At 32.6% G+C, this 72,089-nt stretch overlaps 1 protein-coding gene across 2 annotated transcripts; it reads right to left on the bottom strand.

Annotated features, from left to right (window-relative positions):
- Positions 1–21,930: 21,930 nt before the first annotated feature.
- On the bottom strand, positions 21,931–71,800 carry LOC126980154 (gonadotropin-releasing hormone receptor). Of its 2 annotated transcripts, none has more exons than XM_050829744.1 (6): positions 71,672–71,800; positions 28,951–29,634; positions 28,006–28,189; positions 26,774–26,973; positions 25,396–25,514; positions 21,931–22,996 (listed from the first exon to the last, which is right to left on the bottom strand). In XM_050829744.1, the coding sequence occupies exons 2-6, from the start codon at positions 29,593–29,595 to the stop codon at positions 22,870–22,872; spliced, it is 1,275 nt and encodes a 424-aa protein (XP_050685701.1). In that variant the 5' UTR covers positions 29,596–29,634; positions 71,672–71,800; the 3' UTR covers positions 21,931–22,869. The 2 variants fall into 2 exon arrangements, with proteins under 2 accessions (XP_050685701.1, XP_050685700.1); XM_050829743.1 differs by lacking the exon at positions 71,672–71,800 and adding an exon at positions 45,818–46,018.
- Positions 71,801–72,089: the final 289 nt, after the last annotated feature.

Here is a 72,089-nt window from a genome sequence, read left to right as displayed (position 1 = left end):
TTTACTTAGTATTACCAGTTATTGGTACTTAGTTAAGTACCCATATTTTTATAGGTAGTATATATAGTAGGTGTAGTCATATTTTTTTTTGCTTAGAAAAAATAACAGTTTTAATAACTATATTATTTACTATAAAATATAACAATATTAACAATATTAAAATTAAAAACATTGTTTACAAGTACCTAATTAAAACTAACACTCATTTAGTATGAACGTAAGGCCATCAACATAGTTGGGAACCAATAATGCTTTTGGTTTTTTATTCTGTCGGTCACTATACCTGCAATACATTACTTCATTTGGCACTCGTACCTACTCAAGCAGCATTGTATTTGCTGGTAGATGCTTTGCCACACTTTACTGAAAATTGATTGGTTTTTGAAGTGAAACGTCTTTAGAATCGTTGTGATTTGCAATGCGATGAAACGAAAAAGCGAGACGATGAATCAGACAGGCGCCGTTACCAGCTATTATTTATAAAACTATTACTTTGGCCGCTGTGCAAAATTATGATATCAACAATATGGATATCTTATTGAGTTTCTCGAGGGTACAGAGAACGAATTTGGGATAAATTTTAAACGTCTTTTGACTAGCCATGCATTCTGGCACTGTGATTCGTCCGCTCAAAGGAATTTTACCGCAATAATGAATGCCACGAAAAAACCTACTCATCCGCACACAAAGGAACCCGCATCAACATTTGCGTCACAGTCGTTTACCTTACCTATGTACTTGTACATCTGATGAAGGCTAATCAAGCATCTTGAAAATTCTCAAAAAAAATCACAGTATATCCAAACAGATAAAATTCGCTAAAATTTTTCGATTTTAATCCTTTAAAAGGTGTTTTACATAAATTATTGATAAAAATAAATTTTGTTTAATTTTTTTTTCTTACTTTGTATTAGTACAATAATTGAAATTAACCAGTGTAGAAGTACAAGTTTAGTAGAATTTAGTCAATACTGCGGTGGAATATAATATTTACTAGTGTCTGGAGAACTGCCAACTTGTACATTGTCATGCTTAAACAAAACAAACTGTTTCAAGCTAAATACAATTTATACTCCAGCACTGGACTTATGGTAATATTTTTTATTACTTCTTCAAGGTTTAAGGATTATTTGAACGTACAGAGATTTGAGGATGCTGAAGACATCAAACAGAAGTCACTGCAGTCAAGGATTTCGTAAATAAGAAATTTTGAGTAAATTAAAAAGATATTCCAAATATACCGCCAACAGACTATTATATCGATAATCTTTAAGTACAGTGATCTGCACATAGACTAACAAACCTTAGCGGAATTAGTACTTAAGATAACTCAATACCTTTGTTTCAGATGCTTAGACATACAAAACGTGAAATCCAAATCAACACTGCCACAGATGACAATGGCAAAGCTGTCAAAAAAACAAAAAATGCATCATTTAAGGCTTGCCCATATTACAATCAAATACCCTTATGTGAGTGACAAATAAAACACCTCTAACCGAGTGACAAGGTACCCGGGTACCTTCATACAGCTTATACGTAATGTAATAAATCAAGATGTGCTTTTACGTTACACATACTTTGAATATTATTATTTTAGTTCAGCTAAACATTTGACAATCTGCGGCGATCAAAGCGTAGGAGGGTTGGAGTGCGGTACATGGTTATTGACGCGCACCATTCAATGCATCGTGCTTGATATTGACACTTGATGTATACCAACCTTTTGTTTGTATTGTACGAGATTATTTATATTTTTTTTGAGTTTTTAATTAATTCATTATGAATATTGAAGCGAGTACTTTTAAAAAAAGATCACGTATTTGAGATAGTTATTAATTCAACAGAATTACTAGATCTACAACTTCTATAAGTTCTGACTAGTCTGCTAGACGATATTCTACAGTGCGTTTTGCAGTCGTCAGAAATTGCTACGTATGCAGAGAACTCAAACGCAAGCAAATAAAACACGAAAAACTTGCACTTACTTTAGAAAACCAGCTTATAATAAACATGCAGTAACTCGTTCAACATGTAATACTAGGTTCGAGATCTGTGCTTATTTCTGTATAAACACAGAATTTGTAATACTATCTTCATGCCTCAATAAGGATACTGCAATTCCAAGCACTGGCAGCTATTTCAATCAGCCTTGCTTTCCAACGCGGTAATGCTGCCAGTATTCTTGGTACGCTTCCACGTAATGATAGTTTTAATTTTATGTAGTCGTGGTATTGTAAATATAGTTATAAGATTTGTTTTGTGATAAAATAATTTCGAAATACTTACTGATGATATTATGTGAATTTGTAATTGTTATCAAAATAAAACACTTTAAAAAATGTTTATTATTTCATTGTTGTATGAAATTACTAAATACTTTTTTCATAATCATACACAAATAGAAACAGGTACCGGGTAACTTGTCACTCTATTGTGAGTTCAAAATATGTTTTGGTTTACACAAAACATTGCAAACAGTTTACTGGGTCAAAAGATTAAAAAATATATAATTTATAAATAGTTAATAGCTCTCAGGAAATCACGACTACCTACAGGGCCTTAACATACTTTTCTTTAAATTTGAAAACGCTAAAGGTATATTCAAATTCAAATATTTTTATTCAACATAGGATTTAAAATCACTTATTGAACGTCAAAATCTACCACCCATTCAAAAGAGACTGCCTCAGACCTGAGAAGAATGGGCGCAAGAAACTCAGCGGGCTTTTTTTTTAATATAAAATATGGATTACAATGTAATATCGTACAATAAACATTTATAATTAAAGAGCCTGAGGGTGTTCGCTTTATTCCCAGTCCGAGGTGTCATTAAGAAAATCGTTTATGCTATAATAACCTTTTCAACACAAACGTTTTTTTACAATTCTTTTAAATTTTGTAACACATTTGTTTTGTACATTTTCTGAGATCATATTGTATAAGCATATACATCGCCCAACAAAAGACTTACTAACTCGACCCAACCGAGTAGTAGGCATAACAAGTTTATGTTTGTTCCTCGTGCTAACATTATGAATGTCACAGTTTCTAGAAAATTCCTCAATGTGCTTATGAACATACAAAACATTATCGAAAATATATTGAGAAGTAACAGTCAAAATGTTTATTTCTTTAAATTTTTCTCTTAATGATTCTTTAGGACCTAGGTTATAAATCGCGCGAATAGCCCTCTTCTGCAGCACAAAGATAGTATTAATATCGGCCGCACTGCCCCATAACAATATACCATAGCACATAATACTATGAAAATAACTAAAGTATACTTATCTCGCCGTATCTATGTCAGTTAACCGTCTAATTTTCTTAACCGCACATGCTGCAGAACTAAGCCTATTCGCCAATCCTTCAATGTGGGGGCGCCCCAATGCAATTTGAAATCAAGAGTAATGCCAAGAAATATAGCAGATTCCACTGGCTTTACCACCTCTCCATTTAATAAAATATTCGCATTTACATTTTTGACATTTGGCGCGGTGAAAATAATATATTTGGTTTTATGATTATTGAACAATAAGTTATTGGCGCTAAACCAGTACACGATGTCAGATAGAGCATTGTTTACTTCGTCATACAAAACTTGGCTTCGTTTCACTTTGAATATAATTGAAGTGCCATCCGCAAACAATACCACCTTGTGTTTTTTTTCTACAAGATTAGGTAGATCATTTATATAAATAAGCAAGAGCTCAACCTCACTCACATAAGGGTTAAATAATTATCGATTTCCGTAAAATAACACCAAATTCACAATCATTAAGCAACTATGAAGAGTTGTATAACGATAAAACACGAACTATATGCCCGGACAGATTTCGTTCTGTCAAAAGTAAATCTATATATATAAAAGAAAGTCGTGTTAGTTTACCATTTATAACTCAAGAACGGCTAGACCATTTTTTCTGTTGTTTAATTTTTTGGGTTACTCTTAGTCCGGAATAGGATAATAAGTAATAAAATATTGAAAAAATCACATAAAAATATTATTATAAAAACATTTATTTTCTCATACATTTTGTATAGATTGACATTTTCATGACATCTCGGGAATAGGAAGAATTCAATGAAGTTTTTTGTTAGTTTCACGCTACTTGAGTAATAAAATACAACTGACAGTGCACGTCATGTTATTCAAGTTGACTGGTGGGTGCAATGACTTAATATAACATTCTATACATTAGATGTATAGAATGTCATAGGGTGGGTGTGTTTGTTTCGAGTTTCTATTAGCTTATTGTGCCATCTTTCCCTTAGACTTCTTACAGACGTAATGCAACTAGGATTCGAAACATTGCGAATTGGACTGACGAAGAACAATAAATTGCAGGTAAAAAGCACCGCGTTAGTATCGGCTCGACGTTGTGTTTCTGAATCACAAGAGCAAAGCAAAGCCAGTAAACCTCAGAGATCAACAACTAGATAATTTTCGACGCACAAGAAGAAATTTATGAATTACTGATTTGAATCGAGCAGCGTTTAGATACGATTGCAGTATTGATTACCGCTTGCATACTAGCGTTCACATTGGGTCGATGGACGTTGTTTGCAAGTATTTTCCGGAGAAACGCCAGGATTGTGCTGCCTTAGTGGGAAACTACCGAATCACGACATTTTCTAGCAAACACTCAAAAATACAATGTTTGTTTCCAAATGTCCTCATTTGGGGCAGACATTATCTAGGAACAACGATTTAATCTGATATTCAGGGTATTAATTTATTTATATTCTTACACACAATACAGTAGAAGAATAACATACCTACTATACTTATTCCTATGTATTATGTATCCTAATTATTAAAATAAGTGTTTACAAATCAGTAATACGTACTTTGCTTTTGATTTTGTTTGACAATAACAGATTCACCATCGAATTGGATCATTGCAATCTCTCGAAGATGCACACCATAAATTTTAACAATTATATTTCATGGGCACCATGGAGGAACAACGACATGAAGAGATCAATGCAGTAATGATAATAGCAATTCTTCATGATCTGCAGCAACTACTTCATGAACATTTTGCATGTCGAGTTAGCCCGCAAATCTTTAATTTTCGATCCGTCTTGCATTCGCCATGTCCATTAACAAATCTCAAGGCCAATTCTTCTTATTCTTGATAGTTTGTGGTCTGAATCTAGAAAATCCAATTCCCATGGTCAATCTACATATATATATATATATATAAGAGATTTCCACGTATATAGTCACTCATCACGATATCTCTGGAACCATAAGGCGTAGAGACTTGAAATTTAGGTAGGAATATTCCTTTCGTCGAGTAGAGCTAAAAACGGATTTTACGAAAGTCCATCGGCGAGAGTTTTTTTTTAACAGAACAACGTCTGTCGGGTCCGCTAGTATTAAATAAATATAACATTTAATAAGCGACTATAACATACAATTATAAGTTTCATAGACTGCAATACTTTATAAACTTGATGATACTCATTATAATGCTTTCCGTTACCGCCGCAACCGCTAAGTCCCTGCATTTTATATCTGAAATATCATCGAAAATATTCATTTAAAATACATGCTGTAAATTGCCATATTGCCGTATTAAATGCACAAATTATTTAATGTACTAAATTGGTTAAGGATTAATGCTGTATTGCCTAAAATCGCTTCATAAATAAGCCATTATTTCTCGTTAAAGTAAAGGACAAAAAATGGTTATTGTGGATTATCCTTAAGAGATAGACATATTATATCATCGTGGATTTTTTTAAAGACCTTTTTAAGATGTACATACAATACTCTAGCACAATATTTTGATTTATCTCGTAGGGTTCATCCATCGTTTGCAATGTAAGCAAAAAAAATGACGTTTTTATTACATCATAGAAACCTCTAAAATTAGTGTTTCGCTACTATATTAAGAACGTTTTTTATGTATAAACCTACAAAAATATACCTTCCTCTTGAATATATTAAACTCTATAAATTATTTAAAAGACCGTATCAAAATACATTTCGTAGTTTTAAGATCTAAGCATACCTAAGGACAGACAGCGGAAAGCGACTTTGTTTTATACTATGTAGTGATGATAAAACTGTTTTTTAATTTTTGTCTAAAGAAAGGTCTGTGTAAAATAAAATAAAACACAAATTAAATAATTTGTATTTAATATAATAGATTGTTTCAATAACTTTCAGATATCAGTGGGCTCCATTGCACAGGGTGCCGGCTTGATTTTGAGTACCACAACGGCGCCTATTTCTGCCGTGAAGCAGTAATGTGTAAGCATTATTGTGTTTGGTCTGAAGGGCGCGTAACTAGTGAAATTACTTTGCAAATGACACTTAACATCATATGTCTCAAGGTGACGAGCGCAATTGAAGTGCCGCTCAGAATTTTTGGGTTTTCAAGAATTCTGAGCGGCATTGCATTGTAATGGCCAGGGCGTTTCAAATACCATCAGCTGAACGTCCTGCTGGTCTCGTCCCTTATTTTCACTAAAAAGATAAAGGGACTGAAATCTCCCTAACTATAAGCATTATTTTGCCACACGTAAAATAATACGCATAGATACTTTCGCACACAAAAATTGGCGCGCCGAAATTGGCTGATATCACCCGCGAAGGGTTAAGCGATGTTCAGTACTGTGGTCACTTGGAAGAGAAAGCCAAATACACCATTAAAAAGCTTGGTGTCCTTAGAACAAATGCATGCAATTATATAAAGTACAGACAATTAAGAAATAAATGTTTTGTTTTATGTCTAACAAAAGAAATTAATGATAGTCATTAATTATACTTTAAGCCTCACAGCTTCATTCTTAAGCTTCGTACCATTTTGTGAAAATTTACTCTGACAACTAAATATTATACACAAAAGTTGGGATGGTTTCTTCACAAGTTAATTTATTAAAATAGAATGCGTTCTGCTTTGTCCAATTACCACGTGGGGCTGCTGAAAACCATTGTTGTGTTGATGTCTTCTGCACTATGGCACCAACACAAAAATTCGCTGAGTCAGCTCCTTTTAGCAGGGCATCACGCGCCGCGCAGTTCTTTTTATTTTTTTTTTCAATAATTATTTTAAGATTGTAATTAATATTGTAAATTTGAAGGTGTGTGTTTTTTATTCTATTCTATTCTTTGAAAGGTGCTGATGAAATAACGAGAGACATTTTATTTCCTCTCAGGCTGACGGACATTGAGTGACGTGATCGGGAATCCTATTTCACTACTCTTTCGATCAATCGTTGGCTGTCTTTTTTTGATGACTAGCTATTACCCTTGACTTCGTCTGCATTTACCAGTATTACCATATTCTTTGGTACTCTAATGCTATATGCATATATACAAAATTTTATATGATCAATTCGACGTATGGTTAATACAAAAAATTCGCTCCCACCAGAGGCACCTATCCAGCACTAATATTCATCGAAGTATTAATGTCATTCTTTATAATTATGTTTGCAGTTTCATTTCAATGGGGCTAGAGCGGTTCTCAAAAGTTAGGTACAAACATTATCTTTATATGAGATAGATTTCGTATTATATGATCTGCTGGTTCTTTTCGATAATTTACTTTTAAAAATCCTGTAAAATGTACATAGTCTTGCCATAAATACTGAAACATAGAAAAAAAAATGGTATTGCAAAGAACATTTATTATTGTTTCACTGTGTTAGTTGAATACATAAATATAAAAAAAAAAAAATATTATAATGAGCTTATTCGAAGTGGTCTCCATTGGCTGCAATACAGTGCTTTAAACATTAAGGTCAGTTAATAGTCAGTTAAGTCAATAGAAGCACTTACTCTTTCCATGAGAAAATTCTTCACTGCCAATCGTACAGATTGTTTTAGGGACTCCAAATTATCATGGCGTCTAGAGCAGTTACGCCGTACTCTCTAAAACTGACCATAACTCATAATCCAGTGGATTAAGATCGGGACCAGGCGACGGTCAGTCTTCAGCTCTGATGAAGTCCGAAACGTTTGTTTTCAACCAAGACTGCGTAGACCGAACTTTATGACCCGGCGCCGAGTCTTAATGGAAAGACCATTCTTGGTTATTGTTAAGGGGCTTCACTACCTTCTCAAGAATGGTATTTTGATACACTTGTGGCGATGTTTTATACATTTTTTACAAAAGTATGGCTGACTCTTAAATAGCTCCCCCCAAAGCTTCACTGATGTCGGATAGTGCCCACGTTGCACTCTGTTGAATTAATGGGAAGCTACCTTATAGCTTTTAGCATAAATACGGTTATTTTGTTTATATTAGTTTTTTGTAGGTATTTTATTGTGTATAATGTTGTTCAATTGTAAAAAAATCCGCTCAGAAATTTGGGGTTTTTCAATAATCCTGAGCGGCACTGCATTGTAATGGGCAGGATGTATCAATTACCATCAGCTGAACATCCAGCTCGTCTTGTCCCTTACTGTCATAAATAAAAGTTGCAGCAGTACGGATTCACAACTAAAGCTACATATTTGTTTTAATAAATTGTACTTTATACTCAAGAAAAAGAAAGAAATACACGAGTTTAATGTGTCTATCGTGTTACATCGCCATTATTAAATTCTATTTTCCTCCTAAAACTTATTTTACCTCGACGAAAATGACATTTCATAACATCGCTTATCTCCAATCTTATCTCAATGAAATTCTGTAGGATGAAAAAAACGAGAAAAGAAATAAATCGTGCTTTTCCTGTGTAAAATATTTGCGTTTGATTCATTGTTTTGTAGCATTATTAGCATTAACGTAGACTACTTTCTAATTGACCAATTCGCCTGTGTGTTTTGTTTAACAATATATTATACATGTACTTCAGCTTCTGTGACGTTGTCCAAATGATATTCAATTCACGCAGAAAGTCATTTAACTTCCGTATAAAATGTACTCCTGACATCTATTTAATTTTCATAGAATAAATAAATCAAACTCGAATATTGGTTAAAATATAGTCGAGACACTCTTTTATTTAGGCGACGGAATTGTTGTTCGTACTGGTGATAAGTAATTAGTTTTTTTTAATCCTTGGGAGGCTATTTCAAGAATCACGCATGAATTTTCTTTATTTCAGTATTTTTTATCATTGAGTTTTTTTTATAGTAGTAAGTGACGAGACGGATGGTATGTGATACGGCCTGCCCATTACAATGCTATGCCGCTCTCGATTCTTGTAAAACCCAAAAATTCTGAGCAGCACGACAATTGCGCTAGTTAAGGGTGCTAACCCTATAGATTTATGCTTTGTCAGCCAAAGTAGAGCATAGCAACAAGTCGTAGGTACATTTACTTTACACGTGTAGAACCTTCTGGAAACAATATTGCTGATGTACCAAATTACTTTCCCACAGAAATATGACTCTCTTTGTTAGAATAAGCTATGTAATATAAGTTTCCGTAAAATTAAGTATTCTGTGTTTAGTCTTAGCTCCGTAAACAATGTAAATCGGGTTTATTGAGTAAAGTTATTTTTTTATAAAGTAACCATTCAGTTATTCCTTGACTGGCGCAGCCGGTAAGTGACCTTGTCGTTTGGGTCCTCTGTGCCATCGCGAATAAAAATTTTCGGGCAACAAAGCAGACTCCTAACGTTCGTTTTAACGATTAATCGGGTCAACGAACCAAAAATAAATTTGTCAAGAGAAGACACGGCGCGGAGCAAGCTGACCAGAATCACTGATCACAGAAGGAGAGCGGAGAAGCGGGTTATGTGAGTAAATCTTTTCACTATCCTGTCAAATATCCTTTTATATTTTCCTGGTGATCTTTATATGTGTTTCGTGTAATAATAGGGATTAGAAAAAGCTCGTCCAGCACGTTGCATATATAATTTAGTTAGTAAAGTGATTAAAATCTCACGTTAGTTACTTATTTTGTATTTTAATTTTATTTAATAATTAAAAATGGAAGGAATCGTAGTTGTACCTTCGGAAGTTTTGAAAATAATTCCAGTATTCAGTGGAGAGACAAGACTCTTATCGTTGTTCATCCGCAAAACAGAATACATTATTAGTTTATATAGAGGAACTGAAGTACAAAATGAATATCTTTTTAATGCAATTACTAGTAGATTAGGCGGGGAAGCAGCTAACTTAATTGGTGAAAGAGAATCAATACAGACTTGGGTTGAATTAAAACAAATATTACAGGATCATTTTGGGGATCCAAGGACGGAGGATTGCCTTGTCCTTGAGTTAGAAAGTTTGAATATAAATAGAGGCGAAAGTTATTTAGATTTTTGTAACCGAATACAACAAATAAGGAGTATTTTAATAGCCAAAATTAATGAAACTGTCGATGATGCAGCTGTTAGGTTATCTAAACAAAATATATACACGGATCTTTCTATGAAAGTTTTCTTGTTTAATTTGGCGAAATATTAGAAGTCTCAACATTAGAAGACGCATTAAAAGCTGTTTTAGAGGAACAATATTTTCAAGAAGTTTATGATCAAAAACAAACAAGGTCCACTCAAATTAATCAAAACTTTCAACGGCGAAACATTGACCAATATAATTTTAATCAACAAGCATCGACAAGTACATACAATAACTTGCCGAAATTGCAACGGTCTATTAATAATTTCACCTCTCATCGTAATAACTTTTCTCCACATAATTCATTACAATTAAGAAACAATAATAGGAACCAGAATAATCTTCTGAATCAAAATAATCCATCCTTATTATTAATTAATAATTATAATACATTGGAACAAGCGAGGCCGCAGTTCCCACATCGGCAAAATGCTGACAACGCTCGTCGCGGCTCGCAACACGTACAGCCAACGCCGGCGACGGGATCAGGTTGCAATACCGATGTAACCATGAGAACAGCTAGTTCGAGACGTGTAAACTATACCGATTATAACGATAATGAAAATAATGTGTTACCAGGTACTTTTAATGATAATGAACAAGTAGGAAATTTTTACATAAGGGCCCCTACACACGAGAACGGATAAAATTAAATTGTAATATATTAAATCTCCCGCATATACGTATACCAGAAATTAATGCTATCTTTATGATTGATACCGGTAGTCAACGCTCGTTTATAAGCCCAAAGTTAGCGAATCAATATTTTTGCGACTTCAAGCCAAACGAAAATTTTGAAGTAGTTAGTACTCATGCTAGTAGTAAGCATAATGAAGTAGAGTTTATACCTTTACATAGATTATTTAAAAGTGATGAATGGCACAAATTTTATATTTACTGTGTTGATGATAGGTATGACGGCTTAATTGGTAGTGATTTATTGACTCAACTTCACACAGATTTAAACTTACACAAAATTATTTACAAAGGGCACTTGCATACCGATTATTTATAGTCCGCCAATACGTGAAATTTATGTATTACCTCCACGTAGCGAATTAAGGGTCAAACTTCCAGTAAATTTGTTACATGGTGAGGGCATATTAAACTTCACAGAATTTACTGAAGGTGTTAGAATGCCAACAGCTTTAGTAAACTGTATACATGGTTACGCGACAACGGTTATTCAAAATTCCAGATCCGAGCAAATGGAATTAACAGTGACTTCTTCTTTTAAAGTCGAACAGTACTCAGGAACGAATTTAGAATTTGATAGGGTAAATTTAAATTTTACTGATAAGTTTTATTATAACATAGATCAACTGTTAACAGATAATCTCTCAAAGTTAAGAGTAGATCATATGAATGAGGAGGAAAAGCAATCAGTAATTAATATTTGCAAAGAATTTAAAGATATTTTTATTGTGAGGACGTATCTCTTTCTTTTACTAATGAGGTAAAGCACAACATTAGGACTAAAAATGAAGATCCAATACATATTAAGGCCCATAGGTTACCGCCTACACAAACAGCAGAAATTAGGAACCAAGTAGAGAAAATGCTCAAAGATAACCTGATTCAAAAGTCTTTTTCACCTTGGAGTGCATCGGTTCATCTGGTACCCAAGAAAGTAGATAATTCAGGCATAAAGAAATGGAGAATGGTCATAGACTACAGACGCCTTAATGAAATAACTATTGACGATAAATACCCTCTTGCGAACATCAATGATCTTTTTGATATGTTAGGCAAGAGTACATATTTCACAACTTTAGATTTAGCGAGTGGATACCATCAAATAGAGGTGGAAAATGAGGATAAAGCCAAGACAGGATTTAGCACCCCTTTTGGTCACTACGAATTTAATAGAATGCCATTTGGCCTAAAAACGGCACCGGCTACATTCCAGCGAGCAATGGACAACGTTCTAAGGGGATAACAAGGTATCCATTGCCTCGTATACCTTGATGACGTAATAATCTTTGCTAAAAGTATTCAAGAGCATTACGAAAATCTTAGGGCTGTATTTGAAAGATTTCGCGAAACTAACTTAAAAGTGCAACTAGATAAATCTAATTTTTTACGTAAAGAAGTGTTATATTTAGGGCACACGATAACTAGCGAGGGCTTAAAACCTAATAATGATAAAATAGAAGCCGTACTAAAATATCCTATACCGAAAACCACAACGGAAATCAAAAGTTTTCTTGGCCTTATAGGATATTATAGGAAATTTATTAAAGACTTTGCGAAAATTACAAGGCCGCTTACAGTCTGTTTGAAAAAAGGTAAAAGTATTGTTTTAAATGCTGATTATATAGAAAGCTTTGAAACTTGTAAAAAACTTCTCACAAATGCCCCATTATTACAATTCCCAGATTTCAATAAGCCTTTTATTTTGACCACCGATGCATCAAACTATGCAATCGGGGCAGTACTTTCACAAGGCACTATAGGCTCAGACAAACCTGTGGCATATGCTAGCCGAACTTTGAGTGATACAGAGTCTAGGTATAGCACCATAGAGAAGGAACTTTTAGCAGTCATCTGGGCAGTAAAGCATTTCAGACCGTATTTGTGGGGTAAAAAGTTCCACATTTATACAGACCATAGGCCCTTAGCCTGGCTTTATTCACTTAACGACCCAAATAGTAAACTCACTAGATGGTGCCTTAGACTTGAGGAATATGATTTTGAAATTAATTATAAAAAAGGGTCACAGAACTCAAATGCAGATGCTTTATCTCGTGTAAAAATAAACAGCTTAAGAGCGGATAGTAATAATATCGTAGTTAGTTTAAATGGTAGACAAATTAGGGAAATAAAGGTTAATATGTTAGATAATGACAGCGAATCAATGCAAGTTAATATAGATGATAAAGAAACTACTAGAACTTTAGAAGATAAAAATGAAAGTGAAGTAACAATTTTCTTATCAGAATCGGACTCAGATAGGATGAGTATAGATAGAAAAGAGATTCCTGTCATAGACATATCGGAATCAGATGACGGAGCTACTGCTCACTCAATAACGAATAGGGAACATGAAGGCATACCAATTTTAAATGAAGCCATTGATACCAAACCTAGACAAATACTTATCTACATTTGGTATAAAAATGACATCAGTGTAAAAGACATTTCTAATAATAGCCAAAAAATAATTGAGGTTCACATGCCTGCTATTAATAATGAACATTTAGTTAAACAGTTTTTAAAAGAGTATATAGACTTTAAACAAAAGTATTTCATTTATTTCGAAGAGGAAATATTTAGGAAAATCTTTAATAAAGTAGTAACAGCTTTATATAAAAAAGGCTCTCAAAATTTAATAGAATGTACAGAGAGAGTAGTTGATGTAACAAATGAAGAAGAGCAAAGAGAGATTGTTATTAAATATCATGAGGGCAAAACTGTTCATCGGGGTATACGAGAAACATTCATAAAACTTTGAAGACACTATTGGTGGTCTAACATGAAAGTTATGATTTCTGCCATAATAAATGCATGCGAGCAGTGTAGGAAAATGAAATATGATAGAAAACCCATTAAGCCCCCAATACAACTCACTCAAACACAGTGTATGCCATTTGAAGAAGTTTTTATGGATCTTTTGTATATAGAAAATAATTATTATTTAACTATAGTGGACGCGTTTAGCAAGATAGCGCAAGCATTTAATGTACCCAATAGAAGTACGCCGGAAATTGTTAAAGCATTAATTAAGTACTTTAGTATCTATGGAGTCCCAAAAAAGATAAATAGCGACCCCGGCACTGAATTCAATAATAATCTAATTAAAGAATTACTGAACTTGTACAAAATTGAAATGCATGTAGGGACACCAAACAACCCCAATTCAATGGGTATTGTTGAACGTTTTCATTCAACAATTCTTGAAATTTATAGGTAAGCAAAATATGAAAAAAGCGACCAAGATGCAGCATCAGTAATGACATATGCTATTATGGCATATAACAACACTATTCATAGCGTTACGAATTTCACACCTTTTGAAATAGTATTTGGACATACAGAATCAGGAAATGCGTTTGATATAGATAGAGATAAAAATTTATTACAGAAATTAGTTCAGGATCATAGGAAAAGTCTCAAGGTATTATATGAATATGTAAGCGAAAAGATTATAGAGAATAAAAGTAAAGTGATAGAGAAAAAAGGCGGTGAAAAGCCTCCAGAGATACAGGAAGGAAACGAAGTTTTCATGAAAACAACTAGGAATCGAAAAGGCAAGGAAATGCCACGGTACGAAAAAGCCAAAGTTATAGGGAAAATTGATAGGAATATTGTACCGGTAAAATTAGGGAAAAGGAATACAAAAGTAGCAATAAAAAACGTAAAACGCCCTCCACGGGTGGTGGCAAGCAGTCTTGACGCTCCTGGTCCTAGTGGAATCAGTAAGCAGCGTAAACCTGCAAGATATGAATCAGAATCCGGGAATAGCGCCGTTACGGATAAGTACAGCAGTGATTCAGAATAGCCAGTGGACTATTTTTAAGACGTTAGATTTAGAAACTTTAGCTAAATACTTAGAAACTAATATAAACCAGTATTTTAGATTAAAAGATATGATTTACTCGCAAAATGAGTATCATAATGAACTTGTAGGATTAGCTTCACAGATTGAATCTTTTATGCAACTTACAAAAGATAGATTTAAACAAATTATGCCCAGTAAAAGGCTAAAAAGAGGCTTAATAAACCCGTTAGGTTCTATTATTAAATTAATTTCAGGCAATTTAGACAATGATGATGCTATTAGATATAATTCCGAGATTACTCATCTCAAGGACAGAGAACATTCGGTAGAAAGAAAACTGTCACTTATGCAAAAGGCTTTCGATAAGCTTGTTAATGTTTCAGATGATTTAAAACATAACTTACTTCGACTGAATATTAAAACTTCGCAGCTACGAACATTGCAGTATAATCAGTCAACAATACATAATATAGTCAGTCAAATGAATACTCTTTATCAAATCTCAAATAACTTTCGAACTATCTATAATGTAATACAAGAGATAGAAACAGCAATAGCCTTTAGTAAAATACATATACTTCACCAATCTATAATCAATTCTACAGAATTATTTAATATATTATTAGAAATAGAAAAATATCATAGATTAGTGTATACTGTAGGTAAAGACAACCTAATGAAATTAGAAAGTACTATAGTTCTTAAATCGTATTCTGATAATAATAAGTTAGTTTTTGTGTTGGAAGTTCCCCTGTTAGACACGATCACATATAATTATTACAAAATTATCCCGATACCTATATATAATCCTATTTCTTTAAAAACATCTGTTATAATTCCCGAGTATCCTTACCTCATAGTGAATGGATTGAAATACAGACCCGTGTCAACTCCATGCCAGCAAATAGAGAATGATCGAGTACTTTGTAAGGAAGATAACATCGTGCAATACGCTGACACTACGTGCATAGAACAAATAATGCTTCTTAAAAACTATTCTTCATGTCATAAGAATGTTGTACAAATAGAGGACCTTAGAAGTCACCTAGTAGCAAATAGAATATGGTTACTTTTCACAAAGAAAAACGTAATTCTTACTGAGACCTGCAAAGAGGAAGCCAGGAAATACAACCTAAAAGGAACATTTTTGGTAATTCCCAATGAAAGCTGTGAAACACAAATCGGCGACAAGATTATCAGTAAAGTAGCTGAAACAAGGACACCCGAGGTGAAATTGCTGCTAAATCCTGTAACGATGCCAGAGCTGCAACAAGAAATCAGAATAGAAGACAGCCAGGTCGACCTTCGCGGTGTAGACCTTAACGATATCAAAGATATTCTCAATAGTGCAAAATACAATAGTGAAAGTGGTGATAAAAATAAAATTTTAGTGACCCAGGATATAAGTGTATGGACAATAAGTATCATAGTAATAATGTTTGTGTTTTTAATAGCCTTTGTAATTGTTAAATTAAAGTTGTTTTAGAAAATCCTTCAGATACGTCGAAATCATCTGGAACCAAAAGATTCGTCTCCAGCTGATTTCTCTCTTAAGGGGGGAGGAGTTAAGGGTGCTAACCCTATAGATTTATGCTTTGTCAGCCAAAGTAGAGCATAGCAACAAGTCGTAGGTACATTTACTTTACACGTGTAGAACCTTCTGAAAACAATATTGCTGATGTACCAAATTACTTTTCCACAGAAATATGACTCTCTTTGTTAGAATAAGCTATATAATGTAAGTTTCCGTAAAATTAAGTATTCTGTGTTTAGTCTTAGCTCCGTAAACATTGTAAATCGGGTTAATTGAATAAAGTTATTTTTTTAAAAAGTAACCATTCAGTTATTCCTTGACTCGCTCGTCACCTTAAGAAATTAGATGTTAAGTCTCATTTGCCTTTTCTCCTTCAGACCGAAACATTATAATGCTTATACATTACTTTGTTTTAGTACCCATAATCTAGACGGCATTCTGTGCAAAGGAGCCTCCCACTTGTCAAGGAATACGACGACATGTTGAGGCAAAATTGATTAGTGTTCGCAATTAGCTGAGTCAAAACTGCGGTGGTGTATTTACTTGCCTGCTTGGAGTGCTGCCAACTTGAATAACGTCATAGTTAAACAAAACTTAAACTGTTATATGCTAAATACAATTTCTTCAGCCAGTGTGACATAGTGTTTCATATTATCTAACTAGTAATACTAAACTATTACGATCCACATAAGATCCACACAAAATATAATCTGTAAGTATTGGTGATAAATTAAGGAAATTAGGATTCATTTAACAGTGTATCATGAGTATGCAAAAAATTCGTACTCCGGTTCAAATTATATGTTTTGTAGATAAACAGATATTGTGTTATTACAAAAAAGTTAAACATATGTTGAACACTTGTTTTAAAAAATATCAATCAATAATTCAACAACCTTTACACATTGCTTATACTTAAACACGAATCGAAGCTTTTCTAAGGTGTGTCAAACGGATAGATTATTATACGAGTATACAAGGAAGATTCAGATTATATGTTGACAGATAGATGACAGTTGTCAAAAAATGCGTTCCATTGCGATGTTTTAGTTAAACACAAGCTAAACACTGTTTTGTAATAGTAAAAGATAAACTCCATTTTAGACGTTGTTATTGTTAGGTCACTGACGTTGCTTAAGTTAGGTAACTGTTTAACAAAATACGTGTCTAAGCCATTTTTAAATTAGTTTTTTGAAATAGCACCGCTTATCTTTCATGAGTTGACATTGATGAAAGATTATCAATATTAACATCATCTTACTAACCATTATAAATTCAATAACACCTTCATCTTTTATATAATCATTTAATTATGACGTCACCTTAAGACATTAAATTATGTCTTAAGGTGACGAGCGCAATTGTAGTGCCGCTCGGAATTTTTGGGTGTTTCAAGAATCCTGAATGGCACTGCATTGTAATGGGTAGGGCATATCAATCACCATCAGCTCAACGTCTTGCTCGTCTCGTCCCTTATTTTCATAAAAAAAAAATATTAAGATAATATTTTTTTTACAAAAGATAAAGACAAATGAACGAATGTCACCTGATGTTAAGGGATAACTAAGCCAACATTCTCCTGCAGTACCAGAGACCTGAAATGGTGTTTTACTTTATGCGAGTATCCTCGAAGCCAATTTGGTTTTTCTTTCCAGATGACTGCAGGCTTAGCAGTCGCTCCAGTCGATTTTAGGGTCGATTATTCTAATACAAGGTGAGACAATAAATGGAGTGTTTTCAAAGAGCGAAAGTAAGAAAAGTGGGTTTTTTAGTACTTAACGCGCAATCTAAAGTCCTCTGGGCCTTCTCAAATTTTCAGAACAACTTGCAAATTTCTCAAGAGATGGCTCGATAGAAGACACAAGTTTTATGCGGCACTGATCCTCCTAGTTTCCTGAAAGCGACTTGCATGGTTGAAGCATACAGCAGAATACGTATCTAGTACTGACATTTGCATAGCAATGTATATCGGAGGCTTCCAAAATATCATTAATATGCATAAGAAACAGTACAGACACAGGCACACAGGCTTCAGGTATCACCAATATCCGTCTACCGATATTGATGGTGTGCCAAGTGTGGAAGCTGTTGGTCCAATTGGATAGACTCTCAGGCAACCCAATTGATGGAAGTTTCTAGAGGCTTCTTTGGGTAATATCTCTTGAGGGAATATTGACATATTGTGGTGGAGGGATGAAAGTCGGTTCGCGGCCTTACTTAATCGCGCTAGGCCACTAATTCACGCAGGTTTTCTGTGCGCGTGTGGTACTAATCCGTGATTTGATTGTGATTTTCGTTGAAGGTAACAATGTCGTATCGTTCTGTAAAAACTGCACAAGGAAGCTCATAATATTAGCTTATTATATATATATAAGCCGCACTGTGGAGAAATGCCACACACACAGACATGAGGAGCGTAGGCGTCTGTTGCGATGGAGGAATTCATAGTAGGGTTTTAAGCTCCTCTTCTAACTCACCATAATAATGCAGTAGATACACAATAAAGTGACGTCTCTACTAGACGTCTTGTCAAGAAAACCTGTCGTTAAGAGACTACTGGGTTCATGTAAATTTAAAGAACTCTATGAGCTCAATGTGGCCGATCTTGCGCTTTATAGAGTGGTTGAATGTGGACATACTTGAAGTATTTCTTCGTTGTGTTGACAACTAATTACGAAGCCAATTTGGCGTAGTTAACACGTTGAACACGCATGAATAATCGAGTATTTCCATACCGGCCACGGGACTCACCGGTGATCCTTCTTATAATGAACATTCAAGCCATGGGGGTCACCCGTGAGCCGTGTGTGAGGTTCGACCAAAAAAAATCCCTCAAGCCACACGGGACGACGTGGTTTTCAAATCCAATAAAAGTTTGTGGTTTTTCAAGGTGTCGATGTTTTACTACAATTACAGTAGACAATATTATTTTGCATATAATTTGTTAGTAAATTAAAAAAAAATAACGAAATTATTATTATGATACTCGAACATAATAGTTTCTTCATCTTTTTTTTTTACTTTTATATCAAGAAAATGACCTTATGAAGTCTAGATAATAATCACAATTTTACCTTGGGTACCTTTTTTTAAATCACATTAATTAATCAACATTAAATTATTAAAAGAAACTTATAAATAATAAAAATCACAGATGTATCTTAATAAAACAAAGCAAACAATGTGACCCCGCGGCCCTCGCCAACGGAAATTTCTGCCACGTGACGACGTAAGCCTTTTCCCATAACGCTAAAACTATACGGTAGGTTACTGATTTTTATTTTCTGTACGAATAAACGGAGTTTTTACACTTTGAAATGAAAATCTCTACTAAAAAATATCGATTTCCTGATTTCGGCTTGGCCTGAATGGAATAGGGACAATAAAGGCAGTGGTGATCACTTATCATGAAGTTACCGCACTTGTTTGTCACTGCGACATATAGATGTTTCTCCAAGTAGATATATTTGGGTGGAATTGTTCTGACGGCATCTTAAGAAACTAATACTAGCTCAGAATTAATCCGGTTAAATTTAAATTAACTCTTTATTCTTACTGTTTTGTGAAAATAGATAAAATCAAATAGCGAAAATTAATAGGAATAAAAAAGCATATAACTTTATTTTTTATTTTCAACATAATAATTATTTACATTATATATCGAATATATTTTTACATAACGTTAAGCTTAAAAATAAATGTTAAACAAATAAACATTTATTATACTAATTACAACATTAATACTACAAAGCATAATATTAAATATTACATGTAAAAGTTCTTCTAAAGTTCATATTTTCTGTTTTTTTTTTGCCTTTTATTGTAATATATACAATATTAATAAATATTATTATTAAATGAATATATTATTATTTTCTGGTAAAATCATTTTTTTTAACATCACATTCTAAAACAACTTAGATGAACCATAAAATAAATAATGATTTGGCAAATGTTTTGCCTAAATTATTATTCACAATAAGAATACATTAAAAATTTTGAGAGAATATACTCAATTAGAGACAGGTACTTTCAATTTGCTTACATCTTTTTTACAAAATGATTGTAAATTTGTTTAAAATTTAAAAGAAAATTGCGATCTACAAAAATATAATATGTCCTCTTTTTAGTTATTAGGGTTTTGTCTTAGTAGTGTAGTTAGCAAATTTTTATTTAACCCAAACCGCCCTTGGTGACTAGAATGTCCCAAAAACAAATTTATCCTGTTAATTTTAAATATCTATAGACATAAAAATGAATTGCTGTTCGTTAGTCTCGCTAAGACTGGAGAACGGCTGGACCGATTTGGCTAATAAGTCCAATGAAGGTTTAAAAGGTGAATAAATATGCAAATGCTCGGAATTAAATAAAAACAATGATTTTAATTTTCCTTTGATGTGCCTCCGTCGTTCAGAAATCAAATTATAATAATAGTTTGAAATGAATAACTAATTAGAATTTTTATCTTTCTTACTATCTCAGGAGGTATAAAATAAACTTAATTTTAGGTAACTATAGTTGGTAGATTAACTACGGTTGTTAACTATCTATCAGATTATTTTTATGTAGATTGATAAATCTTAAGTTTTGTCACAAATTAAATTTCTGAACGTAAACAATTTTATTTGACATTTGACAACAAACTATATGTAGATTGATAAATCTTAAGTTTGGTCAAAAAATAAAATTTCGGAATATAACCGCACCACAAAACAAAAAAAAACAATATAGTTTATAAGAAAGCTTTAAATTGATTAACAGACTGTATCATAACTCTGTGTGTCTGTCAATATTAATTTGAAACCTTATAAATAGCCAGTATTTTAGGAATACTCTGTTTTGTAAGTAAGCAACATCATGTGTAATTAATAGAAAATAATAATAAAATTTCAGTCATATTTATATAGTTTGTTTGAACTTTATTTCATACAAAAGTTTAGACTTTTATTTATCCATGGAGGCAGTACGAAGTCTGCCGGGTCAGCTAGTATTAAATAAAAAATACCACATGTTTCATCTTTTTTCTGTCACATTGTCACCCTATCGTACTAAGCAGTAGCTAGACAGTTTATTAAATGTTGTATCAAACGCAAAGGCTAAATATCATCACGACGACCTGTATAGCCGAGTGGTTAGCGATCCTACCTACTAAGCTAGAGGTCCCGGGTTCGAATCCCGGTAGGTGCAAGCATTTTATATGATGAATATGGATGTTTGTTTCCGAGTCATGGATGTTTAAATGTATTTATGTATGTTTATATAAATTTATGTATGTTTAAGTAAATATATTGTATTAAATATATCATTGTCTTGTAACCCATAACACAGGCTATATATGCTTAACTTGGGGCAAGATAATTTGTGTAAAAAGTGTGTCAATATTATTATTATTATTATTTTATCATTCGGGACAGTCATAAATCTATTCTGTTGATTGAACGGCTAAGTTAAGCAAGTTGGCTGAAACATATATAAAAAATAGAAGTATATTATTAAAAAAGCCTAGTTATAGATCATATTAGTACCGGATGCATAAATTCACAGACTCTGTACAAATAAAGGTATTATGCGAATATGTAATAAACATTTGAAGTACTGATGAATGATCCACTTACATTAGTCACACAATAAGCAACTAAAAACTTGTCTACCTAATCAACAGTGATAATATTAAAACCTCAAAAATAGCACAATTTGTCGGTTAACCATAATCAATTAAAAGGAATATTTTTATCTCATGATCAAGACATTTTAACTACTAACGAACCTTGTAACGCAATGACAACAATACTTTCATTTTCAGAATTATGATGGATATCTATTTACCTTCGATTAAGAATTGGTCTACGCTACACTCCAACTAGATACCGCACTGCCTAAGAACAATTGCTTTTTTATTACGGCAACTATTAGATGCTTGCCTGCGTGGCATCTTGACGCTCAATAACATCTTTCAAAATTTTGTAACATGTGTTATTTAACATTGAAATAAATAAAATACAAAATAACTTACTGATGATATGAGATCCCAGTGTGTTCCTTATTTCTAGTAGTATTATTTTTACAAAGTTTTACTACGCAAACCGGGATTTTGGTTTCAATTATTAGCAAAATTTAACGTCACACATTGTTCGACACTGGTTCCAGTACGCCCACTTAATAGTAGTATTAGTTGCCGTACTTTGCAATTATGCCTGCATTATCTATTTGGGGCGCAGCGGAGATTCTTAATCTATACTATTTACTAATAAATTGAGAGCCTTTTTTTTTCTTTCGGTTGTACTTTGAATACCACTGATCCGATCGGTATAGAAGTTATACCATAAGATGTTTCGTAGATGGTTTTAGTATATAATTCATGGTGATTTCTTTTCCGGAGTCTATATTTTGTTTGACTTAGAAATATCTATATATTCACAATACAAATAATTCAGTCAATGACATTTCATTACATAGGTATTTATACAATGAGTGGGTGTGGGGTACTTAATTTATATAGCAAAAACACTTCTCATAATATTATAAGAGACTCATATTTTGTCCGTTTGTGTATTTCGCAGATGATCTCATTGATCTGATGGTAGTCAGTCGTATAGATGAGGTCTGATCACCACGACGAATAAATGAAGCAGGTTGCCCGGAATCCCTATAAGAATAACATAATTATTTATATATGAATAGCCTACGTAAATAGCCTAAAAACAAGCAAAAATCATAGCCCCTAGGAAGTGAAATTGGACGGGCCATATATTTCGTAGGTCTGATGGAAGATGGGGCAATAAGTTGTTGGAGTGGAAACCAGGAACGGGGTTTAGGCCAGCAAGATGGACGGACGATTTGATGCGGAAGGAATGGATGCAGAAAACTCAGAACCGCACAAAATGGCCTAAAATGGAAGAGACCTTTACTCAGTATTGTGTAGATCAAGGTTAAAGAAGAAGAAGAAGAGCCTAAACACATGATCGGATTTGTTACGGCCGAACCATTGGATGCGGTCTGGTAGCAGACCATATTCGATGTATGTATGTATTGTCTATCGTACAAAATTGTTATCATTACCGTCGGGACCGTACCGAGTACGACGGTGGTCCGACCATGTGTCTAGGCTATTAGACCCAACAACAAAATATAAGCCATTTATTAATAATAACAACATAAAGGTCGTATTATCTGTTAAGTATGTGCCACTTCTAAATTATATTATTTATTGGTTAAGAAAATATGATAATTCTGGAAAGTTTTCATTTACAATTGTTGGGACAGCAAAGTCCGCGAATGGCGACCACGTACCGGAAGACGTAGTGTTGGTAGACCCCTCACAATATGGACCGACGATCTGGTCAAGATCGCCGGAATACGTTGAACGAGGGCAGGGCAGGACCGATCATCGTGGAAGTCTTTGGGGGAGGCCTTTATCCAGCAGTGGACATCTTCCGGCTGATGATGATGATGATGTAAAATTTGATAGAATGGTAACACTACTATACGAGTAGGCACTTCACTCGATAGTATCGACGTTACAAAATTGTCTAAAAATTACATACTGATGTTTTTTTATCTTTAATAAGGTATGGTTTAGGCATACCAAAATGATGCATACATCTTAGCAATAATTTAAAACGTTAAAAACAGAATGTTTTAACCAATCATCATAGCTATAAATACTGGTATATTATTAACGATGATTATTTAACAACGCAAACAAAAAATGCCCATTTATAAAGTACGATACAGCAGTAAACCACAAAATTGCTCTTGTTGAGTAAAAACAGGTTAATGCACATATCGGGAATAAGAGCATGAAAAAAAAATTAAATTTTGGATTAGGAGTTCCAATTTGACAGTGACATAAGATGTAACCACCACCATTGCGCCCACTGAGTATACATCATACAAGTACAAATTTAAAATTAAACATGTAAATTGATAAGTTATTAGTTAATTATTAAATTCTTATTACGGTAATTTACTAGCTAAAATAACTTTTGTTTTACTTATATGATCTGACAGCCAAAAGGGGATTAACATTTTAAAGGCCTGATTTTTAAGTAATTAACACAGTAAGACACCATGATTGTATACGGACGGAAGCTAGTCAGTATATATATTTACATACACAAATATATATATTTATTTATTAAAAAATGCAATGTAACATTACAGATTAAAACAATAAAAATTATAAACTAACTAGTTATCTTATTTTATAGAGCTTACAGGCATCATACTCTCAAATCTTTTCTTACATTCTGTGACCAAACATCCCACCGAGGTGGCAAATAGATCACACTGTGGGGCTACCTAAAATACAGAGTTTAGAAGACAGATGGCTCTTATTACAGGCGTGTGCTTATGCGCTTGAGTGCGTGCAGGTGGCTGCGCTAATAGTGCGTGTCGCCGCGTGCGTACGTATGAGGTTGGTACAAAGAAACGCAGGAAACGTGTATATATGTGCGTGTTTTCGTGTGCTTGTGTGTGTGTATTCGTCCTTATATGATCTTATCTTATATAAAATTATATTTAGCGTGACGTCATCAAAAGTCAAACGGAAGACCAGCGTTGGTTTTTACACCAGAAAATATGCTGAGTTGGGACCATTTTTGTAACGTGTAGGCAGTGCCGGATTAATCACATAACAAGAGTTGCAATTGCTACGGGCCATACGCGAATGGGGGCCCCGCATATTTAAACCCACTCTGCTCTAACTGAGCGTAATTTTAGTGAAACTTATTAAGCTGTTGGAATATTGAATTTACTTGATGTCATAAAAACGTGAAACTTTTCCTACTATGACAATCGTCAGAAGCCCGGTAACAGACTATTTCCAATATAGAACAAGGGCTCTTTCAAAGTATTTGCTAGGGGCCCCGCGCTTGCTTAATCCGGCACTGTGTATGTGTAATTTGTTTGTTTATTGTTTGTTTCCTTTATAAATTTAATTTTAAGTTTTTTTTATATATTTATATGAACTATACGTTTCCAATAAACATTTTTCATTCAATTTCATTCCAAATAAATTACATTTACTTATTTCAAAAATCATACCTTTCACTATTACGTGAACGTTTTTTAGGCCACAGATGAAAGGCTCCGTAAATCACAGGGTTGACTAGACTGTTTGACATACCGAAGAAGAATATCGCTGACATCCAATCGTCAACGACCTGTACAAAGTTATGCATTTGAAAATGAATTTTGCAATGAATTAAACAATTGATATATTTTTTTAATTACACAGATAAGTTGCGGATTCTAGATTCATTTATCAGGCTGATTTATTGATAGATACACCAAAACGCGAAAAGGGTCAATTTATATTGATCATGGTGTAGTCTTTCACGATAGGATAGCTTTAGTGAAATATAATGGAAAGTCCTGGAGTGAAATCAAGAGAGATGTTCAGGATTGATCATGATGGAGATGCACTGTAGATGCCCATGCCCCTAGTGTTACAGGAACTTACATGAATTAACAAATGAATATTTGACACTTAAAATTACCTAAATTAATACGAAAGACTAAACCACATAATCAAAAACAGGTTTATCAGTTTTAAAGAAGTAACAACCCGAGATGCACTGTAGATGCCCATGCCCTAGCTAGGGTTACAGGAACTTAAATGAATGAATAAATGAATATTTAGCACTTAAAATTACCTAAATTGATATGAAATACTAAAACCACATAGACAAAAACAGGTTTTTCAGTTTTAAAGAAGCAACAACCCGAATATCCAATTGCTGCCAGTGGGAGGTTCCTTTGCACAGGATGCCGGCTGCATTATGGGTCAACGGCGCCTATTTCTGCCGTGAATCAGTAATTTACGTAAACATTATTGTTTTTTGGTGAAGAAGGGCGCCGTAGCTAGTGAAATTACTCGGCAAATGAGACTTCACATCTTATGTCTCAACGTGACGAGCGCAATTGTCCGCTTTGTACCGCTCAGAATTTTTGGGTTTTTCAGGAATCCTGAGGAACACTGCATTACAATGGACACGGCGTATCAATTACTATCACATAAACGACCTGCTCGTCTCGTCCCTTATTTTTAATTATATTGTAACCCGAGCCCGTTGCGTCATGTGGTGACTTTGGCGTCGGATGACGTTTATAGTCAATAGATTCATCGCGCGGTTACCCATTTGCAGCCCCCGCAGCTAATAAAAAATGTGCGTTCAAAAAACGCGAATTAATTAATTTTCTGATAATTAAGAAAATGAAGCGTATCAAATCAACTTATGATAGGTAATCTCCTTCAACCATGCTTTTTTGCAGTACCAGAGGTGTCATAGGAGGTCGTTTTGCAATTTTTGCGGTTTAGTTGCCATATAACTGCTAGTCGAACGTTCTTAAACCCAGGTAATCCGAAAAAAGTCAAAAAATTAAAAAAGAACTTGATTTTTGTTTACATTACAATACTTACACTCTTTGTAGGATTTACAAAAGTAAAAATTAACATCATTATATAGTACGGTGTCCACCAGACAATAAACGTCACTACAATTACAATTGACATCCGAAGTGATTTCATTTTGGCACGGTCTATTAGCCTTCTTCTGTTCAGATCAGGTGTTACGTATTTTTCTTGTCTGATTGTTTCTGGTTGAAATACTTTTTCACTTTCTGAAATACAAAATTAAATAACATTAAGTACTGTAAGATATACATTGATTTTATTTACTATACTATTGTCGCTTATACTTTTACAATCTAGTATAGTAGGCTAACTAGTAAGCATACAATGACTAGTTTTTATAGTTTTCAAAATAATTTATCTGGGAATTTGTTAAGTAACACTTTTTACAGTGATTCTTTATATATATTTGGAGATTGAATCTTGTGCGACACTGCATTGTAAAGGGCAGGGCGTACCGATTACCATCAGCTGAATGTCCTCCTCGTCACGTCCCTGATTTTTATAAAAAAAGGAATACAAGACTCACTGTGACCAATATATATGTATAATGGTTGATAAAGAAAACTAAAAAGCAGTAGTTAAATATAATAATATTAGTATTCAATCGTCTCAAATAGTTCAGGCTGGAATGTACAATGTACGTGTAAAAAAACTTTGCTATTTTTAACAGAAAGGTGTTTCTATCTATTCTTTCGCTACTATATTTAACTATTTATACAGTATTCCAAGCTACGAAGTAATTTCTAAATATAATGCAGCCCACAGTTACAATTTTTAAAATCCACTCAAGTTGTTTTTGAAATTACTTATAACGTACAAAAACACAAATTTTTCTTCGTTACATTATTAATTTAAATTGGTATATGTAATTAGAAAACTTAAATAAAATCTGATGTAATTTATAAGTGTATGAAAGAATGTAAACTATTAGTAGTTAGGTTTATCTTCAACGGTAACTCATACTCCAAATAAATATTTCTTGGTTTTAAGTCGATATAGCAAACATTGTTTAAATAAAAGTACATTCATAAATGCCTTTTTGACTGAATTATAATCATTAATTGTTGATTTTTTTAATGAATACTTGTGAATTGATCTGATTATCAGCCCTGATGTACAAGAGCTTCATGGTGTCAAAATGAATAGCATTTAATAGTTACTTGTCACTTTTAGATACCTCACATTACAATCTATTTATCCCAGTAGAAGTTAGTGCGAAATAAAATGATAAAACCTACTTGCAATAGTTCTCACTGTAGACACATAAGTAGACACTAAGATGATGAGTGGAATTACAAACATGAAGACCAGAGAGAGAGTAGTATATGCCTGCTCCTGCCAAGGCTCTGTATAGAAGCCATGTGTCACGCACTGATGAAATTCTTCTACGAACGGACCTTTTACTACCCTAAAAACTATTGTCTGGAACAAATAGTAACATTATAGATTATTAAAGGAACTTTTAATTCAGACACAAATTTTATTTTTAATAAAAGTCAGGATCTATCAGTTAGATAGAAGTTTGCAAATGTGTTCAGCAAACTCAGCGGGAGCTTTTGGTAGAAAAAATAATTATAATTAAATTCCGTGAATGAACCTGACAGTGATCGCCTATTCTTAAGATTATAATAATACATTATGTTAGATTTTATTCTTCTCAGGCCTGAGGCATTCATTTTGGAATGGGTTGTAGTTTTTTTTCTTAATGAGTGATGTCACATCCTATTTTGAATAAAATATTTGAATTTGAATTTCACCAAACCAAAGTTCGTGATAATTTTTTTTTAATTCCTGAACCTGTATCTTAGTTCCTTTGAGTAGTAAAGTCTATCTTGTCTCAGTTTAGTAGGTCGCTTTTACGTCTATCTTAATTAGTGATTGTATTCCAAACAAAATCGGCAGATTCTAACTTTATTAAATAATAAATATATATATTTCTTCAATCATTATTGTACAATATATTATATGTATATCGCCTGAATACATAAATTATTCTGTTTTCCTTTTATTTGATAATTTCCTTATTAAAGTCGTATTATTTTCAAATTAAACATTCATGGCTTCACTATTTTTCGTTAACTTTCAAGAAGAAGCTGTTAAATAATATAAAAGAAAGGTGGTACTTTACCTTCTTCATATTTTTTGTGATTTATATAATAATAAATCATATGGCAATTAATTACCTGGGGAATACTTAGAACAATACTCAAAATCCATGCCACAATGAGTAATCTCGTACTCCTAGTTGCAGTACCCATGCTCTTCATTGGATATTTGACAGCCAACCACCTATCTACACCAATCAACACTAACACAAACGTACTCAAATACAACGCGAACATTTGTAAGAACTTAAACAATTTGCACAAAACATTTCCGCCATACCACTGCACAGTGAACGACCAAGCTGCCTCACCAGCTATACAAAATAGAGTCACGAATAAGTCAGCTATACTCAGTTGAAAGATAAGACTGTAAATAGCAGTCCAAGACGGCCTCGCACGTCTGCGACAGCGTTTCCCTCTTTGTACGCTTATCATCGTCGCAAAATTTCCAACAAACGATAAAACTGCCATGACTGAAAGTATGCTCGCTCTAACTATTCTACTTCTAGTGAGTAAAGGCGCGTGTTCCAAGCAGTAAATTTCAGTGTTGTTGTAAATAAATACATTGCTTATGTTATCGTTGTATGTTTCGTTTGTCAAGTGAAGTTCCAAACATTTCTCTATAGGCCATGTCTCTTTGATCATTGTACTGTTGATCACATGTCTTTGATTAAAGTTAATAAGTTTGTCATATGATATGGTATTGTTGTCGACGCTCTCCATGTTTCGTCATACGTGATCAATGCCTTTGCATACGTGAATCTGAAATAAATCATATTATTCAAATCTGCGCACAAAACATCAAAGATAAGTGAAATTCAAAGTTATTTGTGAATTTGGAGTGCTCGTAAATGCGATATTGAAAATTATCGAGCTTTGTAAGATGCTTCACATTTATAACATCCATTACAATATATTATATGAGAAACCATTTCGTAATGCAATAGTACTTGAATTATTTACCTAATACTATATATAGACTGAATGCTACCGTGAAGCAATATAATAATAATAAATTAAACCTATCAAATATTATAATTTTAATATACGAATGAGTGTGTAATCTTATGATAAATCACTGTACTTATCAATTAGGAAATTGGTTGGTAAAAAGTAATTTGTTTAAACTTGTTCTCATATTGATCCTTTTAATCAAGGTTTAAACTCTTAAAATCAACATTTAAGTAAAATCCGCAATACGAAAAACTATGCGGGTGATATCTCACACCATCTCGTAACCCTCAAATAAAATCCTTACTCAATAGAATTGATCGGAAGATACTTTATCATTTAAATTGTTATCATCATTATAAAAAGCCAATGAATACCAAACGATCTGATAAAATGTGTTCAAGTTTATAATATCGCATAATCGTGCTTTTGTTCTATTTTGCAAAACCATTTCCTGTCATCCTCAGTAACTTTAAAAACCCAAGAAAGTCGAAAGCTTCATACGTCTTATCTGGCAAGGTATGCCACCAAACTTACAACTTAATTCCACTTCAAGCCCGGGGTTGAAATCACATTTTGATAATGCAGATACGGATCTTAGGGGCTCAACCAGCAGTTGACTACGTGCTTGCCCAGATCACCTCCGCAGAAGTTGTAGTGTCTTCAACGCTTTCCTCATGATCATCAGCCTCGCCAGAATAGTGAGTAGTACTCATCAAATGGCAATGTCGCTAAGCAACAGCGACAGCCAACAACCGCCTTTTCTTTTTTAGCCCAAGGCTAATACTAAAAGGCCAAGAATGGTTCCCTTTCTTATTATCATAATATTTGTACTAGCGGCCAATGTACTATCAACAGGGTCTCTAGTACCGATAGTTTGACAGCCCTGGTTGTGTTCAATTCAGCTATAGCTAAATATAAAATTTGCGAATATAATACGAGCAATCACTATAAGTATGGAGTTACCTCGAAAAGACGTCGAAAACGCCGAAATAATCTCGGTATGAATCGAAAACTTTAAGTATATTAACCGGAAATTGGATACATCTAATCTACATAATATTTGCTACGCCCACGGAACGGTAAATTCGTTTGTTTAATCTTTTATAAATATTAGATTTGTATTCTCGGTAGGTACACACCAGAATAAGTAAAAATAATTGCGAAAAAAAAGTTTTTATGTGTAAGTGAAAATTGGAACGATTGAATTTTAAAATATTCCCTCCAAATTTTGACGAGCTAATTGAAATTATCGAATGTCATTTAAAGATGTTTAATGTCTGGAACAACTGTTCGCGTGATGTTTTTGATATGATTTCATATCTCCTAAATCCAGTGGGGGCTCCTTTGCACAGGAAGCCGTCTAGATTATGGGTACCACAACGACATTTTTTTCAGCTGTGAGATTTCTCTGCAGTAATGTGTAAGCATTATGGTGTTTTGGTATAAAAGGCGCCGTAGCTAGTGAACTTATTGGGCAAATGAGACGCAACATCTTATGTCTCAAGGTGACGAGCGCAATTGTAGTGCGCTCTGAATTTTTGGGTTTTTTCAAGAATCCTGAGCGGCACTGCATTGATTACAATGATAATGGTAATTGGTACAATTAGCCCATCAGGGCATGACGTACCAATTACCATCTGCTGAACGTCCTGCTCGTCTCGTACTTTATTGTTATAAAAAAACCACAGAAATCATAGACTTATACATAGAATCATTGACTTCATATAGCGATAAAAAATTACGATTTTCTAAGGCAGCCGTGTACTATTGGTGTAATTAATTTGAATGGAATAACTTTGAGGCATGTAGAAATAAGTGGCAGCCCTTTGACGTGATCGCAGTGAAATATTAAATTCAAGAAAGCAGGCAAATTACACCAGTTCCAGGCTCCTTTGCACAGGAAGCTGGCTAGATTATGGGTACCGCAACGGCGCCTATTTCTGCCGTGAAGCAGTGATGTGTAAATTACTGTGATTCGATCTGAAGGGCTCCGTAGCTAGTGAAATTACTGAGAAAATGACACTTAACATCTTATGTCTCAAGGTGACGAGCTCAATAATTGTAGTGCCACTCAGAATTTTTGGGTTTTTCAAGTATCCTGAGCTACACTGCATTGTAATGGATAGGGCGTATCAATTACCATCAGCTGAATGTCCTGCTCGTCTTGTCCCTTATTTTCATTAAAAATTATCAATAGATTGAACACATACACACATTACACCTGGATGAAATTCTCCTCGAGCAATTTCGTGTGTGGAGATAATTTTTGCGCTAGGTGCCTGCTCTATCTAACCAATGTTCAGAAGCACTGAATGATGACATAACATGATTCATCATATTACGTGATGAATTCAGATTTATCAATACGATCTGGGTACGAACCGCCAATCAACTGTTTGAGTGTTTAAAAATGAATCGACGCCTACCAATGTAAAGTGACCTTGAAGTGCGGGTGAGTTTTTGATCGTTAGTTTTTTTGTTGACTGGGTGTTTGGCTTCAATACTTGATACAAATCAACGAAGTATCAATGCGTATTGGTATAATACAATATGGTTGCCAGAGGTTTTCACTGCTGTGATCAACAAGCGACGGGCTGTTGCTTTACCATGAAAACGTTTTTGTTGTACGCAGCCCTCAAAACGAAGCACTTTCTGAAATAGCACACCGGTCAAACTTCTAGACAACCCTTCTTTATTTCTTCTTATTTGCTGTCACCGGAAAAAACGCTATAATAGAAAAGGTCTTTAAAGCGGACTGGGAAAAAGTGTTTTGAAAATTAGTTCATAGATATAAAACTTTGTATAGATGCTGGTGGAGAGTATGAATATAAGATACGAGACAATCAAGAAGTTCAGCTAATGATAGCTGATACGCCTTGCCCATTTAAATGCAGTGATTGAAGGAAATAAGACCTATCATAAATTGACCTGTACGCTTTTCTGAATTATCAGAAAATAAATTAATTCACGTTTTTTGAACGCATATTCTTTATAAGAAAATATGGGACGAAACGAGCAGGACGTTCAGATGATGGTTATTGATACGCACTGTCCATTACAATGCAATGCCGCTCAGGATTCTTGAAAAACCCAAAATTCTGAGTGGCACTACAATTGCGCTCGTCACCTTGAGACATAAGATGTTAAGTCTGTAAAATGCCAAGTAATTTCACTAGCTACGGCGCCCATCAGACCGAAACACAGTAATGTTTACACATCACTGCTTCACGGCAAAAGTAGGCGCTGTTGTGGTACCCCTAATCTAGCCGGAATCCTGTGCAAAGGAGCCTCCCACTGGTAAATTGTTTATTGAATAGATTTTGTTAAACAAAAAGTTACCCATAAAACATATTTTTTATTTTTGTAAATGTGTTTTCTGAGACTGAGATAGTTTTCGAGGTATATGAACAGAGGCGCGGATTTAAATCCCGCATCGCTCATAATTAATATCATCATCATATAATCCCAGATATTGAGGAAAATAACTCATCGATATAATATTTTATAAGTTATTAGACTTAGATATTACTGGCCAGTTTCATTTTCTTTAAAATATTGAATACTTAAACACAAATAAATATAAAAAAGAACTCGTCCGAAATAGGTTATGAATTTTCATACAATTCAAAATATAATTTAATATTACTAAACACTTGCTTCAACCAGACTAATATCATCTTTTATTACCTATTAGTATCTTTTGAATGTCTTGAAAGAATATTTAGGAAAACGTACATGTAAATAATTATATCACTTATTAAATAATATCCTTAGCTTATAGTTTTTTTTTATGATTGTCACATTTGCTACTTTCTCACCAAACATGTTTTAAGTTTACTAGTATATGTAATATGTTTACTGGAACTGGACTAGGTCTGTTTAAATTATATACTACTAGCTGACTCGACAGACGTTGTTCTGTAGCTGTTGTTATAATGATATTGATTCACAGCGGAACTGTCAAACCGTGCGTCATTAAATTCCCTCACAAAAAATATGTCCATGCAAAACAAATATTGGAAATTAAATTATTTGACAAGGGAGGACAACTCTTGCAATATCATACAAAATAGGCAACATTCACCAAATTAAATGTTACTGCTATAGATAATCATAATATAAAGCTCATAAATATTGTTCATCAGAATATACAAGGTATCTCAAGTAAGGAATTAGAAATTGAACTGTTTTTGAGCTGCTGTAATATAGATATATTATGTATTACAGAACATTGGCGTAGGAGTCATCAGCTCCAGTTTAGTTTTAGAGAACATAAAGTAGTCAGTTCGTTTTGTAGAAGTAGGGCAATACATGGAGGTTCCCTAATTATTATTAATAATAGATTAAAATGTAAAAATAGAAGAGATATTGTTAATCTCTCTATAGAACAACTAATTGAGATAGCTTGTATAGAACTAGAGCATATTGTTATTGTAAGTGTATACCGCCTCCCCACTGCATCATATGAACAATTCCAACACAGAATGGAGGAGGTACTATCAAAATTTAGCAAAACTAGCAAGTCAATTATAGTGTGTGGAGATTTTAATATAAACTTGCTTGAACCTTCGGCCAATTGTACTAGCCTTAAAAATTTATTTCAAAGTTTTAATTTGTTCTATGTATTTTGGGAACCTACTAGAATCACTTCTACAACAGCAACCTGTTTAGATAATATTTCTGTTTAGATGTTACTATTACTAGTAAACTCATAATTAATAATCTTCAGTCCGACCATAGTGAGCAACTTATAAAAGTAAATATAAGATTGGACAATGTCAGACCAAAAAAGGTGACGATTATACCAGTTACGGGTAGCCGTCTTGAGAGGTTTAGAAATAATTTGGTAAATACGATACCATTTTTACACTGTGGCGAAACTGCAAATTTTCACTACAACTTAGTCTTCAATTCCTTCTGTGAGGAATTTGACAGGATTTTTACTCCAGTAACGGTGACAGTAAACAACAAACATAGTTTTAATGATTGGGCAACAATGGGTATCCACAAAAGTCGTAAACGCTTATAATATTACCTTTATTATGAGAAACATTACAATAATAGTGAAGAATTTAAAATATATGTAAAAAAATACTCCAAGATCTTTAAAATAGTTTGTCATGAAGTGAAAACACGTTTCATTGCAGATAAAATTAAAAACAGTAATAATAAAGTAAAAGCGACTTGGAGTGTAATTAACAATGAAACTGGTAGATCGAATTGCCGTAACACCTCTATTTGTTTAAATATTAATAATCGCGTTATAAATTCGGAAATAGAAATTGCAAATGAATTTGATAAATACTTCTCCGAAATCCCGATTGTCACGACCAAATACCTTAACTCTTCGCCAAAAGCAGCATATGATATGCTTAAATTATACGTACCAGTATCTTCTACTGATTTGAAATTTAAGTATGTTACAGGTTATATCTTCAAATTAATTAACCTAAAAAATACAAAAGACCTATGGGGCCATTCGACTAATATTGTTAAATACATACTTGACATTATAGCACCTGAATTAGCAATAATATTTAATGCTAGCTAGCTGAGGGTGTGTTCCCTGACCTCATGAAATACAGCAAAGTTATAATAATAATAATAATAATAATAATAATAATAATAATAATAATAATAATAATAATAATAATAATAATAATAATAATAATAATAATAATAATAATAATAATAATAATAATAATAATAATAATAATAATAATAATAATAATAATAATAATAATAATAATAATAATAATAATAATAATAATAATAATAATAATAATAATAATAATAATAATAATAATAATAATAATAATAATAATAATAATAATAATAATAATAATAATAATAATAATAATAATAATAATAATAATAATAATAATAATAATAATAATAATAATAATAATAATAATAATAATAATAATAATAATAATAATAATAATAATAATAATAATAATAATAATAATAATAATAATAATAATAATAATAATAATAATAATAATAATAATAATAATAATAATAATAATAATAATAATAATAATAATAATAATAATAATAATAATAATAATAATAATAATAATAATAATAATAATAATAATAATAATAATAATAATAATAATAATAATAATAATAATAATAATAATAATAATAATAATAATAATAATAATAATAATAATAATAATAATAATAATAATAATAATAATAATAATAATAATAATAATAATAATAATAATAATAATAATAATAATAATAATAATAATAATAATAATAATAATAATAATAATAATAATAATAATAATAATAATAATAATAATAATAATAATAATAATAATAATAATAATAATAATAATAATAATAATAATAATAATAATAATAATAATAATAATAATAATAATAATAATAATAATAATAATAATAATAATAATAATAATAATAATAATAATAATAATAATAATAATAATAATAATAATAATAATAATAATAATAATAATAATAATAATAATAATAATAATAATAATAATAATAATAATAATAATAATAATAATAATAATAATAATAATAATAATAATAATAATAATAATAATAATAATAATAATAATAATAATAATAATAATAATAATAATAATAATAATAATAATAATAATAATAATAATAATAATAATAATAATAATAATAATAATAATAATAATAATAATAATAATAATAATAATAATAATAATAATAATAATAATAATAATAATAATAATAATAATAATAATAATAATAATAATAATTCTTTTATTTCAGGCCAATTACGTCCCATAGTTAACATTAATTATTTATTATAATTAAAAGTAAACTTAAAAACTAGAAAACCATCACTGTATAAGGGTGTGGTGTCCAAAATATAAAAATATAAAAATTCATAATATTAATTACATGTCCAATTTATTTTTTGTTATTCTCCATGTGAACAGATATCCATCGTTTATATATAGGGCTCCTGATATCGTCAGATATAGCCGTCAGATATACCTTTGTTTAAATCGGGCAGTTCTTTTGACCCTGCTAATTTCAGACCTATTTCAGTGCTGCCTGTTTTAAGTAAAATTTTTGAAAAACTTTTGCTTCAACAGCTACAAATGCATTTTTGTAAATTAATTAACAAAAATCAGTTTGGTTCCACTAGGGGCTTATCAACAATTAATGCGGGTACTAGACTCATTGAGCACATCTTTTACGCCTGGGAAGAGTCACAGGATGCATTGGGCATTTTTTGTGATTTGTCAAAAGCATTTGACTGCGTCCACCATGAAACTTTACTCCTAAAACTAAAGCATTATGGAGTGAAAAATAGAGCCCTAAATCTGTTGAAATCATATTTAAGCGAAAGAGTTCAGATAGTCGATGTGAATGGCAAACGGTCTTCGGGTAAACCTGTGGGAATAGGTGTTCCACAGGGTTCTATTCTCGGTCCTTTCTTGTTTCTTATATATATTAACGATCTACCGTTTGTGGTAGATGATAGCCATGAGATTGTATTGTTTGCTGATGATACTTCACTTATTTTTAAATTGAAGCGACGTGCGGATATTGATGACGAGGTAAGCAATGCACTCTCAAAGATAGTTCGTTGGTTTGAGACGAATAATCTGCACTTAAACAGTAAAAAAACAAAGTGTTTACGGTTCATTACACCAAACACAGCGGAGGTACAAACCAACGTACTTATAAATGACCAGAGATTGGAACTTGTGGACACTACGGTCTTCTTGGGTATCACGTTAGTTAAAAAGCTTCAGTGGGGTCCACATATTACACATCTAGCAGATAGACTCAGCTCTACGGCATATGCAGTTAGAAAGATTAGAGAGTACACGAATGTTGCGACCGCTAGATTAGTGTACTTTAGTTATTTTCACAGCATCATGACGTACGGTATATTACTATGGGGTCATGCTGCTGACATTGATATAGTGTTTGCACTGCAAAAGAGAGCTGTTCGTACTATATATATAGCTTGGTTATAGACAGTCTCTCAAAGAAAAATTTAAAGAAATAAATATTATGACTGTTTATTGTCAGTACATTTATGAAAATTTAATATATGTTCACAAAAATCGTCACCTTTTTGCTCTTAATAGTGATTTTCATTATTATAACACTAGAAATAAGGGATTGCTTGTAACTAATTCTAGTAGGCTTCATAAGATACATAATAGCTTTAAGGGTAAATGTATACACTGCTACAATAAAGTCCCAGCCACTGTTCAGGCATTATCTATAAATAAATTTAAATGTTTTATAAAAAAAATGGCTCTGTCGTAAATCCTATTACTCCACTGCTGAATATCTAAATGATCGGACAGCCTGGGACTAGATTGTGATTATTTTATAGCGACTGTACAATATACAAAATATACAATATATTTTTATTGAAAAGAGCGCATAAAAAAAGAATGCTGGGAGAGTTTCTTGCGCCGCTTTTTCTCTCTCAGAGCGCCATTTGTTTCCGAAGCGGTAGTAGTATCTAGTAGTATAAGAAATGACATCAAAAAGAATTCTAAAGGAATCAATTTTGAGAAAATAAATGTCTTTTATGCCTTTTTATGCCTTTAAAACTAATTATGGGTCCCAAATTGAAATAAAAACTATCCTATCTCTCAAGTTGGACTAAACTGCACTCCATGAAGTAATCCCCATTAAAATCCGTTCATTAGTTTAAGAGTCCATCGCGGACAAACAACGTGACACGTAATTTATATATATATTAAGATTAACTATAATTATATATTATAACAGTCCGTCCGCTGCATCTGTTTTTGTATATTATGTTTTTGTTTCATTTCAAAAATGAGTTCCGACGAAGTATCCAGCTTTTTGTATTTCGAATCGATCTTTCTGTTATCACTTCTATTAAAAAAAACATTTACTTTATTCCACTCCATCAAAAATAAACCAAATAGAATTATCGCTAGCTACTAATGATTGGGACGTCTTCATTCAGTGAACGCTACCAAATTATGCGTTAATTTCTCTCCCCGCAGGCGAACACGGGTGATGTTATCCATTTCTCGCGGTAAACATTTTTATTTAATTTAATAATCGTGTTAACAAACTAATCGCGCAAACGGCTTCATAAGATACATTATAGCTTTAAGGGTAAATGTATACGCTTCTATAATAAAGTCCCAGCCACTGTTCAGGCATTATCTATAAATAAATTTAAATGTTTTATAAAAAAATAGGTATGTCGTAAATCCTATTACTCCACTGCTGAATATCTAAATGATCGAACAGCCTTGAACTAGATTGTGATTATTTTATAGCGATAGAAATGACTGTACAATATTGTACAATATTTTATTGAAAAGAGCGCAAAAAAATAATGCTGGGAGGGTTTTTTGCGCCGCTTCTTCTCTATCAGAGCGCCATTTGTTTCCGAAGCGGTAGTAGTATCTAGTAGCTATCTAGAAATGACATCAAAAAGGATTCTAAAGGATACAATTTTGAGAAAATAAATGCCTTTTATGCCTTTTTATGCCTTTTAAACGAATTCCTTCCAATAATATCGCGGATGCTCGCAAGAATTAAAACATTAATTTAAAAGTATTTCATCAACAAGTCTTCAAGATTAAAACAAGAATTATGACATGTTAATATGTTGTCTTCATAACTCAGCATTATAAAATATGGCGTTATTCCTTCGCGTCCGACTGCAACGAAAACAAATGGCACGTTTATGCAAATAGCGGTCGAGGTTCATCATTGTAATTGCTTTGATTATATCATTTAGTATGCCATCCAACTATGGTTGAAACGATCTTAAACCATATAAGCCTTTGATTAATTCTTAAGAATAAGAACACTTATTATACATGTTATAAGTTTATAGCATTTAAAATTAAAACTACACATTAAAAATATGTCTCTATTTAAGTTTTTTGTCAATTAAAAAAAAAACATTAAATATAAAAATTTCAGTAATTATTAGTTTTCTGTTAACTAAAATGTATTCCAATACACAAAAGAAACTTCCAAAGTAATTTAAAATTACTCTATTTAAACATCATAGGGCTTCTATCCATCAAATTGAATGTAATATCAACTATCCCTCCCCCTCGAGTTGATTTCCTCATGACTGAAGCTCGTGACTCCCCCTCTGCATCAGTTTCTTCCATACGATTTCCCTCCATCTGCTGCGATCCTTAGCTTCATGAAAGGCATTGCGGAAGTTGATGTTTAGAGACGATCGTATTTGCCTTTACGGACGTTAGCCATCTACCTTGCCTGTTACCATCAGCTGTTCATGATTGTCCTTACGAGCAATATGTTCGAAGACTTCCAGCACCTCACGAAGGTATATAGTGGAAAGTATAGTTTTGACATTAAGCTCTCTCAGAATAAACACTTTAATGCTAAAGGCGGTCCATGGAATCTGTACCACTTTCTCTAGCTCCACATTTCAAAGGCGTCTATTCGGTCTCTGTCGGCCTTTTTCAGTGTCCAGGTCTTCGCTCCATAGCTGAATATGGAGAAAACTAGCGAAGTCACCAATTTGGTTTTAGTTTTTCGTTTGATGTTAAGGTCTCTCCATATCTTTGCAACTGGGGCATCGATCCTAGCCCAACACGTACTGTAATGTGTTTTCGAAGTCATAATAATATGTGTGTTAATTTTGGGCTATGTAAGGTTGGTGTACTTCCTTGGTTTACTCTTCCAAAAAAAAAAAGAAATATCATATTATGACGAGTGATTAAAATAAATTGGCATGGCAAGAAGTTTTAAGCTAAAGGTTAACGGGATGTTAGTTGATAGTAAATTTGTTCCAAGGGCAACACAAATAATACTAATACTTAAATAGTGAACCCCTATTCCTTTCACGAAACTTTCGACGTACAGGCAATGGAACACTTTCGGTAAAGTTTTATTCGCTAAAAAGGACAAAGTCTTATTCAACGCTTTTAGTTTTTAAGCAAGAAAACTCAAATTGTACTTTTTATTATATTACTTGACTAGCTGACCCAGCAAACGTTGTATTGCCATCATAATTAACAGCTGTTGTTAATCCACTAAGTATAGGTAGCTAGAATAAAGTTCGATTTTTACCTCCTAAGAAACAAAGATTCTAATTAGTTATTCATTTTTAACTATTCTTTCAATTTGATTTCTGAACGACGGGGGCACATCAAAGGAAAATCAAAATCGTTGTTTTTATTTAAATCCGAGCATTTTCATATTTATTCACTTCCATATGAACTTCCACAATTAATTTAAGACCAAAATTAGCCAAATCGGTGCAGCCGTTCTCGAGTTTTAGCGAGACTAACGAACAGCAGTTAATTTTTATATATATATAGATATATAGATAGATACATAATAAGCATTAAATATATAGAATACTTTAATTTGAAATATAATTAATAATGTACGTATAACGATAATTATGTTTACAGTTAAACAATCCATGAATCTGTATATAGAATCTGTTTACATAGTAATTTAAGATTTGCATTTGCAAAAACGATCTATATTATTCTCATAAGTTAATACTATTATACATTATAATGTAAGGTCTGGTCTTATAAACAATCATCGCCTGTTTATACTGATTTTTTTCTACTCCTTTACTTTTATCTGTTATTAATACACCCACGATGGCCTAAAAAGCATTGTTTACCGAATTATAATGTCGCCAAAAAAGCACAGTTGTTGCGGTGCCACAGACAACTAAATCTAGGTTAGGTATCATAGTAGGTTCATAGGAATATTAGTACATCCTATATTACATAGATATTATTTCCATGTTTATATATTTTTATAGTTTGGTACTAAATCTTTAAGTTTTCTTTCAAACTAACACACACACACTCACAGCACATTAAGCTTAGATTACAAATAAATAAATTTTTTCAATGTTATTATAGTTAGCAGATTTCTTTCCCTTAGTTAATTAACTTGTTTATTATTACATCTTATTATTATGTTTTTGCTATGGGAGAGCGGGGCCTCCTACTACACGCAACTCTTTGTTTAAAAGGAGACCCCAACACTGATTGTATTTTGTATTTTGTTGTAATAAATAAATATTTGTATTTGAATGTTTAAATCATTAGACTAAACATTTTAATGCCAACTTTAGGAAAAAACTTGAGATGCTGCGCGGTATTCTGTGTTTTTCACATTTCCCGGAAAAGAGGATGTCAATACTTTATACTACGTTTTCCCACTTTGGCTGTATGGGTGTGTTGTACCTTTGCGAAAAACCACTCACGAGAGACAAGTACCTATCTATACATTTCGCGCCCATTTAAGCGGAAACTTTGTTTAATAAATTAAATTGTTGCAACCCACGAGACTCGCGTTTTTGACACTTCTTATACAACTGTCGCATAAAATACTATAATATAGGTATGATTTGGAATGCACTTGAAATTATCTTATAGAAACAAAATGTATAAACCAGTCAAATCATAATCAGCCGGAAGACGTCCACTGCTTTCCACGACGATCGGTCGTATGTTGCCCTCATATTATACCCTGTATTCCGGCCATCTTGACCAGATCATCGGTCTATCTTGTGGGGGGCTTCCAGCACTGCGTCTTCCGGTACGTGGTCGCCATTCGAGGACTTTACTGCCCCAATGGCCATATATTCGTCGAACTATGTGCCCTGCCCACTGCCACTTCAGTTTCACAATCATTTGGGTTATGTCTGTGACTTTGGTTCTCCTACGGGTCTCCTCATTTCTGATTCGATCTTGCAGGGAAACTCCGAGCAATAGCCCACTCCATTTCCCTCTGAGCGACCATGAGCTTCTTCATCAGGCCTAAATGATAATAATAAGGCCTAAATGATAAAAACCAGTCAAATAATTCATTAAAATTTAAAATTCAGACTGTTAAACATTTGAAATAATGCAGTTTTATCTTTATGTGCACCCTTAACAACGAATGTATGTGATTGATGATGATTGCTTGAGAATTAAAGCCGTGAAATCATAACAAACAAACAATAATTACATTATCACAATGTAACAGCAGTATCTTGATTTAGCCAAAAGTGATGATTTGATATTAACATAAAATACAGTCGAATGGAAACTTTCTGCGAAACACATTCAACGTTTATGTAACTCCTGTGGTGTACGAAGTTCACGTGATGCGATAAGCACTAATGATTATTGATGATCAACGGACATTGGTATTTCCAATCTATACCAAAATATATAAGAGCAATGCTGAATGATAGACGTAATAGTTGATATTGAGATTTCTTACAAGATATTGTCATTTACATTTACACAAAGTTGTACTTTGAATGTAAATGATAAATATAAAAAATTAAAATAATAAAACAAACTTTAAAGCATAAAGTAAATATTAAACATGGCGGATTATGACAAAGTCATTGAACAGATTAAAAGCGTATTGTAGTGTTTTTTTAAATTAACTTTTAATAAAAACAGCATTAAGAGTACCTAATTATCATGAAAAGGTCTACTTATATTTCTACTATGACTTCTACTTATATCGTACGGGTGTAATTTTTTTAACTATCCTTGTTAAAATTGAAAACAAAATTTATGAACGATGCGGGACTCGAACCCGCGACCTCTTACGTTCCGTGCGAGCGCTTTTCCACTGGGCCATACGTTCGAGTGTCGTTCGTTCATCAATCTTGTATGTCTTGTTCAACTCTCAGTTTGTACCTGCACCTGCTCAACCCAAATATTTACGGATGTCGGTCTTTCAAATCTAAACAATTAGGTATTTTTGTTTTAAAATACTAATTTGCTTAATTAATCCCAGAAGTGAACGTTATAATTTTAAACGATTAAAACAAATTGTAAGCTTGTCAAAACGTTTCAACGGACATCTTGAAATGGTTGAAAATTACTTTCAAAGATTCGAAGGTAATATTAATAATATAAAAATCGAACTGCATGACAATATTAATTATAGGTAGCTAAAAGAAATACTTCTAGATGCATCGACTGCAAAGGAAAATTCGTTTAAGCTAACTTTTATACAAATGGTTCTACTGTTGAAACTGCCTTTCCGTAGCTTAATCGTCATGTAGCGAGAAATCCTGGTTACGTAAACATTTATTTGCTTCACAAAGGAATTTCTACTTGGGAATTGTATACCTTATAAAGGCATCGTTGATTTACTTTATAAATTATTCATACATCACAAAATTTAATTGCTTTTGTGTTCTGTTTATCTGTATTTTTATATTATCCTGACCCGACAGACGCTGTTCTGTCAATAGAAAAAAAATCATCATTCACATTTGTAAGAATTTAGGGATAATGTAGTCTAAAGCCATCCGAAATGTATAATCAATGTTATTGAGAAAATAATCAAACAAAAACGTATTCATGAATGATTTTAAAATAATATGTAGGAACAAAGTGATAGGGATTAATATAATATTTGTTTTAACAGCTTTTACATTACCGCTTTATAATTGGCAATTTTTTAAAGTATTAAAAATGGATATAGTTTGTTATCTATAAGAGACAGACATATGCCATCTTGGACTTTTTTGTAGACCTATGTTATAAGATACACAATTCCACTATAAATTATTTTGTTATATCTCAAAGGGTTACGTCGAAAGCTAACGGCTTATTTTAATTCCGACACCTCCAATAAATATCGTTTATGTATACAAAAATGTATACAAAATCTTAACAAATTATATTCTAAAACCTTCGTCAAGAACCACACTATCTTTTGGTGAAAATAGAATGAAAGTCGGTGCAGTAGTTTTTGAGTTTGTCGTCAATAGATAGACAGACGCAGTGAAGGACTTTAATATAATATGTAGTTATTACATTGTTTACAATCTGTTCATAGAAGTAGTTGGTATTAAACTACCAAATTGTAATTAAAATGTACAGACATTAATTATCTGTGGATCTGACTAAATTCTATGAATGGATTCCGCTATTGTTACAAAAGTTACAAAATGATGCATTTATAATTCAACTTTTGTTTTTAAGTATGACTCTTCATACATTTTCATTGCCAAACTTGAATTTACATGAGCAATACAACAGAATTGCGTGTTCAATGAGTGTAACTAATTTCTAAAGATGTATGTTAGCAGCCTGCGATAATTATGAAGCATGTCTTGGTATTTGATTGTTTTTACATCAATACTTGTAACAAGAAATAATACTAACAAAGCTAGTGTTGTATTTAAAAACACAAATATAACTTGTTTTTTTTCACTGTGGAATGTCATTATACTAGAACGGCTCTTAGAAGCGATTATTGTGATTTTGGTTTGTTTTTATAAGTATGTGGTTTCGTTTGATGATCAATTTATATGGACAAGAAATATTTAATTAAGAATAAATTTCCATATTTGAGACAGCCGTTGAGTATTTAAATATACGTCCATATAATTCTTCTATGAATGAATTAGCATTTGGACTCAAACATTTTATCTTTGCTGTTGTTAGTAGATGGATAGATCTAGATTTAGTTTCATATTATGTTTTTTTAAATAACTTTTTGAAATAAAATAAATGAGATTACATAAATTAATAGATTTTTCTTCCTTGATTATTATAAATGTTTAAGTGTTGTTGAATTTTGCAACTGGCTTATCTTTTCTTAAAATAATAAAGGATTTGATTCATTTTATACTTATATGTAAACCATGTTGTTGTATAATTATATATTTTTTTCAAATTCAGGGAAGAAGTATGAAAGATCATATTATTACAATATTATTTCAGCAAGTTCAATTAACATCAATTTTGTGTTATAAATAAACTTTATACATTTACACCCATATTTAAAAATAAAATTTTAAATGCTGTTTATATATATATCTATCTATCTATCTTTGAAACGGAATTTGTCAATATAATAAACACCACCTTCAATTAATATCCAGTTAATTTGAAATTGTACACGGGTGTCTTATAATAAAAAATCGTCAAATTATAATAAATTATGAAATAAAAATATGAATTTAATAAAAACTTACAACAAGTACATAAATTCTGTCACACAATATAGATTCCAGCAAAACACACAAATTAAACCAATCACTTAGTTTTTATTTAAACAAAACACAAAACAATAAATAGTCTCTTAAATTCGAAGTCATCATAAACTTTCCCGATGCTTTTCAAGGAAATGAACAGACAACAATTCAGACTGAAGTCGGGGAAGATACTGCCGCCATCTGTAGTAACAATGGAAATTGGCGCCCGAATTCTGAACAGCCTAAATTCTGCGCATTATCCAAAGTTACAATTTACATAAGTGTTACTTATTTCAACAGCTGCTTTCTGATTGACTCATCGCGGGGTTTTGATGCCAACCTTCAAATATAAATTGAAGGTCGTTATAGTATATTAATCCATTTAAAATAAGTGCAACAGAATTTATGATATTTGAGTACTACTTGTTTTCATAAAATAGAATGCACTTACATATAACTCAATAGGTGTCGCCCATACTCTCGTTTCCCTATGTTTCTCACCATTTTTGAATGCAATGATCATATTTCGAAGAGAGATTCTAAGATACAAAAGGGTTTTATAAAATTGAAATAAATCACTATTTTAATGAGTATTAAAAAACAGAAATACTTATAACAATATTAGTCATTAACACTGTTTTCTTCAGTTCATGTTAGCAGTAATAATTATTGAAGAAGTATCTACATCTGTATTCTGTCTTAATGGTTTTATAGAGATAAACTCATTTTAAATTTATAATTATATATTTTACCAGTGGGAGGTTCCTTTGCACAGGATGCCGGCTGCATTATTGGTACTACAATGGCGCCTATTTCTGCCATAAAGCAGTAATATTGTGTACACATTACTGTGTTTCGGTCTGAAGGGCACCATAGCTAGTGAAATTACTGGGCAAATGAGACTTAGCATCTATCATCTCAAGGTGATAAGCACAACTGTAGTGCTGGTCAGAATTTTTGTGTTTTTCATAAATCCTGAGCCGCACTGAATTGTATTGGGCAGGGCGTATCAATTACCATCAGCTGAACATTCTGCTCGTCTCGTCCCTTATTTTATAAAATAAATATATAATTTAATGTAAATTTTGTAAGTTATTATTTTAATACATTAAATAAATACATTTTCATTGTGATATAATCGCAATTTATATATGTAAAAACTTAAAATTTCAATTAAGAATTTTCAAAACATTAAAATTAATCTCAGTTCATTCAGTATAATTTTACATACATCGTATTATAATATATAATATTATTATATGAGTATATATTAATTAAGTCAGTTAGTGCTGGGACTGCTGCTGTGACTGCCGAAGAGACCAAATTCAAATATTTTCATTAATTCGAAATAGGATGTGACATCACTTATTGAAAGTCAAAAACTACCCATTCGAAAAAGAATGCCTCAGACCTGAGAAGAAAAGGCGCAACAAACTCAGCGGGCTTTTTTTTCATCGAAAAAATATGTTTACAAAGTAATATTGTAAAATTAAACTTATTATTTTTAATAGCCTGAGGGCGGTCGCTCCATTCCCAATCTGTGGTATCATTAAGAAAGTCATTTATTTTATAATACCTTTTCCACACAAACGTTTTTTAACAATTCTTTTGAATAATGTAATACTCTTGTTTTGAACATTTTCTGGGATCTTGTTGTAAATGCATATACATCGCCCCACAAAAGACTTACTAACTCGACTTAGCCGAGTAGTAGGCATTATAAGCTTATATCTGTTCCTGGTGTTAACATTATAGTTATGACAGTGTCTTTATTTATTTATTTATTTATTTATTAAATGATAACATTCAAATATTAACAAAACCCTGCAAAACTGTTCTGACAGTTTGACTGCAGGAATGAGTCTCTTTAAATATAGATATTTACATAGTTTTATAAAATTAACTTAATACTTTAAATATGGTAAGCGTTTTTTTAAAGTTCTATCGCCATAATAATTTGCAACTCTAGGTACTTCTAGTTTACCAGATGACACCGACCTCGTGCTGTAGCTATGACTAGATTGCAATCGATTATGTTCCTGATTGTCATAGTTATTAACTGCCAAAAGGTACCTAAGGTGTTTAAGACTGACTGGTAAAATTTTGCATATTTTGAAAAGTTTGTGATAATCTCCTTTACAGCTATTTTTAGTTTTGTTATTAATATGCAGTTTCAAAAATCTCGTTTGCAGTGACTCAAGTTTGTCAATGTATGTTTTGAATGTGAGGCCGTAACAATCGAGAGCATAACTCAGAATCGAGTCTGCTAAGGAGAAGTATAAACATTTAAGAGTGCCTATAGGAACTTTAAATTTTAAATAATAAAATTTAAGTAATATTCTAAGTTTGTTACAAATATAATTAATATGTTGGGACCAGGAAAAGTTAGCATCTACTTTTACACCGAGGTATCTTACACAATCTACTTTCTCAATAGGTGAGCATTGGCAACATAGTTGGTTGTTATGGAAGCATGAATAACTATGAGTAAACATTGACGGGGATTGTTCGTTAACAGTTAGATGGTTGGAATGAATTAGGATAAATTTGGTTTTTTCCATGCGACCATTTGACGACAGCATCTATGTCCTGTTGAACCAGGCGACACGTATCGGTGAGATCAGTACCGCAGCGTACACAGATCATCCGCGAACATGTGAGCTGAGCTATGTTGTAAGACTTCACAGAGACTGTTTACGTACATCAAATAGCAGATTGGGCCACATCCGGAGCCTTGTGGTACTCCACACCGAACTGAAACCTCGTCACTGAGCACGTCACCCACCTTCACCCGGTAACTGCGTTAGATAGTTGCGAAACCATAGGTTGAGTGGATGGCCGACACCACATTCGTCCATTCCGTTTAAAAGTGTTTCCGTTTCGAGAGTTTCAAATGCTTTTTTAAAATCATTAAAAATTGCTACGACTAACTTTTTGTTTTCTAAATGTGTATTTATTTCGTTTGTAAAGTTTGCCAATAAAGTATTTATGCTTTTACCGGTTTGGAAGCCATGCTGACACCTATTAAGTATAGTATTTCGTGAAAGAAACGATCCTATTTGCTTAACAATCATTTTCTCCATAATTTTATCTATACTAGACAGAATTGCAATTGGCCTATAATTAGAAAAAGAACCACGATCTCCTTTTTTGTAGATTGGGCGATTTCTTATAGATGACGACTTGTGACACCCAAGTTAGTGCCAGTATGTCATAACAATATTATTATCAGAAATGTTTTAAATTGAATTCGTTTATTCATGTTAGGATGAAATAGATAGAAAGCGGATTTTGCCCTTACTTATCGATCGATTGCCACCTCTCAAAATACACGTGTCAAAAGAGCTATGCGAAATATAAGGGCAATAATTTCGGCCGATCTGCTATCCAAAGTGGAAATGTTCCAATTTTTATTATATGGATCATATTTGCATGTTTTTTTATGGAAGACGAGGACATAAATGTACGGATGACCTATTATCAAGTGATCACCGCGTACATACTCTTACAACACCACCGGAATTACATGAGTGTTTCCGGCCTTTAAGAAAGGTGTACGTGCTTTCTCTGAAGGTACCTATGGCATATCGTCGTGGAAACACCGTACAAGGAAGTTCATTTCACAGCTTAGTTGTACTCGGAAGAGAGTTCCTTGGAAACCGCACAGTGGAGGAACGCCACAAATCCAATTGGTAAGGATGATATGCTAATTTGTGGTGTGTGACGTGTCGCGCGAACGTAAAATCGGCGACAGAAATACGCCGTTTCTGAGAACTCCCCAGAAACGACAGGAAACAAACAAAAAAAGGTTATTTTTATTTAAGTTCTTAAGATTGTTTTGTTTAAATGGAAGTACTAGATCCATTATTGAGCCCATCTTGTCAGCCCACTTTTGTTTTAAGCCATTGCCAAATTTTTGAAATCTGACACCGTAAAGTAGTGCGAGCATCTGTGAAGTGTCAAGACTCATTTTATCCTCATTTATTGTACGTTTATCCGATCTAAAAAATCTTTTAAAATATTCCGCATGCTATTTTATCGACCCAAATTGTGTATTCATTTATATGTCCATTTAAACCAAAGAGTACAACAGGTGTTTCTAAAACTTCATGAATATTTTAATTTAAATGTTATTACAATATCAAAAGGCATTACAGTAACTACTCATGTTGGTACAATTGAACCAATCGATGGTGTGTAAGTAAGTGTATACTATGAGTTTGTTGAATGTAGAATAAGTAAACATTTAAAATATAAGTATTTAATAATAAATGTGTCATGAAATCCACTAGCTATACAAACAAATTTGTAGGTTTAAATGTTTGTTAATCAACGCGCGAGTAATTTTGATAGAAAATAATGTAAATTAAATTCAATACGAGTCTATATTAGAAGAACATAGTATTATAGTTTTTTTATCCGTAGGAGAACCAAAGTTACCGACATAGCCTAAATGATTATGAAACTGAAGTGGCAGTGGGCAGGGCACATAGTTCCACGGACAGATGGCCGTTGGGGCAGTAAATTCCTCGAATGACGCCAACGTACCGGAAGACGCAGTGCTGGTAGGCCCCCCACAAGATGGACCGACCGTCGAATACGTTGGATGAGGGCAGCGACCGCCACTGCACGAGGCAGCCTCAGGAGATTTGCCTCGCCAAATTCTGGCACGAAACTCTAGCTTGTGTACAGTGTACTCAAAATTACTAAGTATTTTTTATGTCTATAATAATTATCCACTACACAATATTTTCTTTGATTAACGCGAGTGTAAATTACATTTAAATAAAATTACTTTTTAAAGGATTAAAACAATGTAATCTTAACTGTGCTTTTACATTATGTTTTCTATAAAATTTACATTATAACGTTTTGTTACGTTACAATTACACGCATTTTTATCCTGAATAAAGTAGTTAATTTAAATTCAAAATTTTTTTGCCATGACTTAAGTTAGATCGAGATTTGTTTGTGATTTCGATTAACATTTTGTGATGAAACGCCATTTTGTGTGCGTGGCTTAGTTCAAAGAAGTTTTGACGTAGACGTAATTACCTCCATAATGATGTGAAGATTAATTAGCGACTATGACTGTAACATTTTTGCGTAAAAGTTACGTCTTTATTTGAGTTAAACCGAGATTTCTTTCCAGGTGATGCAGAAAACTCATCGATCCATAAACGACTGAGAGAGTCTTGAATAAAGTATACATAGCACGTTCTTTTTCTCGTTGTGCTTCAACACCATACAGTATACACATTATGCAAGTACAGCTAAGATTATTGAAGCATTTGTGAGGCCCAAACAAATACAATGTTGCAACTTAGTTTTGATGTATGGTTTAAGACATTTATTGTTCCATAAAGGAATTTCCACTTAAATTGAACTTACAGGCTATTTTATAAAAAGTGGGTAACAAAGTTGCATCTTAAAGCCTACAGTAAATATAAAGTAATTAAAATAGGCTAATTAGGTAAGTATAGCTTATATACATTTCTAATTTCTAATACAAATATTAAATAAAAATTATAATACAAATATTTTATAAAAATTATAATACTAGTGGGTAGTTTTAAAACACCATCGCATCAAAATCATACTGACCCGGGCCGGTCGACGTCAACAGTCGACGCGAGCCACGGTTGAGTCACAACTCACTACACAAGATTACGTAGATTCATCGATAACGAGTTACTAGATGTGACAACAGAAAATATTATTTCTATTCAATGGGTTGACAATTAATTTCAAGATATTTCTATTTATGTTTCAGTTTTATTGCTAAAATGGGCCTTTAGGAGTTTTTTAAAAATGTGCATACTGTTGCACTCTTTAATATTTTTAGGAAGCTTATTATACAGTTCAACACTTTCAAAATATGATACATGAAATTTAAGACATAATTAATTTATGGCAGACTTTTCCCTATAATTTCATTAAACAAAATTTAGAACAGTTCAGTATATCTTATATCAATGCGCTAGTAAATAAATAAAAAATACTATTGACAAAACGATTTCAATTTACCGCTCAGCAGCCAACCAAGATGGCGTAAAATAAACCGTCAAAGAAGATCTGTATTTTCAAAGGCCTTGCTAATATTATTCTGATAATAATTTAACGAACTGACTGTGTGTGACTTTATATGACCGAACTGGGATGAAATTAGTAACAAAAAGTAATAAGCCTTAACGTTTATTGATATTATAAATGTTTTAAAGTTCATGCAGTGGACCGTTATTTGATAATAAATTTCAGTTTGATACTACTAAGTAAAACAGAATCTCAGAAAATGGATAGATAAACTAATTATTATAAATACAGTAAACTGTTCAGATCTACTTGAGGGCTATGACTTTTGGAAGACCACTGTCAGCTCTAAAAGGCGAGGCAATATTCTTGAAATACAATCAGCAACAGAAAGAATTGTTTTCTTATTAAATAATATTAAAATATATATTTTATAATTAAATTAACAATGAACATGACTGAGCTATTTAATACAATACCATTTTAATTTAGTTGACAAATAAAAAAAAAACTTGACTTCACATCAGCTAAGAAAATAAATGTTGTATTCCTAATGATCTCTTCGTCCAAGGTTACTTTTTGCTTGAGAATAGCATTATCTTTTTGACTATAACGACTTGTATAAAAATTGTTAGATTTTCATAGTTACATTATGTTATCATACTAAACGTGCAATTATTTAAGGTGACTTGATCTTTGAATTACATAGCTAGGTCGTTATGTGTTGTTAGACAGACATAAATAACAATTATAAGTTATATAATTATTATAAGACTTTTGATTTTGATTTCCCTCTTAAAGTCTGTTAGATTTAAACAATATATCGACATCATCAACTTTATAATTAATAAAATTAAATTAAAACAATAAACCTTTATTGCTGTACTAATTTTACGTACTAGGTACCAAAATAAAGTAAAAAAGTGCCTTTAAATAATATCGGCAAACGGTCTTTACAGTAGTACAGCTTCTCTTCCGACAAAGGCCTCCTCCGAAGATTTCCATTCTGTCCTATCTTTTGCTGTACGAGTCCATAGTTGCCCCACTATTTTCTTGAAGTCGTCTCCCTATCTCATAGGCTTTATACCTTTATTTCTTTTGCCGTCTAGTGGTTGCCATTCAGTTATTAGTCTTGCCTATTTCTCTGTCTTTTCTCTTTACATTTGACCTGTCCATTTCCACTTTAATTGTTTGAATGTTTTGTATTCATTCTTAAAATTTGTCTTATTTTTAATGACTTTTAATTTCACACGATCCTTTCTTTTAACTCCTATTGTGCTTCATTCTATTCCATTTTGACAAGTTTTAATTTTGTTGGCTAGTTCAAGCTCTGTCAATGGCAATGTCTGACAACCGTATAATAAGCATGGTAGAATGCACGTTTTAAATACTTTCCTTTTGTCTTTCATAGGCATTTCTTTATTCTTCATTACTGCATTAAGTGACCAGTATCGTTTCCACGTATTAACTTTTCTTCTTGCTATTTCTTTTTGCATGCATGCTTCATTAGATATTAACTGCCCTAAGTATATATATTCCTGAACGTATTCTATTTGCTCGTTATTATCTGTAATATGCACTGTTTGTGCAGAATTTGTCATTATTTTTGTTTTTGTTAGATTCATTGAAAGGCCTGCCTTAATACTCTCATCCGCTAACTCCTGTAACATTCCATTTAAAGTTTCAGCAAAACGTAGATGATTCAGATTCTCGCCATTTATATTTAGACCTTTCTTCGACCAATCCAGATTCCCGAATACCTTTTCAAGGACGGCTGAAAATAATTTAGATGAGATAGGGTAGGGCTCCCTGGCGAACACCTCTTTCAATGTGAAACTCATCACCTGTAGATTCAAACTTTATTTGTGCAGTACTCTATTTGTAAACGTTTTCCAGGATTCGAATGTATTTTGTTTGTATTCCTTGAAAATGTAATACATCCCAGATAAAGCAACCACACGGGAAGTTGGTGCTTCCCATGTGGTCCCATTATAATTTGTCCGGTTCTGAAAGTGGTATCCACGAGAAAACCATAAAAGTCTTAAATTTGCAATACATGCGTATAGCAAAGTGGATGATAAATATACGAATTACTCAATATCGCGCCAACCGATTTCGATGATTCTTTTTTTATTGGATAAGGATATACTTGAAAGACAGTTTGGTGAGAGTTTGCTTAGGTTTTGATTACGGAATCCATGACAAAGTAACGGATAACTGTCTGTAATCAAATTGCAAAGCACTTACGTTCACTGCTGCATTGAAAATTGTTGTATATCTACACATATTTATGCAAATTGTTAGTTAATGTATTTCAAATTCACTAAAAATCATAAAATAAAAAAAAAACAACCGCCTTCAAAATCACTATTCCAAAACAATAGATATAATGTGCACTAAAGAGTATAAAAATAATTGCGTTTTTTTTATACAATCTTATTAATTAATCTAATTCTAGTTACGATTATTGTATTTTTTGGAGTCGGTGTCATCCAAGATAGGTTTGTTACTAAATACACAGCTATAGGTGAGATGTGCTTGAGTCGTGAGGGGGCAAGAGGCGAAAGTGGGTCGCGGCGGAAGGACACCGATTCCAAAAATAACAATAATCGTAACTAGAATTAGATAAATGAATTAGATTGTATAAAAATACGCAATTATTTTTATACTTTTTAGTGCAAATTATATCTATTGTTTTGGAATAGTGTTTTCGAAGGCGGTTGTTATTTTGTTAATTTTTTTTGCAATAGTAAGGCCTCCAGACAACATACGGTTATCGCTGTGAAAATCTACGGCTAATTCTATGTATCACTATGGAAGCTCGTTAACATACACAGAGTGTAATGACAGCGACAGATGTTTTCACGGCTGCAAAACGCTTTATTCCGCAAAGATAGTCAAAGTTAGGTAAGTTAGTAAAGGTAAGTTAAATGCGCATAAATCAAGAATCACTGTTACAAGAAAGATGACTACTGAAATATTTATGATGCCTGGAAAGAAATCTTTACACATTACAACGTGCCGTAGCCAAGTGACCTATCGCTTACATTGGTTAATATCCCATTTTATAGAACAGCTTGTTATACATTGCAGTATTAAACTATTACAAAACGAAAAGGAAATAACAGGTTTTCACAAACAATTATATATTATTGTGTTAAGTCAATGGAAATTAAGCTATTTGTGTTTATGCTGTCTAAATTCTAATAATGTTAGGCCAATATTTTTTACAGTAAGGGACGAGACGAGCAGGAAGTTCATCTGATGGTAAGTTATACGCCCTACCCATTAAAATGCTGTGCTGCTCAGGATTCTTGAAAAAACCAAAAAATCTGAGCGGCACTACTATTGCGCTCGTCACTTTCAGACATAAGATGTTACTTATCATTTTTCCAGTAATTACACTAGCTACGGCGTCCTTCAGACCAATCCACAGTTAAGCTTACACATTACTGCTTCGCCGTAGAAATAGGCGTCGTTGTGGTACCCATAATCTAGCTGACATCATGTGCAAAGGAGCTTCCCACTGGTTATTGATTATTTTACTTCAATATAATTTTTTTTTCTGTAGCAGCAAGGAAGCAATCCTGAGCAACTCTGCCTTTAAGTATCATATTTGAGCTCTTTAAGTTTTCCGAAAGAGTTGTAATTTGCAGGATTATAATGCCGTATATATTGTGCCATAGCTTTTGATCTATTTTCTAACTTCTATCTCGTGGAAGTCAATTATGTTACAAACCTAAACAAGTTAAAAGTTTAACACGTCTTATCTGGCAAGGGATGTCCCTAAAGTTTATTAAATTCAATTATCTAATAAACGTTACCTAAATTTCACTTGAAGTTCTTCGAAATTTCTCGGATAATGTATTGAAAAAGCCATGAATAATAAAGTTAAAAATGGTGGGTATTGTTTTAAGTTGAGCTATCAATCTACTAGTCAAAACTAACCAATATGGTCAAAACTGATAAATTATTAATTTATACAAATGATCACGATAATTATATATATTTTCACCAGTGGGAGATTTATTTGCATATTTTATTTATTTATTTTTAATACTCGTAGGAGATATTGGAGACATCATTCAATACAAAAGAAATAGACAGTAGAATGAATACAGGATGGAAGAGATTTTGGGCCAAAGAGGAGAATTGGTGATTTTGGAAAAAATAAAATTATTTAATACTTGTGTTCTACCCAGGATGACCTACGGTGTTAGACTTGGAGTTGCGCAAACAAAAATATCAAAGCAATGGAAACCTGTCAACGAAGTATACATAACATAAAACTTAAATATATAATTAGGCTGGCAAGAATAAGACAACAAACCAATGTCATAGATATAAAATGTCAAACAACTAAAATGGAAATGGACACATTATAAGAAGTAAGACTGAGAATGGACTAAAGAAGTGACAGAATGGTGCCCAAGATATAATACGAGAAATAAAGGAAGACAGCATCGAAGATGGGTAGATGATATTCAAAAGGTGGCATCTTTGTCTCCTCAAGTCTTCTTTTTTATTTATATGAGAGGGGGCATACGGGCAAGAGGCCCCCGGGATGGGGAGAGGTGAGGCAACCGCCCATGGACATCCGCAACAACAGGTGTGTCAAGAAATGCGTTGCCGGCCTTTCAGGTGGGAGTATGCTTTTTTCTTGAAGGTCCCTAAGTCGTATCTGTCCGGGAAAACCGCTGCCGGTAGTTGATTCCACAAAGTGGTTGTGCGAGGTGGGGAGGCCTATGCTGGAAAGTAAGACAATCTAGAAACCAGTGACTAACATAGTAAATTATTACATAAGTACTTTTATATAAACAAACTAAAAAAAGTAGATTTAAGATAAGTAATGTAACTGCACTTATTTATAGATTGTTAAAAAAGGCTAGTATTATTATTATATTATTGTAAGTTTAATAAAAATAAGCGGTTTTTTAGTTTGAGTTATCAATCTACTAGTCAAAATTCACCAATATTATCATAACTGAAAATTTAATTCATACACAATATGATCACTTTATATTTTTCACCAGTTTATGTGCATAGGATGCCGAAATGGATAACAGCTACTTATTCTGCCATCAAGCAGTATTATGTAGGGGAGAGTTGTGTTTCTGACTGAAAGGGATTTATTTTCAAAAACGTTATTCCTTTAGAATTATTTTTGATATTATTTCTAATATACTTGATACTACGGAAACAGGTGTCGGTCTGAGTGAGAAGAAGCGGCGCAAGAAACTCTCCCAGTATTCTTTTTTTCGCTCTTTTTTATGAATAAATGAAAAAATCATAATCTAGTCCCAGGCTGTCGGATCACTTAGATATTCAGCTGTGGACTAGTAGGACTTACGACAGAGCATTTTTTTAATAAAACATTTAAATTTATTTTTAGATAAGGCCTGAACAGTGGCTGGGACTTTATTATAAAAGTGTATACATTTACCCTCAAAGCTATTATGTATCTTATGAAGCCTACTAGAATTAAGAGCGCAGTAGCTAGTGAAATTATGGGGCAAATGAGGTTTAACATCTTATGTCTCAAAGTAGCAAACTGTTAGGATTCGGCTTCCGTATGTTTTAAAAAAAAACAATTTTCGAATACAAAGATAATATTTTTTTGAATTTTTCTCTTCACTATTTTGAGCAGTTTGAATAACTCCATAACAAATATTCGACCAATACGAAGTGGATGAAAAGTCTCGAAAATTGCACTTCGATTTATACCAACTTCGTGTTACTAAATGTAAGAGCAATTCAGTTCTCTTCATCACACAACTCCATTTAATGTCACAAAATATGAAACAAATTAGGACAAAAACGAGAAAACACAAAGTATATTAAGCAGTTTGATATTTTTAAAGTCCCTGACTTCTGGGATTAATTAAATTAAGTTTGAAACCAAAATTTATGAACGATGCGGGAAACTTTAATAATAACAAATTGTTTAGATTTGAAGAAGTGACATATTATCAAGTCAATTTGCTAATATCAAATATGCAATTATTGAGGTTGAGCAGGTTATCAACTTTAAAGTCGATCCTGTAGATAGAGTCACAACCTGAGAGTTGAACAAGACATACCAAGATCTACGGACCATGCGTTACTCGAACGGTTGGCTCAGTGGAAGAGCCCTTTTACGAAACCTGCGATGTCTCGGGTTCGAGTCCCACATCGTTCATAAATTTTGGTTACAAATTTAATTTAGTAAAATATATGAATAAAGTATTGTTAGTTTCTCAATTCATAAGTAATATTGTTTTATTTATTTTTTTGTTACAGTAACTTGAAGGTTTAAAATTTTGCCGCTGAGTTATTTTTTCTTCGTAACTCTCAAGTTCCGGCTAAGGAAGTTTTTTCATCAATTAATTATGAAAACTTCAAATATTCAATAGAAACAAACAAAAAGAACGCGACAGCTAAAAAAAGTTTTCTTACTTTGTATTGTTGTGGCTTTTGTGCTTCCTTAAGAGAAAAATCAACGTTCAATCTCTTCTCGAAAGTCTCTGCCACATGTCACAGTTGAATATTGACGCAAAATATACATCTATAAATATAGATAAAATTGGAGTCTGTTTGTAATATTGAAATAACCGTTTTTTACTACATATATATGAAAACATTTCATACATACACCAAAATAATATTTTTTTACAATTTTTGTCTGTCTGTTTGTTCCGGCTAATCTCTGAAATCTCTCGGCTGAGCCTATTTTGACGGGACTTTTATTGGCAGGTAGCTGATGTTATTAGGAGTAACTTAGGCTTAATTTAATTTAGAAAAAAAAGTAGTGATGCAATGTCCAAGAAACGGTTTAATTCTAAAAATAATTTATATGGCGAAACAACATTTGCCGGGTCCGCTAGTTAATAAAAAATATAGTCACTAGCCTTGACTTCGATAAGGCTTTATTTGATAGAGTAATAGTAAAGAATTTAACAAGTTACTCTTATAAATAAATAAGTATTACGACCCAATTCAACAGATAAATGTTGATTTGATTTCATAGCCATCAACATCGTTGTTTAAGTATTTTTACATTATTACAAACAACGGTGGGTTTACTAATTTTTAATTAAATTCAGTACATAGTAGTCAGTTTATTATTTGGAGTGAAAATACCTTTAGTCGCGTTGGGCACCTTTTGATAGGGGAAAAAATTGCAGCTTATAAGAGAGGTACTGGTCATTTCTTAACTGATAATTTCAAAAATAACAGGGTCGAAAAATCTAAACAACCACTGAAGCGGTACGCAAAGGGATGTCATGAAAAGTTTTGTTCACGGATGAGAATTTTTTCTTACAATGGAGCAACATTTTAACAAACTAAATGACCGTATTTATGCTCAAAGCTTTAAGGAAGCTTCCCAATTAGTGGACAGAGTGCAACGTGGGCACTATCCGACTTCAGTGATGGTTTCGTGGGGAATTGGCTATGAACGAGTGACTAAGCCGTAATTTTGTGAAAAAGTGTATCAAGATACCGTTCTTGAGATGGTAGTAAAGCCCCTTCACAACACCATGTTCAAAATCCAAAAATGGTCCTTCCAGCAAGACTTGGCACCGGGTAATAAAGCTCAGTCTACGCAGTCTTGGTTGGAAACGAACGTTTCGCCCTACATCAGAGCTGAAGACTGGCCATCGTCTAGTCTCGATCTTAAGCCGCTGGATTATGATTTATGGTCAGTTTTAGAGAGTACGGCTTGCTCTAGACGCCAAGATAATTTGGAGTCCCTAAAACAATTGGATTGGCATTAAAGAATTTTACCATGGTAACAGTGCGTGCTTCTATTGATAACTGGCCTCAACGTTTAAAGGACTGTATTGCAGCCAATGGAGACCACTTCAAATAAGCTTTTTATATTTTGAATTGTTTTATATTTATGTATCAAACTAACACACTCTAAAAGTAATAAATGTCATTTGTAATAGAAATTGTTTTTCTTTGTTTCAGTATTTATGGGAAGACTAGGTATAGTATAAATAAAATACCTCATCTACTTCCGCCGGTCAATATCAAGAACATAAAACACGAACTATGAGACGTTAATATTTATAGATATTATGCCGTTATTCTAATAGCAAAGAAAACAAATGACATATTTATGGAAATCACAGTTGTAGATCATCATCTTGATTACTTTTAATTATATAATTTAGTAAATGGTTAGAATATAATTAAAACGATTTAAGATCATAAATAACCTTTGATTAAAATATCTTTTTTTGGTGTATATTTTTGCTAATGATTCAATATAGTCTGTTAATATTATATAATAGGATAATTTAGAAAAATATATGAAAAAATGAATGCGTTATATCTAACTTCCTAACTTTTACCAGTGGGAGGCTCCTTTGCACAGGATGCCGGCTATGGGTACCACAACGGTGCCCATTTCTGCCGTGAAGCAGTAGTGTTTGAACATTACTGCGTTTCGGCCTGAAGGGCGCCGTAGCTAATGTTATTACTGGGCAAATGAGACTTAGCATCTTATGTCTCAAGGTGACGAGCGCAATTGTAGTACCGCTCAGAATTTTTGGGTTTTCAAGAATCCTGAGCGGCACTGCATTGTAATAGGCAGGATGTATCACTTACCATCAGCTGAATGTTGTGCCCGTCTCGTTTTTTATTTTCATAAAAAAAAAACTTAGTTTTCGGATCATTAAAGATGATAATTTTAAATGCGAAATGTTAAGATGAAATTACCAAGGGGAGAAGTTAAGCGATGCCTATAGGGTTTTTTCCAACGGGGATTTATTCTCTCGAGTATCTGGATGATAAAAGAATTTATTCAAATTATTACGAGGGGCACACTGAAATGATCGGGAATAGAATATTTGTGATTGAGTTACAATAAAACCTTTTTTAGAATTTGAAAATTGGCCTCTTAAAACCTTAATGACATTCATACAATTAAATAAAGTTCAAAAACAAAAACAATGTTGGTTTAAAGTTGACACGTCGTTGACAGAAATGGAGCTCACGCGTGAACATTTTCATGCCATAATTTATCACAATTTTCGTCGCGGCTTATCTCAAGAAAAATGTCTCAGTGAACTTGTTTCGATTTATGATGTTGAAGCACCGAGTCTAACGACACTATACCGCTGGTGTCCCGAGTTCCAACGCGGTCGTGTGTCACTCAGTACTGTTTCTTCTGCAGTTCGACCAAGAACAACGGTCACGCCTAAAACATCGCAGCTGTGCGAACTATTGTGTTAGTTGACCGTCATGTGACATACGAACAGTTTCAGGCTGTTATCAGTATTGGAATGAGTGCAATTCAGTCAATATTACATAATGAACTTTGTGTAAGAAAGGTAGTTTCCCAAAGGTAGTTTTCCAATAATTTCCAAAAAAGGTACCCCACAATTTGTCCGAAGAGCAAAATGCGGCTCGTGTAGATTGGTGCCGGAATACTCAGCCACGCTCCAACGGAGGGAAGTCAAATGCCGTTAACTATATCGTCTCTAGTGATGAATCATGGATTTATTCGTACGAACCTGAAATAAAACATAAATCAGAAGTTTAGGTCTTCGAACGAAAGTGGTTCGCTCCCGCAGCGTGTCAAAGAAAATGGTCGCTACGTTTTTCTCGAAAAAGGGGCATGTTGCTACAATTCTTTTACAGGATCGCAGAACGGTTACCGCTGAGTGGCATATCACGGTTCGTTTGCCAGTAATGATAGCCAACTCGACTCTTGACGACAACGGAAAAACACCGCCTACCATCCCGCGGTGTCAGAGCTCCATGCCTGAAGCACAGTTTCGACAGAAAACTGTTAGGCGAGCTCTGTTTTCGTTGGACGTCAGGAAGTCGAGCGGGCCGGATGGCATTTCTCCAATCGTGCTTAGAACGTGTGCCCCTGAGTTGACGCCGGTGCTAACGCGTTTATTCCGGCACTCTTATTCAAAAGGCGAAAAAATAACCCAAAATCTTAGATCACGAAAATGCGAGCTCCTATACGGCTCGGAATATAAATGATTTTTGAAGCAGGAATACGTTGAGCTGATGGGCCATCCTCCGTACAGTCCTGAGTAGAGCCCAAACAATTTCTTTACATTCGCTAGAATGAAAGATTTATTACGCGGTCAACGGTTTGAAGACCCCGAAGCAGCTGTGGAAGCGTACAAATCAGCCATTTTGTCAATGTCAACTTCAGACTGGAATTACTGTTTTAATGATTGGTTTGCACGAATGGAAAATTGCATTAAGTTGAACGGAGAATACTTCGAAAAACAATGAAATACAATTTAGCCATACCGTGCATGTGGTATTTCTTATTCCCGATTATTTCAGTGTACCCCTCCGTATAACTTAATATTTGTTATTAAAAATATTTTATGTGGTACACTATATTTAGCTATAGTGCGCAGTAAAGGGCGCGCGGAACTAAAATTATATATAATAGAGATGGATTTAGGAAAATAATTTTTCCTGGAAATTTTCTCTTGTGTATAATAATAATAAATAAATAAATAATAAAACGTTTATTTTCATTTAACGACGATTCATTGTTACTAAACTTATAAATCTAATTGTGTTAGTATTCATATCTACGAAGGGACATATTTATTTTTATTAAAATGGCCCACATACGGATAGCCCCCGCTGTCGGCTATTGCCTCCAGATAACTGTTACAACTGCCGCCTCGTATTCGACGGAGTAGGGAAGCCGCTGTTTAACGTAGAACGGTGCTAAAGCTATCGACCTCTGCGTGTGCAAACATAGTTGACACTACAAAAACGTGGCAGCTCCAGCAGTGCTTTGAAGGCGTTGCATTACCGCAAGTGTGTAAACATTATTGTGTTTCGGTCTGAAGGGCGCTGTAGCTTGTGAAATTACTGGGCAAATGAGACTTAACATCCTTTGTCTCAAAATGACGAGCGCAATTGTAGTTGTTGAGCGAATCTTGAGTGGCACTGCATTGTATTGGGCAGGGCAAATCAATTACCATCAGCTGTAGGTCCAGCTTGTCTTAGAGCGATGTGCAGTAAGCTTTATAAAGAGTTATTGTTACTTCTGTCGAGGAACGCGCGAATTTGCGTGTTATAATATTCAATTAAATCTTTCAGATTAATCTTTTTTTAAATTTCCATAAAGAGATATTGAGGATAATTTAAGACATTATTATGATGGAATTACCTGGAAAAACATAAAATGAAGAGCTTAAGCCTGCAAATACTTGAATCGAGGTATCGATTATTCAAAATCCACAACAAGCCAAAAGTCGGCTATACGAAAAACTCTGCGGGCGTAATCTCATACAATCGGTAACCCTCAAACAAAATCCTTATTCAAATTATCTTTCAAATTGTATTCGTAATTGTAGAAAGGCACTGAATAACGAACGGGCTGTACATACTGGTGTGTTCAGGGTTTTAAATCAAATCAAATCAAAACCCTTTTGTAGGTCAAGAGAATAACACTTATGAATGTGAAAAATTTATATTTCTTTTTTGATTTACCACCACTTCGGAGAAGGTTAGCTTTGATAAGAATAATTGATAAGAAACTCATTGCCACTCTTTGACTCAAATACTCAATGCATTCAGTACTTAACGTCGCATATTATATAATGTTGCTTGGAAATAAAATTAGATTTGTAATAGTATGGATACCAGGACATCAGGGAATATAGGTAATGAAGAAGCCGATAAAGAGGCTAATGAAGCAGCGTATAGTAATGTAATAAATAATAATATTCATTCTAATTTAGCTGATGTAAAAAATATATCTTAACATATATATTTCTTGTGTGCGTGTGTATGTCACTGAACTCCTCCTAGACGGCTGGACCGATTTTGATGAAATTTTTGTGTGAGTTCAAGGGGATTCGAGGATGGTTTAGATTCACAATTGAACTACCTCCTAAACGGCTGGACCGATTTTGATGATATTTTTGTGTGTCCCAGTGAATTTGAGATTGGTATGTGTCTTCAGGTGGATTCGAGAATGGTTCACAATTAAACTACCTCCTAAACGGCTGGACCGATTTTGATGATTTTTTTGTATGTTTCAGTGAATTTGAGATTGGTTTAGATTCTCACAATTAAACTACCTCCTAAACGGCTGGACCGATTTTGATGATTTTTTTGTTTGTTTCAGTGAATTTGAGATTGCTTTAGATTCTCAATTCCGTCCATATAATACAATTCTCCTGCTCATGTGTATGTTAGTGAACTCCTCCTAACGGCTGGACCGATTTTTCAAATTTAAGACAGTGTGTACAGGACATCGTCTGTTGGGTCCACTAGTCTATATATATAAAAATGAATTGCTGTTCGTTAGTCTCGCTAAAACTCGAGAACGGCTGGACCGATTTGGCAAATTTAGGTCTTGTATTATTTGTGGAAGTCCAGAGAAGGTTTAAAATATGAGTAAATAGGAAAATGCTGTTAAATTAAATAAAAACAACAAAGTAACTAAACATTTTTGGAATAATATTCCACTAAGGGTATAAAAATGGTTTTATCAATCTTAATTTTATACTAAGAAAATTGGAATGATATTGGGAAATAATAAAAGTAGACTAAGTCTCCAACTAATACTTTAATTGTACTCTGTGTCTTATAGCCCTGGTTAAAAATATTGATTGAAAAGTGATGAATTTTGAATACTTTTGAATTATTTCAATTCTTTTTCTTTTTTATCAGGAAGAGTACGATATACATTATACTTAATAATTATTTAGATTATAATATACACATATTAAAAAACAAACAAAATAGCGTGGAGCGCTGGCACAAATGAGTAATAGTCTTTACACTACACGGTCAGCTGCTGCGAGCTATAGCCACCGCCCAACCGTCACGCGACATGCAACACACAGACGAAAAAGTTTGAGACGATGTAATAAAAGTTTCACTTTAAAAAAATCTAAGCTAGATAAATATTAACACGTCATTGGTTGATACGAGTTTAGTTTCCGTTAGACCACATAAAAATTCAATCTGAGGACACAAGAAAACAAATCAGCGACCTCTATTCTTATCATAAATCGCTTCAGATACAGACTATAGAAATCGTTTGGCCATGATTCGAGAAGCGCAATCCTTTATTCAACAATATTAATTATTTTTACAAGATATTATCTTGAGCTACAAACCATTATAATACCTTTTTATCAATCTATTCCTATCGATTGTGTGGGAAAGGTTATTATAGCATAAACGATTTTCTTAATGACACCACAGACTGGGAATAAAGCGAACACACTCAGGCTCTTTAATTATAAATGTTTATTGTACGATATTACATTGTAATCCATATTTTATATTAAAAAAAAGCCCGCTGAGTTTCTTGCGCCCATTTTCCTCAGGTCTGAGGCTGTCTCTTTTGAATGGGTGGTAGTTTATGACGTTCAATAAGTGATTTTAAATCCTATTTTGAATAAAAATATTTGAATTTGAATCAAATCCTTATAAAACCTACATACAAATTTTTAAAAATGGCATTTATATAATTACTATTTAAAACAAATTCCCGCCCTTCACATATGCTTTACGAGATCACGAGATAACAGTTAGTTAATGTTTGTTTATAATTTGTATTGTTTTAAAGTGATAACCGTCACTTCTGGCATTAATTATAATTAAAAATTAAACAAATTAAACTTGAAAACAAAATTTTATGAACGATGCCGGGCCTTCACTTCGACAATAATGGACGAGACGTGCAGGATGTTCAGCTGATGGGATTGATACGCCCTGCCCATTACATTTGTGCCGCTCAGGATTCTTGAGAAACCCAATAATTCGGAGCGACACTACAATAATTGTACTCGTCACCTTGAGACATAAGATGTTATATATAAGATAAGTCTTATATTATACCAACTAATTTCACTAGCTACGGCGCCCTTCAGATCGTAACACAATAATGTTTACACATTACTGCTTCACGGCAGTAAAAGGTGCCGTTGTCAGTACCCATAATCTAGCCGGCGTCGTGTGGAAAGGAGTCTCCCACTGGTCATGTCGATTTACGATGCGGGATTCGAACCCGCGACCTCTCATGTTCCGTGCGAGGACGGAAGCAGTCGAAGGTCCCGCATCGTTTATAAAATTTTATTTTCAAATTTTATTTGTGTTAATATTTTTTATTTTGTTTATAATAACGTAACACACATAAAGTACACGTGGAATCGTGTAATAATAAATACAACTCTTCTCTTTTATATTATAATAATTTATTCTTATTAAACATTTTTTTACTTTTTTATCAATTCTAAAAAGCGATTCACTCGATTGTATGAAACGTGCAGACTTTGATAGATTGACAGTTGACGGCTGTAATCTTGTAAAAACGGACATAGCCGAATTCCACTCCGTTTTAGGCAACTGTTCGCTTTCTAAACTTAGCCGGAATATACTTCGTCGCCAATCACCATACTGTAATTACTTCTATTTCAAACTTATGTCAAATCAGTGCACGTTTCATACTAAACTAAATTTCAAATTTAAGATTTTTATTCGCGTCGTTTTTAAATAATTAAAATTATATTTTTAATCTGGACGGTCAACATAACAAAGAGTTCTTTTGTGCGAATAAAAACTCCTTGCTATAATAAGTTGGTGATAATAAAAAAAATACATTTTTTCATCCTAATTTGATATACTTAATTTCATACATTGTTCATTTTGATATTTTTGGGAGCTTTATCAAGAATTAACAACATTTTGAACTTGTTGACTTGACTTTTGCAAAATTCATTAAACATAGGCGAGATCGCGACTGACTTCGCCATCGTAACATAACTCAAAACTGAAGTGATAACATAAAATTTTCAATTAAATTATTTAAAATCATATGCTATGTAATATTTTGTAATATGCGTATTTTATTAAAAAACTATAATTAAATAAGTGAATCATAATAATCTATCTATATATAAAACAATGAATTGGTGTTCGTTAGTCTCGCTAAAACTCGAGAACGGCGGGACCGTAATGACTAATTTTGTTCTTGAATTATTTGTGGAAGTCCAGAGAAGGTTCAAAAGGTGAATAAATTTGAAAATACTCGGAATTAAACAAAAACAACTTTTCAACAACAACAAAATTTTGATTTTCCTTTGATGTGTGTGTTTGATGTTTTCAGAAATCAAATTAAAATAATAGTTTAAAATGAATAACTTACTAGAATTTTTATAATATCTTTCTTACTTTTTCAGGAGGTAAAAAATAAACTTAATTTTAGGTAACTATAGTAGGTAGATTAAATACAGTTGTTAACTATCAATCAGATTATGTTTATGTGGATTGATATATCTTAAGTTTTGTCACAAATTAAATTTCTAAACGCAAACAATATTATTTGACGTACATACAAAAGTTTAGGTCTTTTATTTATCGATTGAGGCAGTATGAAGTCTACCCGGACAGCTAGTAATTGATAAAAGGTTAACAACAAATATGACATTTTCATTAAAATTCATTGAAACAAAATAAAGATTCGTTCAAGGGAAAATTTCAACACGTCTTACTGCAGTTCAAAATGCTTTTCCGTAGCTTAATCTTGAAGCGACGTGTAACCTCGAGAATGCAAATATTTATTTGCTTGACAAGGAAATTCCAGTAGAAACTTGTATAACTTAAGTGGGTTTGTTGACTTTACTGTATAAATCATTCATACTACACCCTATTTATAAGCCCTATTATTATGTACCTAATAAATCGGAATAAAATTATAGTATTAATGAACATAAATTAATGAACATTATTATTATACCCCAACTCGGAGCTGCAGGCCTGATAGTAGAGATATGGAACAAGTTTTCAGCATGCCTCAAATACTACCTACCTAGACTTACTAGTGCTTTCATCTCGATTCCCGAAAAATAGATACAATTTTTATGACCCACGTAGACGAGAAATGAGTAAAAATTATTATTTTACTATAAATCGAAATTTAAATCTGTACAAGATGTAGAAATATATGTTATAATTACAATATTATAATGACCTGCACTTAAGTGTGATTTAAAAAAATTCGAGCCTCATCAAACTTATCTGCCCTTCTAGAATAATTAAATAACAGATAATTAAAAAGAGGTAAATATTCAATTTTTAGATTAAGGATTGGTCTCCGTTGAGCTCCAACTAGATACCGCAGACGTAGTCGCAAACTGCGGTAACTAATACTTACACCATAGTCTCGAACAATGTGTGACGTTGACGTGCCATATGTTCTGTTAAACTTTGCTAATAAATAATTAATTAAAGTTAAAATGCCGGGTTGCGTAGTAAAACTTTGTAAAAATAATACTATAAGAAATAAGAAAGATAGTGGAATCATCAAAATATAGTTGTGAAACAATTCCCATAGTTTTAAAATAAAATAAATTTAAATAAAACAAGACATGTTATCCATAAATGAAGAATACTATTAACAAAGGCAAATTAAAAATAAAAACTTGGTAAGTAATTAAAACAATCTGAATTAAAAAACAATTAGGTAAATGATATCTAATAAATAAAATTTTCGTGTCACGGTGTACGTATTTGAACTCCTCCGAAACAGCTCGACCGATTTTCGTCAATCTTAGCGTGTATATCGGCTAGGAGGGAGAATCGGACAAAATCTATTTTTCATCCCCCTAAATGTTAAGGGTCCACCCCTTAATATATATTTTTTTATTTTTTTTGAATTTATTTAATTATGATTCAGCATTAAAAAATACATACAACTTCAAATTTTCACCCATCTACGCTCAACACTTACTTTTGTATCGAGATTTAAATATTATTCTAATCCATCCACAGACACGCAATAGAGTTGCCATATGGCAATCGAATTTAATGATTATTGTAGCACGATAAATTTTATGTATGATATATTTGGTAGGTCTGAGAATCGGTCGTCATCTAATTTTATACCCTAAACATTTTAATTATTGATTTTTTTTACTTTATATGACAATACAACGTTTGCTGGGTCAGCTAGTAATATTATAAAATCCGACATAAAACTTCTGCCTTTACTAACAAGTTTATGATTATTCCTAGTGTTAACATAACAATTTACCTTAGCATATAATACAATGAAAATAAATAGTGTAAGGCTTGTATCTATGTCGTTTCTGCCTTAATTTTATTTGACTTAATTACTCAATTATACACATTGCCAGTAACTTGTTTACTAAACATCTTCATTACCAAATTTTAATTTGTATTCGAACTTTTTATGCGTAAACTAAGTGTTACTAATTTCAACAGTTAACAACGTCAAGACAACGACGTTTCGTTTGTTGTTTTCAAGTTTGTAACCATATGTGAATTCTAATGATACTTGTGATGTATTCATGTATGGTAATGAGGTAAAAAAATCAAGTTTAGTTCATTTTATACTTATAATACAATAAAGGTTTTAGAGACAAAAAGAGGCGGGGTATCTCTACTCCCGTACTATCAATTAATGAGTTTTCTTGCTTACCCATTTCTCACTTGCTGAGGTTCGATTTTATGAAAGCTTTTGCACTTGAGGAATTATCATATGGCAGGCCTGCCCTACAGTATTAAAGTACGTAGGGATTTAGTGACAGGTGGCATAATTTAAATGTAGAATTAATGTTACAGATTCATGGTGAAAATTGTTTCTTCGCGACTGTGATATCACTAACAAAAATTCATTTTGTTTTATCTGTACATAAATATGAAATCAAAGTATAATTATAATATTTGTTTACGCATATATACTAATAAATGGAGAGCCAATTTTTTTTCTTCAGGTCTATTGCGACAACTTCTGAACCGATTGGACTATTAGTTAGACCATATAATGCAGCGCATTTCGGAGATATATGTTTGTAGGTGATTACTTATCCAGAAACTATATTTTTTTGACTTAAAGATCCTATTTGCAATACAAATAACTCAGTCAATGACATTTAATTGCATACGACTAAATGTCATTAATGACATATCATTTCATATGGCAATTGATACAATGAGCGGTCGCGTAGTACTTAATTTATATGGAAAACACCGGTAATCGTCGTTTGTCAGCGCCTGTTTTGACATAAATAAACGACCCAAATAAGGTATTGTACCCTAGGCAACAATTCAATAAGTGCTTAACTATAATATATCATATCTATATAAAATACATGTTGAATCCCTCTATAGCTTGGAAAGAAGAATTCATATTCACCATACAAACGTTTGCATTCACCGCATTTCAAACACGAGTCCTCTTCTCATCTTAATGGTCAAGGTCGTCATAATGGTCGCCTACAGTCATTAATCAAAGTTGTTTTGAAATATTATCGAATTCGATGGATGTATGTTTGTAAGATTTTATAGTATCATATTGTTATGTTAAATTGTTAGACGGCGAATACATCTGCATTTTAAGAAATAAAAATCATTTCAATAAGGTGAATTTTAGATGCGATGTAAAATTAGATTACACTGTCACAATGAATGTTGTAAAAAGCATGTTGTAATAATATATCGGTTTAATAATTTTTGAAAATTTCGTAACATGATAAACTTAAGCTTCTTTTAATAAGGGAGATAATGTGAAAAAAATAATTAGATATTTTCTAAAAGGGTGCAACTTTATAGTAATATCAAACAATAATGGTTTTGTATGTATAGTATATATTATATATATAATTCTTTTGTACATCTGTTGTAACTGAATTCCTCCTAAACGGCTGGACCGATTTTAATAAAACTTTCTGTGATACCGATCTGTGAAACCGATTTTGATGATTTTTTTGTGTGTTTCAGTGAATTTGAGATTGGTGTAGATTCTCAATTCCATCTATATACTATAATTCTCCTACTCATGTGTATGTTAGTGAACTCCTCCTAAGGGCTGGACCGATTTTTTAAATTGAAGACGTGTGTACAGGACAACGTCTGTCGGGTCCAATAGCACTATATAAATAAAAACATAAGAAAATAACAGAGAATGTTTACAGAAATCATACTGGAATAATATTCTATTTCTATCAACTATGATTGAAAACACACCTATACTTCTTAAATAATATTTTGTTCTGCAGCTTTTTCAAATTCACATTCAAATATTTTTATTCAAAATAGGATTTAAAATCACTTATTGAACGTCAAAAACTACCACCCATTCAAAAGAGACTGCCTCAGACCTGAGAATAATGGGCGCAAGAAACTCAGCGGGCTTTTTTTTTAAATATAAAATATGGATTACCATGTAATATCGTACAATAAACATTGATAATTAAAGAGCCTGAGGGTGTTCGCTTTATTCCCAGTCCGTGGTGTCATTAAGAAAATCGTTTATGCTATAATAACCTTTCCCACACAAACGTTTTTTACAATTCTTTTAAATTTCGTAAAACATTTGTTTTGTACATTTTCTGGGATCATATTGTAGAAGCATATACATCGAAACTCCAATTGTTTTCCATTTCCAATATTATATTGAATGAACTATTCTTAGTTTACGTATAAATGACAGAATCCATTATCTGGTTCCTTTGTTTCATTGCATTACAGATTACGTCTCATACATAATATATAATATGAATGTATCCTAGTTTTTGATAAAAATTTGTAACTCTAACTAACAAAATAAAGGATATCCATAACAGTCTAATAGTTTTTTATTAGATGTTATATAATTAGTAATGGTTTTTAATAATTTTTGTTTATTTCTATGTTGTTTATCAAGTATAATGTAACCGCTTGGAACGTGCGAGATATTCCCAATAAAAGTGTCCTAAGCCAACTTACTAGGAAGTCCGAACCACTAAAATGTATTTTATGCAATCTATGAAATAAACGAAACGTATTATTATTATTATATAATAAGAAATATAAATAAATACAACTTACAGACTCATTAATGACTCATAATTTTTATTAATAAAAATCCACAAACACCGTCAAACACTTGGATTTTCTTGAACAATACACAGGAAAACTACTACTTCTTGACTTAATAAACTTTTCGCGATGCTTTTCATGAAAATGAATAAGCAACATGCTACATCAAAGTCAGTGAAGATACTGCCGCCTTTACTCAGCCGGATAAAATTTGGCGCGTTATTTTTGTACTGCGTAGGTTCAGTGAATTTTTCAAATTTACTATTAACATAGGTGGTGCTTATTTCAACACCTAATAACTACTGGATAGTTAAGATTAAAACTGAAAGTTCTTTATTTGCTTGAAACATTTACAACTAAAGCTGTTTAAATTTAAGAGTAGGGACATGTTTCGTCTTGACTGACATGCAAATAATTCAGTCGTTTC

Source organism: Leptidea sinapis, chromosome 5 (assembly GCF_905404315.1).
Source record: "Leptidea sinapis chromosome 5, ilLepSina1.1, whole genome shotgun sequence".
NCBI classification, from domain to species: domain Eukaryota; kingdom Metazoa; phylum Arthropoda; class Insecta; order Lepidoptera; family Pieridae; genus Leptidea; species Leptidea sinapis.
The sequence above is the reverse complement of the archived record's forward strand: the minus strand, read 5'-3'. Positions and strand labels throughout refer to the sequence as shown.

Coding starts and splice junctions, on each gene's coding strand:
- LOC126980154 (XM_050829744.1), bottom strand. CDS start 29,595: ATGGAGAGCGTCGACAACAATACCATATCATATGACAAACTTATTAAC. Junction 26,974..28,005: donor TACAGTGAGAACTATTGCAA/GTAGGTTTTATC, acceptor TTTGTATTTCAG/AAAGTGAAAAAGTATTTCAA. Junction 25,515..26,773: donor TTGTAAATCCTACAAAGAGT/GTAAGTATTGTA, acceptor AACTTTGTACAG/GTCGTTGACGATTGGATGTC.